General features: G+C 46.5%; 1 long non-coding RNA gene across 2 annotated transcripts; it reads left to right on the forward strand.

Annotated features, from left to right (window-relative positions):
- Positions 1–11,381: 11,381 nt before the first annotated feature.
- On the forward strand, positions 11,382–17,381 carry LOC148378575 (uncharacterized). Of its 2 annotated transcripts, XR_015855783.1 has the most exons (5): positions 11,382–11,460; positions 13,305–13,393; positions 15,564–16,775; positions 16,966–17,133; positions 17,246–17,378. It is a non-coding gene; the product is annotated as an uncharacterized LOC148378575 (long non-coding RNA). The 2 variants fall into 2 exon arrangements; XR_015855782.1 differs by having other exon boundaries at positions 15,564–17,133; positions 17,246–17,381.
- Positions 17,382–72,089: the final 54,708 nt, after the last annotated feature.

Genomic DNA, 72,089 nt, shown 5'->3' on the forward strand with positions numbered 1-72,089 from the left:
CGGCGGCCGCCATCCAAAAAATTGGCCCCTTAAATTCCGACCTTTCAAGCAGGAGCATTGTGCGCACGCGTTTGAACACGCTTTAGACTTGTTTTGCCGTTTTCAGCAGCTCAAAGCTCCCGTTTTGTCAGCGCCTTTGCCACTCGCTGTGCGCTGAAAACGACGGACTTGCCCGGCTGCTCAGCCCGTCAACCATGAGCCGCGAGCGCGACGTCATTGTCCGTAGGCAGCTAGTGGCAAAATGCACCCTGTTAGAGTTGCGCTCGCTCCAACTTATTTTGCAAGAACCACACGGGAGACAAGTAAGTTCTTTTGGACACCTGCAGGTGGAGAGTCCATCCGTTGTACGAATGAAGTCTGACTCTCGGCTCCTGCACGAGCATTTTAATTAAGAGAAACAGGGTGGGTGTAAGAGTGGATTGAATAGAGGAAGCCCTTGACCTCTAGTCAAAACATAGCAAGGGGTGTTTTACGACTTTGTGTAGGAAGGGATAAGCGATAGGGATAAATAAGGGATAAATAATATTATTTATTACAGGTCGCAGTCAAAGTCAAAGCAACACAATGATACGATAAAGATAATCTGGAAAACCCTGACACACCCTGTAGTTGTCACTTTTGGAAAAGACGAGCGTCCCTCCAATCATCGCCGGTGACGTGTTTTTCAGGCTCTGGAGACAGGAGCTCATGTCAGAAATGTCATTGTGAGTCGCGTTTGTTTCTGCGCCGGAGCCGTTCGTTCCCTTTGCATCCAAAGAATCTCAAAGGCGGATTATTTGTGTCGACAGGAGAGAGATTTGCTGCTACGATACCGACGTCGAGAATCTCTGAGGAGGAACAAAGCGTGAGGTCCTGCAAGGTGAGTCTGTTTGTTTGCGGCTGCTTGGTGTTGCGCAAGATGAAATGGCCTTTTTCTCGCTATCGTTCCTCTCGTCGATTCATCGTGAGGTGTCGCTTCAGTTTGTTCAGAGAGATGTTTGCTTCCGCGCCCGCAGGTCATCGAAACATTTTACGGCTACGACGAAGACGTGTTGGTGGACTCGGACGGATCGTCCTTGTCTTTTCACACCGACAGAACCCCCGACACGGAACCCGAAGAGGTAGCCCGCCATTTCTGCCAGCGTATTGGCACCAAACATTCCTCTTCAGCCTGGAATCGGACTCGTCTTTGCGTCGCGGGTGCTTTGTCGCCGGTCTGACTGATTCTGGTACTAGTGCTGTGTTGCATTGGTGTGTGCATGAAGAGGCGGAGCTTCGCTACCGCCAGCTGACGCAAGAATATCAAGCGCTGCAACGAGCCTACGCTCTGCTAGCCCAGACCAGCGAAAGGGGACTACGACGCCGAGAAGGAGATCAAGGTGGCGCCCCTTCCCGCAACCCCCGGCCGGGTCGCAGCCTCCCCGTTCTCACCCAGCCTCGGGTGTTCTCTGGTCTGAAAGGAGGAGGAGGAGCCTCCCTCCTCCTCCTTTCAGACCAGAGAAAAGCTGATGGTAGAAATGGGTCACTATCAAAGCAGAGTAGCAGATCTGGAGTCAGCGCTGAAGCAACAAGGACAGGTAAGCTCATCAATGAGCACACCTTTTTCTCAGACAAAATAGCTACATTCTTCAGTCACTCATCCGTCTGGCATTACTGGACCAACCCCCCCCCCCCCCCCCCCCCCCCCCGAACGTGGCTGGGAAAATGCGGAGAAAAGCAAATGTCATTTTCCAGTCAACCAAAGAATTTGTGGATGAAAATGACACAACATTCCAAAGCTGTCCACGCGTTTGTCTCTTCTAGAATGTCAAGTGGGTGGAGGAGAAGCAGCTGCTGCGTCAGAGCAATCAGCAGTTGGCCGAAAAGGTGACGGAAAGAAAGGCGCTGGGCGGAGTCGCTTGGCGTCACACCTGTCGGGAAGCCCCGCAGATGAGGTCTGACTGTCTTTTCAGGTCAGGCGGATGGAGGCGGAAGAAGCGCGTCTGAAAGAGCACATCCAGGATATCCGAGACCAAAACGAACTGCTTGAGTTCCGCATCCTGGAGCTGGAGGTGGGAAGACTCGCACAAGCGTGTTGAGGCCAGAGATGTGACGGACGGACGGACGGACGGACGGACGGATGCATGCCTCTGCCTTTCAGGAGAGGGAGTGGCGCTCCCCCGTCTTGAAGTTTCTGCAAGTCCGTTTCCCAGACGGCCTCAGCCCTTTGCAGATCTACTGCGAGGCCGAGGGCGTGAGCGTACGTAAGGCGTCCCTCGCAACCCTAACCTTAACCCGAGGTCCCAGAACACCTTACATTGCTCCTTGCGCCTTTCCCCCGGACATCGTCATCAGTGATCTGATGAAGAAGCTGGACATCCTGGGCTATAACGCCGTAAGTGTATGTCGAACTCCTTATGTTCGCACTCCACGAGACTCGGCGGCTCAAATGTGACTTTTGGAAGGCTTTGCGCTGAAAGAAGCTTGTTGACGCTGTGCCTTTGGGCTCTTGCAGAATCTCACCAACGAGGAGCAGGTGGTCGTGATTCACGCCAGGACCCTTCTCACCCTAGCCGAGAAGGTAACGCGCACGTCCACGCACGCTCTCGCATTCTGCTTATGTGACAGCAGCCTTTCCTCAGTGGTTAGAATACATCAAAGTGACCAAGTCAGCACTTCAACAGAAGATGTTGGACATTGAAAGTGAGAAGGTAGACAGACACGCGACATCAGCCAAGGGGAACTCCGGCAATGTGCCCCAACAATTCTGACCTTGAGCTGTGCTAGGATATGTTCTGCAAGCAGAAGGGCTACCTGGATGAAGAGTTGGACTTCAGGAAGTGTTCCATGGACCAGGCTCATAAGGTAAGCCGCCCTCAAATCTCCCGCCGGACCACTGATGGACGAGGATTGCGGCCCAGAGGATCCTGGAGCTGGAGGCCATGTTGTACGAGGCGCTACCGCAGCGGGACTGCCCCGCCACGGACGGCGAAAAAGCCAGCCACGCTGGCGTGAATGACGTGCTGACGGCGGATCAGAGAGAAGAGCTTAGGAGCGCCGTGGACCAATGGAAGCGAGCCCTGATGTGCGAGTTGAGGGAGCGCGACGCTTGCATCCTCCAAGAGAGAATGGATCTGCTGCACAGCGCGCAACAGGTAAGGGCCCAAAGCCAGCCCGGCACTTACTTGCACGCTTACTGGCTTTTGAATGCCACTTTCCATTTGTCCGTCCTAGAGGAACAAAGAGCTGAAAGAATTCATCGAAGCTCAGAAGAGACAAATCAAACAATTGGAGGAGAAGTTTCTGTTTCTCTTTCTATTCTTCTCCTTGGCCTTCATTCTGTGGCCCTAACACCAGCTGGTGAGTGAGCTCCAGCGGCACCGCACTCGACACCTCCGATACACTGCCAGCCGGTCTCAGACGTTGGCAGACGCTCCGATGCCAACGTATACCCCCCGCCACGGTGACAGAGGCACCGCGTCACACCGGCGCTCATCCAATCAGAAGGCAGGAAAAGCAAATTCACATGCAGGGCACTTTTGAACCAGAAGAGAGCGCCACAAAAAACGGTTGTTGCCCCAAACGCGCACTAAAAAGGGTCAGAATAACAAGAGTCCCACTGGCCAGCCGGGGCCACCCGTCCAGCTGTTTCTTCAGGGGGGAAAAAAATTGGAGTCACCGGTGAGTACATTTTGCATTTAGCTCTGCTTTTCTGCTTCTGTCTTCAAGTGTGTGGCATCCTGCGATCAAAGAGTCAGCCAACCCCAAAGCGGTTGACCTCAACGTCCCACCACCATGCCTACCAGAGCAGGTGACGTGATGCTTTGGACATCCTTCCGTCTCAGATGCCCAAAAGTACTCTTTGCCACATCTGCGGCAATACGGTGTCTTTTCAAAGGTGCAAATAAATCCAGCGTGGGCGGAACACGCACGTCTTCGGTTTTTCCCGCTTTGTTTGTGTGACAGCTGTTGTGAAAATTTTATACAAATAAAGTTGTATAGTACAGGTTTGGCCAAGCCGCAACTCCCGAACCGCATGCGGCTCTTTTATGTTCATATCAACATTTGTGTGTGTGTGTGTGTGTGGGGGGGGGGGGGGTTGTGCGTGTTGGCTTCACTTGAGTTCAATTTGGTATTTTGGTCAAAAGCGCATGTGGTGAAATTCCACAAAGTAGGATGGGCAAACACATTTCTTTAAACTATGAGTGTCAATTGGGCTCTCGAAATGGCAGGGAAAAGATGCACAGCAAAACGAAAATACGTAGATGAACACAGGACGTTTTAATCAGAGTGGGAAAGTTTCTATTTTTTGTTGAACGTGATGGCAAACCATTCTGCCTGATATGTCAGACCTCAGCGCATTTCAAAGATTCAAATCTTCAGCGCCATGCACTTCAGCTCACTCCATGCTAACATTGATCAGGCGTCGAACCCGCATCATCATGCTTAAGAGGTGGCCATGCTAACCAGTGCGCCATTATGTCAACGCATAATAACTAAGTCTACTGGTCAAAACAGCGGTTACTATATGACGTCGCTACGTCGTGGTCACGTGACGCAGACAAGACGTCAATGGACGTGGGCAGAGTTAACTTGTTTAAAAGGGAGTAGGCAGAAGAAATATTTAATTTATTTAAATCTATTTTGAGTGCACACCATTCATTATGCCAATGCATAACAACTGTAAATCTACTAAACAAAACAGCGGTTGCTATATGACATCTGCCACGTCGTGGTCACGTGACATACGTGACGTCGATGGGCGTAACTTTCGCCGGAATTCAAATCCGCGGGGAGAGTTAACTTGTTTAAAAGAGAGTGGGCAGAAGAATTATTTAATTTATTTAAATCTATTTGGTGTGTGCGCCATTATGTCAATGCATAACAACTGTAAGTCTACTAAACAAAACAGCGGTTGCTATAAACAACTGTAAGTCTACTAAACAAAACAGCGGTTGCTATATGACGTCTGCCACGTCGTGGTCACGTGACGCGGACGTGACGTCGACGCCTACTTTACATCCCACCGATCACAGGACCCCTCGGCTGCATAACCGTGCCCCCTTCCCAACCAATCGGATTTGCTATACGCGAAAACGACGCCAATGGAAAGAGCTTCCGCCCAAATTTAAATCCGTGGGCGTGGCTCGCAGCAGGAAGTAGGAAAATGGCGGCGATGTTGACAAAGACACAGCGGATGGTAACATACGACTAACAAGAGAAATATTTTTATTTTCTGCTTGCAACTGGACCGTCCAGAGCGTACACGGTAAGTACAACTCATCGTTTTTAAAAAGAAGTACTTTTGTTGCCCTGAAAAGCGAGTGAGCGTGGCGTTTGTGGGGGACGTCGAATTTCGACGATTCTTTCTGGTCAACGGTTGTAAATGATTGTGTTGATTAAAAAAGAAAACTTGATGTAACTCTACTTTTAACTGCCGTTTCAGATAGATTTGGAATTGCATCACATCCAATTTTGCCTAGAGCGTACACGGTAAGTAACACTCGTTGTGTTTAAGGAGATTTACGTTTGTAATAGCAGAAGTGTAGCCGCGTTGCGTTGTACGTGTGAATGTTGGTCCGGGCGAAATGTTAATGTTTAATTTCATTCCTTTAGGTTCCACGGTGTTTGTTGGCTGCAAGTTTTCCACTGCAAGAAGAGGCTCATATCATTGACCAGGAGCGAGCTACAATGGTGAGTAGCCATAACATTTATGTTAAACACTTCCTATTTCATGTCTAACAGTACTTGATTTAACAAATAACCATAAATAAATACAGTGTGGGCACTGAAGTTAACATATGTGATTATACTGCCTAATCTGTCACCGAGTAGATTGTTGCAAAGTAATATAAGATCCAAAGTTGTAATTCAGAATAGTTTTCAAAAGAAGGCCATTAGAATTATATACAAGTCTGATTACCCTGAACAAGCTATTAATTAAATCACAAATTCTTCAATTCAAAGATTTGGTAGATTATCAGACAAATAATGTCTAACAGTAATTGATTTAACACATCACGATAAGTAGATTGAGTGTGGGCACTCTCAAGTTAACATATGTGATTATACTGCCTAATCTGTTACAGAGTATGTTGTTGCCAAGTAATGTAGAATAGATCCAAAGTAGTAATCCAGAATAGTTTTGAAGAGGCCATTAGAATGATAAACAAATCTGATTACCTTGAACATAATAACAAGCTAAGTGTTTAATATGTCCTATGAAGTCAAAATTGGGCACCATCATGTGGTGAAATTTGGAATTGCATCACATCCAATTTTGCCTGGGAACAAACAGATTACATAAATCTTAGTTTTGAATAAGCCACTCCTTCTCAAACAAGTAAACTCTGCCCATTTTGCGCAGTAGATGTTCTGTTAATATCTAGTATTTATACAAAGTCATAATTTAAATTGCTTTCAACCTTCATTCATCGGTTCAACCAACATTACTCGCTCTTATTACCAACTTGTATTGATTTAACTAAGCGTTTAATACTTCCTATCAGGTCTCAAATCGAGATTTGGCAAAATACAATTTCAGCAAATCCAATTTTGCCAGGGAACAAAAATAGATTAAATAAACTAAATAAGTCCTCTTCCCATTAAATAAATCAGAAAAGTCTGTCTTGTAACCAGTCCTCTTCAAACAAGTAAAGTCTGCCCATTTTGTGCCGTAGATTTTGTGTCTATGCCTAGTATTTAAACAAAATCATAATTTAAACGACTTCTTTCCTTCATTCACTTTGGAAATTTGGAATTGCAGCAAATCGAATTTTGGCAGGGAACAAAAATAGATCAATTAAACTAAATAAGTCTTCTTCCCATTAAATAAATTAAAAAAGTCTGTCTTGTAACCAGTCCTTTTCAAACAAGTAAAGTCTGCCCATTTTGTGCCGTCGATTTTGTGTTAATGCCTAGTATTTATACAAAATCATAATTTAAAGGACTTCATTCCTTCATTCACTTTGGAAATTTGGAATTGCAGCACATCAAATTTTGCCTGGGAAGAAAAGTAGATTAAATACATTTAATAAGTCTTACTACTTCCCATTAAATAAATTAAATACGTCTTACTTGTTCCCACTCCTTTTCAAAACAGTAGTTTAAAACGAGGGCCCTTCACTCAATCTTTAACCTCAACCCCGCACGTTGTGTTGTATCTGTGAATGTTGGTTGTGGCCAAATGATAGTTTTCTTTCATTCGTTTAGGTTCCAAGAAAACTTGATGTAACTCTACTTTTAACTGCCGTTTCAGATAAGCGGGTATTACGTCGCAGTCATGTGCCGTGGATATGACGTAATTGCCCGAACCTCCGCCAAAATTCAAATCTGTTGGCGCGATGGCCGTGAGCCACTGAGCAGCGACGATTATCAACAGAAATATCTTTATTTTCTGCTTGCAACTGGACCGTCTAGAGCGTACACGGTAAGTAACACTCATTGTGTTTAAGGAGATTTACGTTTGTAATAGCAGAAGTGTAGCCGCGTTGCGTTGTACGTGTGAAAATTGGTCGAGGCGAAATGTTAATGTTTAATTTCATTCCTTTAGGTTCCACGGTGTTTGTTGGCTGCAAGTTTTCCACTGCAAGAAGAGGCTCGTATCATTGACCAGGAGCGAGCTACAATGGTGAGTAGCCATAACATTTATGTTAAACACTTCCTATTTCATGTCTAACAGTACTTGATTTAACAAATAACCATAAATAAATACAGTGTGGGCACTGAAGTTAACATATGTGATTATACTGCCTAATCTGTCACGGAGTAGATTGTTGCAAAGTAATATAAGATCCAAAGTTGTAATTCAGAATAGTTTTCAAAAGAAGGCCATTAGAATTATATACAAGTCTGATTACCCTGAACAAGCTATTAATTAAATCACAAATTCTTCAATTCAAAGATTTGGTAGATTATCAGACAAATAATGTCTAACAGTAATTGATTTAACACATCACGATAAGTAGATTGAGTGTGGGCACTCTCAAGTTAACATATGTGATTATACTGCCTAATCTGTTACAGAGTATGTTGTTGCCAAGTAATGTAGAATAGATCCAAAGTAGTAATCCAGAATAGTTTTGAAGAGGCCATTAGAATGATAAACAAATCTGATTACCTTGAACATAATAACAAGCTAAGTGTTTAATATGTCCTATGAAGTCAAAATTGGGCACCATCATGTGGTGAAATTTGGAATTGCATCACATCCAATTTTGCCTGGGAACAAACAGATTACATAAATCTTAGTTTTGAATAAGCCACTCCTTCTCAAACAAGTAAACTCTGCCCATTTTGCGCAGTAGATGTTCTGTTAATATCTAGTATTTATACAAAGTCATAATTTAAATTGCTTTCAACCTTCATTCATCGGTTCAACCAACATTACTCGCTCTTATTACCAACTTGTATTGATTTAACTAAGCGTTTAATACTTCCTATCAGGTCTCAAATCGAGATTTGGCAAAATACAATTTCAGCAAATCCAATTTTGCCAGGGAACAAAAATAGATTAAATAAACTAAATAAGTCCTCTTCCCATTAAATAAATCAGAAAAGTCTGTCTTGTAACCAGTCCTCTTCAAACAAGTAAAGTCTGCCCATTTTGTGCCGTAGATTTTGTGTCTATGCCTAGTATTTAAACAAAATCATAATTTAAACGACTTCTTTCCTTCATTCACTTTGGAAATTTGGAATTGCAGCAAATCGAATTTTGGCAGGGAACAAAAATAGATCAATTAAACTAAATAAGTCTTCTTCCCATTAAATAAATTAAAAAAGTCTGTCTTGTAACCAGTCCTTTTCAAACAAGTAAAGTCTGCCCATTTTGTGCCGTCGATTTTGTGTTAATGCCTAGTATTTATACAAAATCATAATTTAAAGGACTTCATTCCTTCATTCACTTTGGAAATTTGGAATTGCAGCACATCAAATTTTGCCTGGGAAGAAAAGTAGATTAAATAAATTTAATAAGTCTTACTACTTCCCATTAAATAAATTAAATACGTCTTACTTGTTCCCACTCCTTTTCAAAACAGTAGTTTAAAACGAGGGCCCTTCACTCAATCTTTAACCTCAACCCCGCACGTTGTGTTGTATCTGTGAATGTTGGTTGTGGCCAAATGATAGTTTTCTTTCATTCGTTTAGGTTCCAAGAAAACTTGATGTAACTCTACTTTTAACTGCCGTTTCAGATAAGCGGGTATTACGTCGCAGTCAAATGCCGCGGATATGACGTAATTGCCCGAACCTCCGCCAAAATTCAAATCTGTTGGCGCGATGGCCGTGAGCCACTGAGCAGCGACGATTATCAACAGAAATATCTTTATTTTCTGCTTGCAACTGGACCGTCTAGAGCGTACACGGTAAGTAACACTCATTGTGTTTAAGGAGATTTACGTTTGTAATAGCAGAAGTGTAGCCGCGTTGCGTTGTACGTGTGAAAATTGGTCGAGGCGAAATGTTAATGTTTAATTTCATTCCTTTAGGTTCCACGGTGTTTGTTGGCTGCAAGTTTTCCACTGCAAGAAGAGGCTCGTATCATTGACCAGGAGCGAGCTACAATGGTGAGTAGCCATAACATTTATGTTAAACACTTCCTATTTCATGTCTAACAGTACTTGATTTAACAAATAACCATAAATAAATACAGTGTGGGCACTGAAGTTAACATATGTGATTATACTGCCTAATCTGTCACGGAGTAGATTGTTGCAAAGTAATATAAGATCCAAAGTTGTAATTCAGAATAGTTTTCAAAAGAAGGCCATTAGAATTATATACAAGTCTGATTACCCTGAACAAGCTATTAATTAAATCACAAATTCTTCAATTCAAAGATTTGGTAGATTATCAGACAAATAATGTCTAACAGTAATTGATTTAACACATCACGATAAGTAGATTGAGTGTGGGCACTCTCAAGTTAACATATGTGATTATACTGCCTAATCTGTTACAGAGTATGTTGTTGCCAAGTAATGTAGAATAGATCCAAAGTAGTAATCCAGAATAGTTTTGAAGAGGCCATTAGAATGATAAACAAATCTGATTACCTTGAACATAATAACAAGCTAAGTGTTTAATATGTCCTATGAAGTCAAAATTGGGCACCATCATGTGGTGAAATTTGGAATTGCATCACATCCAATTTTGCCTGGGAACAAACAGATTACATAAATCTTAGTTTTGAATAAGCCACTCCTTCTCAAACAAGTAAACTCTGCCCATTTTGCGCAGTAGATGTTCTGTTAATATCTAGTATTTATACAAAGTCATAATTTAAATTGCTTTCAACCTTCATTCATCGGTTCAACCAACATTACTCGCTCTTATTACCAACTTGTATTGATTTAACTAAGCGTTTAATACTTCCTATCAGGTCTCAAATCGAGATTTGGCAAAATACAATTTCAGCAAATCCAATTTTGCCAGGGAACAAAAATAGATTAAATAAACTAAATAAGTCCTCTTCCCATTAAATAAATCAGAAAAGTCTGTCTTGTAACCAGTCCTCTTCAAACAAGTAAAGTCTGCCCATTTTGTGCCGTAGATTTTGTGTCTATGCCTAGTATTTAAACAAAATCATAATTTAAACGACTTCTTTCCTTCATTCACTTTGGAAATTTGGAATTGCAGCAAATCGAATTTTGGCAGGGAACAAAAATAGATCAATTAAACTAAATAAGTCTTCTTCCCATTAAATAAATTAAAAAAGTCTGTCTTGTAACCAGTCCTTTTCAAACAAGTAAAGTCTGCCCATTTTGTGCCGTCGATTTTGTGTTAATGCCTAGTATTTATACAAAATCATAATTTAAAGGACTTCATTCCTTCATTCACTTTGGAAATTTGGAATTGCAGCACATCAAATTTTGCCTGGGAAGAAAAGTAGATTAAATAAATTTAATAAGTCTTACTACTTCCCATTAAATAAATTAAATACGTCTTACTTGTTCCCACTCCTTTTCAAAACAGTAGTTTAAAACGAGGGCCCTTCACTCAATCTTTAACCCCAACCCCGCACGTTGTGTTGTATCTGTGAATGTTGGTTGTGGCCAAATGATAGTTTTCTTTCATTCGTTTAGGTTCCAAGAAAACTTGATGTAACTCTACTTTTAACTGCCGTTTCAGATAAGCGGGTATTACGTCGCAGTCATGTGCCGTGGATATGACGTAATTGCCCGAACCTCCGCCAAAATTCAAATCTGTTGGCGCGATGGCCGTGAGCCACTGAGCAGCGACGATTATCAACAGAAATATCTTTATTTTCTGCTTGCAACTGGACCGTCTAGAGCGTACACGGTAAGTAACACTCATTGTGTTTAAGGAGATTTACGTTTGTAATAGCAGAAGTGTAGCCGCGTTGCGTTGTACGTGTGAAAATTGGTCGAGGCGAAATGTTAATGTTTAATTTCATTCCTTTAGGTTCCACGGTGTTTGTTGGCTGCAAGTTTTCCACTGCAAGAAGAGGCTCGTATCATTGACCAGGAGCGAGCTACAATGGTGAGTAGCCATAACATTTATGTTAAACACTTCCTATTTCATGTCTAACAGTACTTGATTTAACAAATAACCATAAATAAATACAGTGTGGGCACTGAAGTTAACATATGTGATTATACTGCCTAATCTGTCACGGAGTAGATTGTTGCAAAGTAATATAAGATCCAAAGTTGTAATTCAGAATAGTTTTCAAAAGAAGGCCATTAGAATTATATACAAGTCTGATTACCCTTAACATAACAACAAGCTATTAATTAAATCACAAATTCTTCAATTCAAAGATTTGGTAGATTATCAGACAAATAATGTCTAACAGTAATTGATTTAACACATCACGATAAGTAGATTGAGTGTGGGCACTCTCAAGTTAACAGATATGATTATACTGCCCAATCTGTTACAGAGTATGTTGTTGCCAAGTAATGTAGAATAGATCCAAAGTAGTAATCCAGAATAGTTTTGAAGAGGCCATTAGAATAATAAACAAATCTGATTACCTTGAACATAATAACAAGCTAAGTGTTTAATATGTCCTATGAAGTCAAAATTGGGCACCATCATGTGGTGAAATTTGGAATTGCATCACATCCAATTTTGCCTGGGAACAAACAGATTAAATAAATCTTAGTTTTGAATAAGCCACTCCTTCTCAAACAAGTAAACTCTGCCCATTTCGCGCAGTAGATGTTCTGTTAATATCTAGTATTTATACAAAGTCATAATTTAAATTGCTTTCAACCTTCATTCATCGGTTCAACCAACATTACTCGCTCTTATTACCAACTTGTATTGATTTAACTAAGCGTTTAATACTTCCTATCAGGTCTCAAGGCAAGATTTGGCAAAATACAATTTCAGCAAATCCAATTTTGCCAGGGAACAAAAATAGATTAAATAAACTAAATAAGTCTTCTTCCCATTAAATAAATCAGAAAAGTCTGTCTTGTAACCAGTCCTCTTCAAACAAGTAAAGTCTGCCCATTTTGTGCCGTAGATTTTGTGTCTATGCCTAGTATTTAAACAAAATCATAATTTAAACGACTTCTTTCCTTCATTCACTTTGGAAATTTGGAATTGCAGCAAATCGAATTTTGCCAGGGAACAAAAATAGATCAATTAAACTAAATAAGTCTTCTTCCCATTAAATAAATTAAAAAAGTCTGTCTTGTAACCAGTCCTTTTCAAACAAGTAAAGTCTGCCCATTTTGTGCCGTCGATTTTGTGTTAATGCCTAGTATTTATACAAAATCATAATTTAAAGGACTTCATTCCTTCATTCACTTTGGAAATTTGGAATTGCAGCACATCAAATTTTGCCTGGGAAGAAAAGTAGATTAAATAAATTTAATAAGTCTTACTACTTCCCATTAAATAAATTAAATACGTCTTACTTGTTCCCACTCCTTTACAAAAAAGTAGTTTAAAACGAGGTCCCTTCACTCAACCTTTAACCCTATTTATTCACCTTCTAGGCTAAGTGTTAAAGGCTAAGTGTTAAAGGCTAAGTGTTAAAGGCTAAGTGTTAGAGGCTAAGTGCCAGAGGCTAGGCGCCAGAGGCGAGTTTTTGTGGGCTGAAGTTTTAGTGGGGTTAGTGTGAATACAATCCAAAAGAATACAACAGAATACAATACAATAGAATATAATACATAGATTAAATTCAATAGCTCTTACTACTTCCCATTAAATAAATTAAATACGTCTTACTTGTTCCCAATCCTTTTCAAAAAAGTAGTTTAAAACGAGGGCCCTTCACTCAACCTTTAACCTCAACCCCGCACGTCACATTGTGTTGTATCTGTGAATGTTGGTTGTGGCCAAATGATAGTTTTCTTTCATTCGTTTAGGTTCCACGGTGTTTGTTGGCTATGTTTTCCACTGTCAGAAGGATGAAAATACAAAGTACAACGCTTGGACGTGGGCGAAGACGTCACCGGTGAGTCCTTCCTTCCTATTTATTTACCTTCTAGATGCTAGAGGCTAAGTGTTAGAGGCTAAGTGTTAGAGGCTAAGTGTTAAACACAATACGAACAACACAACGATACTGCACTGAACAACACGATACCGCACTGAGAAACACGATACCGCACTGAACAACACGATACCGCACTGAACAACACCATGCCGCACTGAACACCATGCCACACTGAACAACACCATCCCGCACTGAACAACACCATGCCGCACTAAACAACACCATGCCGCACTGAACAACACCATGCCTCACTGAACGACACCATGCCGCACTGAAAGACACCATGCCGCACTGAACGACACCATGCCGCACTGAAAGACACCACCCCGCACTGAACACCATGCCGCACTGAACAACACCATCCTGCACTGAACAACACCATCCCGCACTGAACAACACCATGCCGCACTGAACAACATTATGCCGCACTGAACATTATGCCGCACTGAACAACACCATGCCGCACTGAACAACACCATGCCGCACTGAACAACATTATGCCGCACTGAACAACATTATGTCGCACTGAACAACACCATGCCGCACTGAACAACACCATGCCGCACTGAACAACATTATGCCGCACTGAAAAACACCATGCCGCACTGAACAACACCATCCCGCACTGAACAACACCATGCCGCATTGAACAACACCATGCCGCACTGAACAACACCATGCTGCACTGAACAACATTATGCTGCACTGAACAACACGATCCTGCATTGAACAACACCATGCCGCACTGAACAACACCATCCTGCACTGAACAACACCATCCTGCACTGAACAACACCACCCCGCACTGAACAACACGATCCCGCATTGAACACCATCCCGCACTGAACAACACCATGCCGCACTGAACAACACCATTCCGCACTGAACAACACCATGCCGCACTGAACAACACCATGCCGCACTGAACAACACCATTCCGCACTGAACAACACCATGCCGCACTGAACAACACCATGCCGCACTGAACAACACCATGCCGCACTGAACAACACCATGCCGCACTGAACAACACCATGCCGCACTGAACAACACCATCCCGCACTGAACAACACCATGCTGCATTGAACAACACCATGCCGCACTGAACAACACCATCCTGCACTGAACAACACCATCCCGCACTAAACAACACCATGCCGCACTGAACAACATTATGGCGCACTGGACAACATTATGCCGCACTGAACAACACCATGCCGCACTGAACAACACCATGCCGCACTGAACAACACCATGCCGCACTGAACAACACCATGCCGCACTGAACAACACCATGCCGCACTGAACAACATTATGCCGCACTGAACAACACCATGCCGCACTGAACAACACGATCCCGCATTGAACAACACCATCCTGCACTGAACAACACCATGCCGCACTGAACAACACCATGCCGCACTGAACAACACCATTCCGCACTGAACAACACCATGCCGCACTGAACAACACCATCCTGCACTGAACAACACCATCCCGCACTGAACAACACCATGCCGCATTGAACAACACCATGCCGCACTGAACAACACCATGCCGCATTGAACAACACCATGCCGCACTGAACAACACCATCCTGCACTGAACAACACCATCCCGCACTGAACAACACCATGCCGCACTGAACAACATTATGGCGCACTGAACAACATTATGCCGCACTGAACAACACCATGCCGCACTGAACAACACCATGCCGCACTGAACAACACCATGCCGCACTGAACAACATTATGCCGCACTGAACAACATTATGCCGCACTGAACAACACCATGCCGCACTGAACAACACCATGCCGCACTGAACAACACCATGCCGCACTGAACAACACGACGTCGCACTGAACAACACGACGCCGCACAGAACAACACGACGCCGCACAGAATAACACAATACCGCACAGAACAACACAATACCGCACAAACAGTTTTAGATAATATTACGTCGCAGTCATGTGACGCGGACATGACGTCAATAGGCGGAACTCACGGCAAAATTATAATCCGTGGGCGTGGCTTGCAACAGGAAGTAGGAAAGCGGCAGTTCTGGCAAACAAGACACAGCTGTTAGTAACACGATGACTAACAAGGCAAATATTTTTGTTTTCAGCTTGCAACTTGACCGTCTAGAGCAGGGGTCACCAACCTTTCTTAAACCAAGAGCTACTTCCTGGGTACTGATTAAGGCAAAGGGCTACCAGTTTGACACACACTTCTGAAATAGCCAATTTGCTCAATTCGGCTTTCACTGTGTTATTATTGTCATTTCCAGTTCACATGTAAGTGTGATTTTAACAAGAATAGCAAAAATACAGTCAAACCTTGGTTTTTGACCACAATCCGTTCCAGAAGGCGATTCGAGAAGCGAATCGGTCGAATTCCGAATCTACTTTTCCCATTACAAATAATGGAAGAAATGTTATCCGTTTCAAGACAAACCCACCCCCGCCTTTTTTAAGCATTATTTCATTTGAGCATATTTGTCCGATCGCGCAACTTCAGCGCACCGCCGAACGCGCAACCGTAGCGCGTCGCCACCGCGTAACTGCACCGCGCTGGTCACATTATTGTGACAGAGCCGTCGCTGAAATTTAGAAAATATCTTTAAAGTCCTGATGTACTTTCCAAAATTTAAGTGGACCTAAGTGCGCAGGGAGCTTAATTTTGTCCGATCGCGCAACTGCAGCGCACCACCAAACGCGCAACAGTCGCGAGTCGCCAACCGCGCAACTGCACCGCGCTGGTCGCATTATTGTGACAGATCCGTCGCTAAAATTTAGAAAATATTTTTAAAGTCCTGATGTACTTTCCAAAATTTAAGTGGACCTCAGTGCGCAGGGAGATTAATTTGGTCCGATGGCGCAGCAGCAGCGCGCTGGGCGCTCACTGTCGCATTGCTTTAAGAGCGTCTTTGTGTTTTAGGATGGCTGCTCCCACTTGCTTTCTTTGGAGGCATGATTAGGGGTTAATACAATCCTCAAAGTAACGAAAATACAATAACAACGGAGTCAGTCGGCATCCGGGCCGTGCGGTCGAGTTTTCTCGGGTCCTCCCGGCTCCTCTCGCGAGGTTCGACCTCCGAATTTTGTTCGACAACCGAAGCAAAAAAATGTCGAATTTTTTGTTCGAATTCCGATTTGTTCGAGAACCGGGACGTTCTAAAACCGAGGTTTGACTGTAAAATAAATAGATGCAGCTCACTGACAAGTGCCGCAATTTGAGCTAATTTTAGAACAGTCCTGCGGGCGACTCATGCGGTCCTCACGGGCGACCTGGTGCCCGCGGGCAACGTGTTGGTGACCCCTGGTCTAGAGCGTACAAGGTAATTACAACTGTTTTTTTTTAGCCCTGAAAAGCGAGGGAGTGTGGCGTTTGGGAGGAATGTCGAACTCGGCGTCTGCTTCCAGCCACAGACGCCAAATTTCGACGATTATTTCGACTGGTCAACGGTTGTAAATTATTGCGTTGACTAAAAACTTTATTTAACTCTACTCTTAACTTTGCCGTTTCAGATATGCGGGTATTACACCGCGGAAATGACGTCAATAGGCTGAACTCTCGCCAAAATTCAAATCTGTGGGCGCAATGGCCTTGAGCGAGACACCGGATACAAACACGACGATTATCAACAGAAATATCTTTATTTTCCGCTTGCAAGTGGACCGTCTAGAGCGTACACCGTAAGTACAACTCATTGTGTTTAAAAAGATTTACGTTTGTGTAGTTTGCGTTGCGTTGTATCTGTGAATGTTGGTTGAGGCTAAATGTTAATGTTTAATTTCATTCCTTTAGGTTCCACGGTGTTTGTTGGCTGTATGTTTTCCACTGCAAGAAGAGGCTCGTATCATTGACCAGCAGGAGCTACAATGGTGAGTACCCCTTTCGTCTTCCATTTATGTTAAACACTTCCTATTTCATGTCTAACAGTACTCGATTTAACAAATAACCATAAATAAATACAGTGTGGGCAGTCACGTTAACATATGTGATTATCCTGCCTAATATGTTTATCACAAATATGTCACTAATCACTAATATGTTTATTTGTTTATCACAACACCTTTGGACCTTCAGCAATCGATTATTTACCTTCATCTACATAGAGACAGAACGATGGTGTCTTAAACATCTCATTCATTTCACCAAATAACTTCACGCAGGTGGATAACGGCCGTCTCGGTCACGCTATGTTGCGTGATGCAGTTTTGAAGAACCAAATGCATTTATTCAATGAATAAGTCAAGCTAGTTCTATGTTTATGATGTTGTAAGTTACGGTACCGATTGAAGTTGAGTTCGAAGCCAGTGGAAAACAGCGCTGCGTTTGTGCTCTCCAGGTACAAATGTTGTGATCTCTGACTGACGACCGGGCGAGACTCGAGTAAGAGATGTCCAAACGAGCTCCGGCAGGGCGGGCCAAGGCGGAGCGAACGGACGCCCTTCAGGCCGCCAATGACGAGCTGAGAACCAAACTGATGGACGTCCAGTTAGAACTTCAGCAGGAGAAGAACAAGGTGAAAACCTCAACAGACAGACACTGCCTGCCTCCCTGCCTGCCTCCCTGCCTGCCTCCCTGCCTGCCTCCCTCCCTCCCAGTTTTCCCGATGTAGATTAGACATGCGTGTGCCATGACTGTGTCAGCCTACATCAACAAATGCACCGAGGACGTCAGCACCACTAAGAATATCATCACCCGGGGCAACCAACGACCCTGGATGACTGAGGAGGTACGTCAAACGCTACGAGCGCGGAACTCTGCCTTCAAGTCTGGCGACAAGGAGACACTGAGGACAGCGAGAGCCAACTTGAACCGTGCCATCAGGATAGCGAAGCGAGACCGCAGTCGAAAATTTCAGGATCGTTTCCACGACGTCAAAAACATCAGGAGTATGTGGCAAGGCATACGGGCGATTACAGACTACAACTCACCCTCCCCCCCCCCGGTGGGTGTAGTTGATGCTGACTTTCTAAATGGTCTAAATAACTTCTTTGGGAGGTTCGAGGCACTAAACGGCACTCCAGCAGTTAAAACTGTCCCCCATCAGGAAGAGGAGGTACTCTGCCTTGACTCCGCCGATGTGTTGAAGACCCTGAGGAGAGTCAACCCCTGTAAGGCCCCTGGCCCCGACAACATTCCTGGGCGTGTGTTCAGGGAATGTGCAAGTCATCTGGCTGGGGTCATCACAGACATTTTTAACACCTCGCTGGGCCAAGCCACAGTGCCGGCGTGCTTTAAGACTGCCTCCATCATTCCGGTGCCGAAGAAACCTCAAATCACCTCATTTAATGATTACCGGCCTGTTGCACTGACTCCGGTTATGATGAAGTGCTTCGAAAGGCTGCTTAAAGGTCACATCGTTTCCAGACTCCCCCTATTATTTGACCCGTTCCAGTTTGCCGACCGGCAAAACCGCTCCACTCAGGACGCCATCTCCTCCGTTCTTCACCTGAGCCTGGCTCACCTGGAGGAGAAGAACACCCATGTGCGGAGGCTGTTCCTGGACTTCAGCTCAGCGTTTAACACCATCATCCCACAGCATCTGGTAGGAAAATTGGAACACCTGGGCTTCAACACCCCCCTTCGCAACTGGCTGCTAGACTTCCTCACCAACAGACCTCAGTCAGTCCGGGTCGGACAGAACACCTCTGATGTCATCACCCTCAGCACAGGCTCCCTTCAGGGCTGCGTCCTGAGCCCCCTGCTGTGCACCCTGATGACACACGACTGCGTCCTCAGGTTCACCACCAATCACATCGTGAAGTCAGCAGACGACACAACGGTGGTGGGGCTCATCAGAGACAACAACGACCTGGACTACAGAGAGGAGGTGGAGCAGCTGGTGGGCTGGTGCAGAGAAAACAGCCTGATCCTGAATGAGGAGAAGATGAAGGAGATCATCGTCGACTTCAGGAAAAAACAGCCTCACCACGCTCCACTGATCATCAACAGCTCAGCTGTGGAGGTGGTCAGCACCACCAAATTCCTGGGGGTCCACATCACAGAAGACCTCACCTGGACTATGAACACTACGGCACTGGTCAAGAGGGCACAGAAGCGCTTGTACTTCCTGCGGAGGATGAGGAGAGCCCACCTGCCCCCACCCATCATGAGGACGTTCTACAGGAGCACCATAGAGAGCATTCTGACAAGCTGTCTCTCTGTGTGGTGTGGAGGCTGCACCGCCTCCGATTGGAAGAACGTGAGGAGAGTGGTGAGGACAGCAGAGAGGATCATAGGGGCTCCTCTTCCCTCCATTCAGGACATTTCATCTCAGCGCTGCATGTCCCGTGCCCGTAACATCATCAATGACCCATCACACCCCCACCATGGACTGTTCTCCCTGCTGCCCTCTGGGAAGAGGTTTGCAGCATCCGCTGCAGGTCCACCAGGTTCTGCAACAGCTTTTTCCCTGCTGTCATCAGACTGTTGAACACTAGAACTGTTGAGCTCTAAACTGAACTCTGCATCACACATTCACAGAACTGTACTTTATGACACTACGGACCTCTATCTTGCACTATCTCGCACTACCAACTTTACTGAACTTGTATAAACCCTTTAAATAGAAGTTTAATACATGGTTTAGCATTCCTCTGCACACTCTTGAATACTGTTTTGCCTACTTGCACTATTGCATAATTATCACTGCTGCACTTTATACTTATTTTTAATATATATATATATATATATATATATATAGTATATATGTATATATATATATTTTCATAGGGTATGTTACTTCTATTCAACTGCAATATCACTACTTTGTTGTAAGACGTATGCAACGGAATTTCGTTTTGTATGCACCATGTGCAGACAAGATGACAATAAAGTTTGTCTAAGTCTAAGTCTAAGTCATGTCAGGTCAGCTGTCTGGAGAGAGAGAGAAGTCAGGACCTGCGGGCGGAGCACCACCGTGCCACCGCCGCCATGACGGAACTCAAAAGCAAACTCCATGAGGAGAAGCAGAAAGAGTTAGCCATTACCAGGGAGACATTACTGCGGCAGCATGAAATGGAGCTGATGAGAGTGATCAAAATCAAAGATGGAGAGATCCAGCGACTGAATGCCTTGGTCCTCAGCCTGAGGGACGGCTCCATGGACAAGGTGATCCGCTCTATCCGTGTCTGACTATCCGCACGCCACGTCGGGCTTCGATGCGGCCGCTACCGTATTGTGTAGCTTGTCCCCAGTAAGCGTCGCGGCGCTCCGGTGCGGTCTCAACGGCCCGGTGTGGCGCAATGTCTGCTCAGGTGAGGAGGGGGGGCGCTTTGCTGGCGGAGGTGGAGGAGACGCGGCGGTGTCGGGAGACCGAGCGGTGTCGCCTCCACCAGGAGCGCGGAAGAAGCCCTGGCAGCGGCCCAGCAGGCCTGGCAGTCCCGAGCGGCCGAGCTCCGATCGGCTCATCACCAGCATCGGGAGGAGCTGAGCCGAACCAAGAGAGACTGCGAGAGGGAGATCCGCCGACTGGTAGGACTGATCAGATGCGCGGTGCGTGGCTATGTTCCCAATTTCGTTGTATACCTGCAGTGCAATGACACCTAAGGCATTCTATTCTATTCTATTTCACAAGAAGAAAATGTCCGGTTGCTCGCTTCGCTTTTGTCACAGCAAAGGTGTTCTAGTCGATTCAAGAAAAAAATTGGCCGGTTGCTCTCTTTGTTTTTGTCACAATTCTGGCAAATGAGTTTGCCCGCCTGCCTGAGCGCTCCCCGTTTGTACATCCAGACGGATGAGATCAAGCTGAAAGACAGAGCGGTTAGTGTTTTGGATGAAGCCCTGGGGCCGGCCACGTCCACCGCCTTCAGCTGCAGACTCAGGCTGCCGAGCAGCAGATCGCTGCCCTGAGGGATTCCCAAAGGGCGGGCCTAAACTACCCTGGAAGTGGGGTCAACGCCGCTACTAGCAATCCTCTTCATTGCGTAAGCCACCTCATCACACACTTGCAGTACGCATGACTTAGTTCGTTGCTGGAGGAAGGTAGCACAAAAACAGTTTTGAACTTTGAACGAGTGCTTGTGTGTGTGTGTTGCGGGGCGTTTTCAGTCTCAGGAGGATCGGGACACGCGACGGTTTCATCTGAAAATCGCTGAGCTCAGCGCAGTCATCAGGAAACTGGAGGATCGAAACGCCCTGCTTTCTGAAGAGCGCAATGAACTGGTAATTTATTGACGGCACGCTTGAAGGTTTGCGCTACGTTTGATGCGCGCCATCCAGCGAGGCACCCATTGCGCTTGCTTATTAGTTGAGCGGCGCGGCGAGTCGGTTGCCTGGTAGATGTCTTTTATTGGGAGCCAAAGCCACGATTCCGTTCAAACCGATGCAAAAGGAATGGATACGTTCTGGCCCGCGTGTTGTGCGTCTTTCACATCCCGCACTTCATGCTTGCAGCTAAAGCGACTGAGAGAAACAGAAAGCCAGTTTCTGCCACTCCTGTACAAAAACAAACGCCTGAGCAGGAAGAATGAAGAACTCTCGCTGGTGCTGTGTCGCCTTGAAAACAAAGTGCGCTTTGTCACCCAGGAGAACGAGGAGATGGCAAGCTTGGTAAGTCGACGCGGACAACGGCGGCGTGCCAACAGAGTCCACTGCATTTGTGTTCCACAGAGAAGGCCTAGTTCGCTCAATGACCTGGACCGCGGTTGCGGCCAGCAGGACGGTGAAATGGAGTTCCTTCAAGTTGTGGAGCAGCGGCACATCATCGACGACTTGTCCAAGGTCTTCAGGCAGGCGACTCGGTGCACGTACGGCAGCGCCGCGCTCGCTCGCTGTCGCCAGGAAACCTTTTCCGTCCAAAGCTTGGCCGGCGGCCGCCATCCAAAAAATTGGCCCCTTAAATTCCGACCTTTCAAGCAGGAGCATTGTGCGCACGCGTTTGAACACGCTTTAGACTTGTTTTGCCGTTTTCAGCAGCTCAAAGCTCCCGTTTTGTCAGCGCCTTTGCCACTCGCTGTGCGCTGAAAACGACGGACTTGCCCGGCTGCTCAGCCCGTCAACCATGAGCCGCGAGCGCGACGTCATTGTCCGTAGGCAGCTAGTGGCAAAATGCACCCTGTTAGAGTTGCGCTCGCTCCAACTTATTTTGCAAGAACCACACGGGAGACAAGTAAGTTCTTTTGGACACCTGCAGGTGGAGAGTCCATCCGTTGTACGAATGAAGTCTGACTCTCGGCTCCTGCACGAGCATTTTAATTAAGAGAAACAGGGTGGGTGTAAGAGTGGATTGAATAGAGGAAGCCCTTGACCTCTAGTCAAAACATAGCAAGGGGTGTTTTACGACTTTGTGTAGGAAGGGATAAGCGATAGGGATAAATAAGGGATAAATAATATTATTTATTACAGGTCGCAGTCAAAGTCAAAGCAACACAATGATACGATAAAGATAATCTGGAAAACCCTGACACACCCTGTAGTTGTCACTTTTGGAAAAGACGAGCGTCCCTCCAATCATCGCCGGTGACGTGTTTTTCAGGCTCTGGAGACAGGAGCTCATGTCAGAAGTGTCATTGTGAGTCGCGTTTGTTTCTGCGCCGGAGCCGTTCGTTCCCTTTGCATCCAAAGAATCTCAAAGGCGGATTATTTGTGTCGACAGGAGAGAGATTTGCTGCTACGATACCGACGTCGAGAATCTCTGAGGAGGAACAAAGCGTGAGGTCCTGCAAGGTGAGTCTGTTTGTTTGCGGCTGCTTGGTGTTGCGCAAGATGAAATGGCCTTTTTCTCGCTATCGTTCCTCTCGTCGATTCATCGTGAGGTGTCGCTTCAGTTTGTTCAGAGAGATGTTTGCTTCCGCGCCCGCAGGTCATCGAAACATTTTACGGCTACGACGAAGACGTGTTGGTGGACTCGGACGGATCGTCCTTGTCTTTTCACACCGACAGAACCCCCGACACGGAACCCGAAGAGGTAGCCCGCCATTTCTGCCAGCGTATTGGCACCAAACATTCCTCTTCAGCCTGGAATCGGACTCGTCTTTGCGTCGCGGGTGCTTTGTCGCCGGTCTGACTGATTCTGGTACTAGTGCTGTGTTGCATTGGTGTGTGCATGAAGAGGCGGAGCTTCGCTACCGCCAGCTGACGCAAGAATATCAAGCGCTGCAACGAGCCTACGCTCTGCTAGCCCAGACCAGCGAAAGGGGACTACGACGCCGAGAAGGAGATCAAGGTGGCGCCCCTTCCCGCAACCCCCGGCCGGGTCGCAGCCTCCCCGTTCTCACCCAGCCTCGGGTGTTCTCTGGTCTGAAAGGAGGAGGAGGAGCCTCCCTCCTCCTCCTTTCAGACCAGAGAAAAGCTGATGGTAGAAATGGGTCACTATCAAAGCAGAGTAGCAGATCTGGAGTCAGCGCTGAAGCAACAAGGACAGGTAAGCTCATCAATGAGCACACCTTTTTCTCAGACAAAATAGCTACATTCTTCAGTCACTCATCCGTCTGGCATTACTGGACCAACCCCCCCCCCCCCCCGAACGTGGCTGGGAAAATGCGGAGAAAAGCAAATGTCATTTTCCAGTCAACCAAAGAATTTGTGGATGAAAATGACACAACATTCCAAAGCTGTCCACGCGTTTGTCTCTTCTAGAATGTCAAGTGGGTGGAGGAGAAGCAGCTGCTGCGTCAGAGCAATCAGCAGTTGGCCGAAAAGGTGACGGAAAGAAAGGCGCTGGGCGGAGTCGCTTGGCGTCACACCTGTCGGGAAGCCCCGCAGATGAGGTCTGACTGTCTTTTCAGGTCAGGCGGATGGAGGCGGAAGAAGCGCGTCTGAAAGAGCACATCCAGGATATCCGAGACCAAAACGAACTGCTTGAGTTCCGCATCCTGGAGCTGGAGGTGGGAAGACTCGCACAAGCGTGTTGAGGCCAGAGATGTGACGGACGGACGGACGGACGGACGGATGCATGCCTCTGCCTTTCAGGAGAGGGAGTGGCGCTCCCCCGTCTTGAAGTTTCTGCAAGTCCGTTTCCCAGACGGCCTCAGCCCTTTGCAGATCTACTGCGAGGCCGAGGGCGTGAGCGTACGTAAGGCGTCCCTCGCAACCCTAACCTTAACCCGAGGTCCCAGAACACCTTACATTGCTCCTTGCGCCTTTCCCCCGGACATCGTCATCAGTGATCTGATGAAGAAGCTGGACATCCTGGGCTATAACGCCGTAAGTGTATGTCGAACTCCTTATGTTCGCACTCCACGAGACTCGGCGGCTCAAATGTGACTTTTGGAAGGCTTTGCGCTGAAAGAAGCTTGTTGACGCTGTGCCTTTGGGCTCTTGCAGAATCTCACCAACGAGGAGCAGGTGGTCGTGATTCACGCCAGGACCCTTCTCACCCTAGCCGAGAAGGTAACGCGCACGTCCACGCACGCTCTCGCATTCTGCTTATGTGACAGCAGCCTTTCCTCAGTGGTTAGAATACATCAAAGTGACCAAGTCAGCACTTCAACAGAAGATGTTGGACATTGAAAGTGAGAAGGTAGACAGACACGCGACATCAGCCAAGGGGAACTCCGGCAATGTGCCCCAACAATTCTGACCTTGAGCTGTGCTAGGATATGTTCTGCAAGCAGAAGGGCTACCTGGATGAAGAGTTGGACTTCAGGAAGTGTTCCATGGACCAGGCTCATAAGGTAAGCCGCCCTCAAATCTCCCGCCGGACCACTGATGGACGAGGATTGCGGCCCAGAGGATCCTGGAGCTGGAGGCCATGTTGTACGAGGCGCTACCGCAGCGGGACTGCCCCGCCACGGACGGCGAAAAAGCCAGCCACGCTGGCGTGAATGACGTGCTGACGGCGGATCAGAGAGAAGAGCTTAGGAGCGCCGTGGACCAATGGAAGCGAGCCCTGATGTGCGAGTTGAGGGAGCGCGACGCTTGCATCCTCCAAGAGAGAATGGATCTGCTGCACAGCGCGCAACAGGTAAGGGCCCAAAGCCAGCCCGGCACTTACTTGCACGCTTACTGGCTTTTGAATGCCACTTTCCATTTGTCCGTCCTAGAGGAACAAAGAGCTGAAAGAATTCATCGAAGCTCAGAAGAGACAAATCAAACAATTGGAGGAGAAGTTTCTGTTTCTCTTTCTATTCTTCTCCTTGGCCTTCATTCTGTGGCCCTAACACCAGCTGGTGAGTGAGCTCCAGCGGCACCGCACTCGACACCTCCGATACACTGCCAGCCGGTCTCAGACGTTGGCAGACGCTCCGATGCCAACGTATACCCCCCGCCACGGTGACAGAGGCACCGCGTCACACCGGCGCTCATCCAATCAGAAGGCAGGAAAAGCAAATTCACATGCAGGGCACTTTTGAACCAGAAGAGAGCGCCACAAAAAACGGTTGTTGCCCCAAACGCGCACTAAAAAGGGTCAGAATAACAAGAGTCCCACTGGCCAGCCGGGGCCACCCGTCCAGCTGTTTCTTCAGGGGGGAAAAAAATTGGAGTCACCGGTGAGTACATTTTGCATTTAGCTCTGCTTTTCTGCTTCTGTCTTCAAGTGTGTGGCATCCTGCGATCAAAGAGTCAGCCAACCCCAAAGCGGTTGACCTCAACGTCCCACCACCATGCCTACCAGAGCAGGTGACGTGATGCTTTGGACATCCTTCCGTCTCAGATGCCCAAAAGTACTCTTTGCCACATCTGCGGCAATACGGTGTCTTTTCAAAGGTGCAAATAAATCCAGCGTGGGCGGAACACGCACGTCTTCGGTTTTTCCCGCTTTGTTTGTGTGACAGCTGTTGTGAAAATTTCATACAAATAAAGTTGTATAGTACAGGTTTGGCCAAGCCGCAACTCCCGAACCGCATGCGGCTCTTTTATGTTCATATCAACATTTGTGTGTGTGTGTGTGTGTGTGGGGGGGGGGGGGGGGGGGGGTTGTGCGTGTTGGCTTCACTTGAGTTCAATTTGGTATTTTGGTCAAAAGCGCATGTGGTGAAATTCCACAAAGTAGGATGGGCAAACACATTTCTTTAAACTATGAGTGTCAATTGGGCTCTCGAAATGGCAGGGAAAAGATGCACAGCAAAACGAAAATACGTAGATGAACACAGGACGTTTTAATCAGAGTGGGAAAGTTTCTATTTTTTGTTGAACGTGATGGCAAACCATTCTGCCTGATATGTCAGACCTCAGCGCATTTCAAAGATTCAAATCTTCAGCGCCATGCACTTCAGCTCACTCCATGCTAACATTGATCAGGCGTCGAACCCGCATCATTCATGCTTAAGAGGTGGCCATGCTAACCAGTGCGCCATTATGTCAACGCATAATAACTAAGTCTACTGGTCAAAACAGCGGTTACTATATGACGTCGCTACGTCGTGGTCACGTGACGCAGACAAGACGTCAATGGACGTGGGCAGAGTTAACTTGTTTAAAAGGGAGTAGGCAGAAGAAATATTTAATTTATTTAAATCTATTTTGAGTGCACACCATTATGCCAATGCATAACAACTGTAAATCTACTAAACAAAACAGCGGTTGCTATATGACATCTGCCACGTCGTGCTCACGTGACATACGTGACGTCGATGGGCGTAACTTTCGCCGGAATTCAAATCCGCGGGGAGAGTTAACTTGTTTAAAAGAGAGTGGGCAGAAGAATTATTTAATTTATTTAAATCTATTTGGTGTGTGCGCCATTATGTCAATGCATAACAACTGTAAGTCTACTAAACAAAACAGCGGTTGCTATTTGACGTCTGCCACGTCGTGGTCACGTGACGCGGACGTGACGTCGACGCCTACTTTACATCCCACCGATCACAGGACTCCTCGGCTGCATAACCGTGCCCCCTTCCCAACCAATCGGATTTGCTATACGCGAAAACGACGCCAATGGAAAGAGCTTCCGCCCAAATTTAAATCCGTGGGCGTGGCTCGCAGCAGGAAGTAGGAAAATGGCGGCGATGTTGACAAAGACACAGCGGATGGTAACATACGACTAACAAGAGAAATATTTTTATTTTCTGCTTGCAACTGGACCGTCCAGAGCGTACACGGTAAGTACAACTCATCGTTTTTAAAAAGAAGTACTTTTGTTGCCCTGAAAAGCGAGTGAGCGTGGCGTTTGTGGGGGACGTCGAATTTCGACGATTCTTTCTGGTCAACGGTTGTAAATGATTGTGTTGATTAAAAAAGAAAACTTGATGTAACTCTACTTTTAACTGCCGTTTCAGATAGATTTGGAATTGCATCACATCCAATTTTGCCTAGAGCGTACACGGTAAGTAACACTCGTTGTGTTTAAGGAGATTTACGTTTGTAATAGCAGAAGTGTAGCCGCGTTGCGTTGTACGTGTGAATGTTGGTCCGGGCGAAATGTTAATGTTTAATTTCATTCCTTTAGGTTCCACGGTGTTTGTTGGCTGCAAGTTTTCCACTGCAAGAAGAGGCTCATATCATTGACCAGGAGCGAGCTACAATGGTGAGTAGCCATAACATTTATGTTAAACACTTCCTATTTCATGTCTAACAGTACTTGATTTAACAAATAACCATAAATAAATACAGTGTGGGCACTGAAGTTAACATATGTGATTATACTGCCTAATCTGTCACCGAGTAGATTGTTGCAAAGTAATATAAGATCCAAAGTTGTAATTCAGAATAGTTTTCAAAAGAAGGCCATTAGAATTATATACAAGTCTGATTACCCTGAACAAGCTATTAATTAAATCACAAATTCTTCAATTCAAAGATTTGGTAGATTATCAGACAAATAATGTCTAACAGTAATTGATTTAACACATCACGATAAGTAGATTGAGTGTGGGCACTCTCAAGTTAACATATGTGATTATACTGCCTAATCTGTTACAGAGTATGTTGTTGCCAAGTAATGTAGAATAGATCCAAAGTAGTAATCCAGAATAGTTTTGAAGAGGCCATTAGAATGATAAACAAATCTGATTACCTTGAACATAATAACAAGCTAAGTGTTTAATATGTCCTATGAAGTCAAAATTGGGCACCATCATGTGGTGAAATTTGGAATTGCATCACATCCAATTTTGCCTGGGAACAAACAGATTACATAAATCTTAGTTTTGAATAAGCCACTCCTTCTCAAACAAGTAAACTCTGCCCATTTTGCGCAGTAGATGTTCTGTTAATATCTAGTATTTATACAAAGTCATAATTTAAATTGCTTTCAACCTTCATTCATCGGTTCAACCAACATTACTCGCTCTTATTACCAACTTGTATTGATTTAACTAAGCGTTTAATACTTCCTATCAGGTCTCAAATCGAGATTTGGCAAAATACAATTTCAGCAAATCCAATTTTGCCAGGGAACAAAAATAGATTAAATAAACTAAATAAGTCCTCTTCCCATTAAATAAATCAGAAAAGTCTGTCTTGTAACCAGTCCTCTTCAAACAAGTAAAGTCTGCCCATTTTGTGCCGTAGATTTTGTGTCTATGCCTAGTATTTAAACAAAATCATAATTTAAACGACTTCTTTCCTTCATTCACTTTGGAAATTTGGAATTGCAGCAAATCGAATTTTGGCAGGGAACAAAAATAGATCAATTAAACTAAATAAGTCTTCTTCCCATTAAATAAATTAAAAAAGTCTGTCTTGTAACCAGTCCTTTTCAAACAAGTAAAGTCTGCCCATTTTGTGCCGTCGATTTTGTGTTAATGCCTAGTATTTATACAAAATCATAATTTAAAGGACTTCATTCCTTCATTCACTTTGGAAATTTGGAATTGCAGCACATCAAATTTTGCCTGGGAAGAAAAGTAGATTAAATAAATTTAATAAGTCTTACTACTTCCCATTAAATAAATTAAATACGTCTTACTTGTTCCCACTCCTTTTCAAAACAGTAGTTTAAAACGAGGGCCCTTCACTCAATCTTTAACCTCAACCCCGCACGTTGTGTTGTATCTGTGAATGTTGGTTGTGGCCAAATGATAGTTTTCTTTCATTCGTTTAGGTTCCAAGAAAACTTGATGTAACTCTACTTTTAACTGCCGTTTCAGATAAGCGGGTATTACGTCGCAGTCAAATGCCGCGGATATGACGTAATTGCCCGAACCTCCGCCAAAATTCAAATCTGTTGGCGCGATGGCCGTGAGCCACTGAGCAGCGACGATTATCAACAGAAATATCTTTATTTTCTGCTTGCAACTGGACCGTCTAGAGCGTACACGGTAAGTAACACTCATTGTGTTTAAGGAGATTTACGTTTGTAATAGCAGAAGTGTAGCCGCGTTGCGTTGTACGTGTGAAAATTGGTCGAGGCGAAATGTTAATGTTTAATTTCATTCCTTTAGGTTCCACGGTGTTTGTTGGCTGCAAGTTTTCCACTGCAAGAAGAGGCTCGTATCATTGACCAGGAGCGAGCTACAATGGTGAGTAGCCATAACATTTATGTTAAACACTTCCTATTTCATGTCTAACAGTACTTGATTTAACAAATAACCATAAATAAATACAGTGTGGGCACTGAAGTTAACATATGTGATTATACTGCCTAATCTGTCACGGAGTAGATTGTTGCAAAGTAATATAAGATCCAAAGTTGTAATTCAGAATAGTTTTCAAAAGAAGGCCATTAGAATTATATACAAGTCTGATTACCCTGAACAAGCTATTAATTAAATCACAAATTCTTCAATTCAAAGATTTGGTAGATTATCAGACAAATAATGTCTAACAGTAATTGATTTAACACATCACGATAAGTAGATTGAGTGTGGGCACTCTCAAGTTAACATATGTGATTATACTGCCTAATCTGTTACAGAGTATGTTGTTGCCAAGTAATGTAGAATAGATCCAAAGTAGTAATCCAGAATAGTTTTGAAGAGGCCATTAGAATGATAAACAAATCTGATTACCTTGAACATAATAACAAGCTAAGTGTTTAATATGTCCTATGAAGTCAAAATTGGGCACCATCATGTGGTGAAATTTGGAATTGCATCACATCCAATTTTGCCTGGGAACAAACAGATTACATAAATCTTAGTTTTGAATAAGCCACTCCTTCTCAAACAAGTAAACTCTGCCCATTTTGCGCAGTAGATGTTCTGTTAATATCTAGTATTTATACAAAGTCATAATTTAAATTGCTTTCAACCTTCATTCATCGGTTCAACCAACATTACTCGCTCTTATTACCAACTTGTATTGATTTAACTAAGCGTTTAATACTTCCTATCAGGTCTCAAATCGAGATTTGGCAAAATACAATTTCAGCAAATCCAATTTTGCCAGGGAACAAAAATAGATTAAATAAACTAAATAAGTCCTCTTCCCATTAAATAAATCAGAAAAGTCTGTCTTGTAACCAGTCCTCTTCAAACAAGTAAAGTCTGCCCATTTTGTGCCGTAGATTTTGTGTCTATGCCTAGTATTTAAACAAAATCATAATTTAAACGACTTCTTTCCTTCATTCACTTTGGAAATTTGGAATTGCAGCAAATCGAATTTTGGCAGGGAACAAAAATAGATCAATTAAACTAAATAAGTCTTCTTCCCATTAAATAAATTAAAAAAGTCTGTCTTGTAACCAGTCCTTTTCAAACAAGTAAAGTCTGCCCATTTTGTGCCGTCGATTTTGTGTTAATGCCTAGTATTTATACAAAATCATAATTTAAAGGACTTCATTCCTTCATTCACTTTGGAAATTTGGAATTGCAGCACATCAAATTTTGCCTGGGAAGAAAAGTAGATTAAATAAATTTAATAAGTCTTACTACTTCCCATTAAATAAATTAAATACGTCTTACTTGTTCCCACTCCTTTTCAAAACAGTAGTTTAAAACGAGGGCCCTTCACTCAATCTTTAACCCCAACCCCGCACGTTGTGTTGTATCTGTGAATGTTGGTTGTGGCCAAATGATAGTTTTCTTTCATTCGTTTAGGTTCCAAGAAAACTTGATGTAACTCTACTTTTAACTGCCGTTTCAGATAAGCGGGTATTACGTCGCAGTCATGTGCCGTGGATATGACGTAATTGCCCGAACCTCCGCCAAAATTCAAATCTGTTGGCGCGATGGCCGTGAGCCACTGAGCAGCGACGATTATCAACAGAAATATCTTTATTTTCTGCTTGCAACTGGACCGTCTAGAGCGTACACGGTAAGTAACACTCATTGTGTTTAAGGAGATTTACGTTTGTAATAGCAGAAGTGTAGCCGCGTTGCGTTGTACGTGTGAAAATTGGTCGAGGCGAAATGTTAATGTTTAATTTCATTCCTTTAGGTTCCACGGTGTTTGTTGGCTGCAAGTTTTCCACTGCAAGAAGAGGCTCGTATCATTGACCAGGAGCGAGCTACAATGGTGAGTAGCCATAACATTTATGTTAAACACTTCCTATTTCATGTCTAACAGTACTTGATTTAACAAATAACCATAAATAAATACAGTGTGGGCACTGAAGTTAACATATGTGATTGTACTGCCTAATCTGTCACGGAGTAGATTGTTGCAAAGTAATATAAGATCCAAAGTTGTAATTCAGAATAGTTTTCAAAAGAAGGCCATTAGAATTATATACAAGTCTGATTACCCTTAACATAACAACAAGCTATTAATTAAATCACAAATTCTTCAATTCAAAGATTTGGTAGATTATCAGACAAATAATGTCTAACAGTAATTGATTTAACACATCACGATAAGTAGATTGAGTGTGGGCACTCTCAAGTTAACAGATATGATTATACTGCTTAATCTGTTACAGAGTATGTTGTTGCCAAGTAATGTAGAATAGATCCAAAGTAGTAATCCAGAATAGTTTTGAAGAGGCCATTAGAATAATAAACAAATCTGATTACCTTGAACATAATAACAAGCTAAGTGTTTAATATGTCCTATGAAGTCAAAATTGGGCACCATCATGTGGTGAAATTTGGATTTGCATCACATCCAATTTTGCCTGGGAACAAACAGATTACATAAATCTTAGTTTTGAATAAGCCACTCCTTCTCAAACAAGTAAACTCTGCCCATTTTGCGCAGTAGATGTTCTGTTAATATCTAGTATTTATACAAAGTCATAATTTAAATTGCTTTCAACCTTCATTCATCGGTTCAACCAACATTACTCGCTCTTATTACCAACTTGTATTGATTTAACTAAGCGTTTAATACTTCCTATCAGGTCTCAAGGCAAGATTTGGCAAAATACAATTTCAGCAAATCCAATTTTGCCAGGGAACAAAAATAGATTAAATAAACTAAATAAGTCTTCTTCCCATTAAATAAATCAGAAAAGTCTGTCTTGTAACCAGTCCTCTTCAAACAAGTAAAGTCTGCCCATTTTGTGCCGTAGATTTTGTGTCTATGCCTAGTATTTAAACAAAATCATAATTTAAACGACTTCTTTCCTTCATTCACTTTGGAAATTTGGAATTGCAGCAAATCGAATTTTGCCAGGGAACAAAAATAGATCAATTAAACTAAATAAGTCTTCTTCCCATTAAATAAATTAAAAAAGTCTGTCTTGTAACCAGTCCTTTTCAAACAAGTAAAGTCTGCCCATTTTGTGCCGTCGATTTTGTGTTAATGCCTAGTATTTATACAAAATCATAATTTAAAGGACTTCATTCCTTCATTCACTTTGGAAATTTGGAATTGCAGCACATCAAATTTTGCCTGGGAAGAAAAGTAGATTAAATAAATTTAATAAGTCTTACTACTTCCCATTAAATAAATTAAATACGTCTTACTTGTTCCCACTCCTTTACAAAAAAGTAGTTTAAAACGAGGTCCCTTCACTCAACCTTTAACCCTATTTATTCACCTTCTAGGCTAAGTGTTAAAGGCTAAGTGTTAAAGGCTAAGTGTTAAAGGCTAAGTGTTAGAGGCTAAGTGCCAGAGGCTAGGCGCCAGAGGCGAGTTTTTGTGGGCTGAAGTTTTAGTGGGGTTAGTGTGAATACAATCCAAAAGAATACAACAGAATACAATACAATAGAATATAATACATAGATTAAATTCAATAGCTCTTACTACTTCCCATTAAATAAATTAAATACGTCTTACTTGTTCCCAATCCTTTTCAAAAAAGTAGTTTAAAACGAGGGCCCTTCACTCAACCTTTAACCTCAACCCCGCACGTCACATTGTGTTGTATCTGTGAATGTTGGTTGTGGCCAAATGATAGTTTTCTTTCATTCGTTTAGGTTCCACGGTGTTTGTTGGCTATGTTTTCCACTGTCAGAAGGATGAAAATACAAAGTACAACGCTTGGACGTGGGCGAAGACGTCACCGGTGAGTCCTTCCTTCCTATTTATTTACCTTCTAGATGCTAGAGGCTAAGTGTTAGAGGCTAAGTGTTAGAGGCTAAGTGTTAAACACAATACGAACAACACAACGATACTGCACTGAACAACACGATACCGCACTGAGAAACACGATACCGCACTGAACAACACGATACCGCACTGAACAACACCATGCCGCACTGAACACCATGCCACACTGAACAACACCATCCCGCACTGAACAACACCATGCCGCACTGAACGACACCATGCCGCACTGAAAGACACCATGCCGCACTGAACGACACCATGCCGCACTGAAAGACACCATCCCGCACTGAACACCATGCCGCACTGAACAACACCATCCTGCACTGAACAACACCATCCCGCACTGAACAACACCATGCCGCACTGAACAACATTATGCCGCACTGAACATTATGCCGCACTGAACAACACCATGCCGCACTGAACAACACCATGCCGCACTGAACAACATTATGCCGCACTGAACAACACCATGCCGCACTGAACAACACCATGCCGCACTGAACAACACCATGCCGCACTGAACAACATTATGCCGCACTGAACAACACCATGCCGCACTGAACAACACCATCCTGCACTGAACAACACCATTCCGCATTGAACACCATGCCGCACTGAACAACACCATCCCGCACTGAACAACACCATCCCGCACTGAACAACACCATGCCGCACTGAACAACATTATGCCGCACTGAACAACATTATGCCGCACTGAACAACACCATGCCGCACTGAACAACACCATGCCGCACTGAACAACACCATGCCGCACTGAACAACATTATAACGCACTGAACAACACCATCCCGCACTGAACAACACCATGCCGCACTAAACAACATTATGCCGCACTGAACAACATTATGCCGAAATGAACAACACCATGCCGCACTGAACAACACCATGCCGCACTGAACAACACCATCCTGCACTGAACAACACCATCCCGCACTGAACAACACCATGCCGCACTGAACAACACCATGCCGCACTGAACAACACCATCCCGCAATGAACAACACCATCCCGCACTGAACAACATTATGCCGCACTGAACAACATTATGCCGCACTGAACAACATTATGCCGCACTGAACAACACCATGCCGCACTGAACAACACCATCCTGCACTGAACAACACCATCCCGCACTGAACAACACCATGCCGCACTGAACAACATTATGGCGCACTGAACAACATTATGCCGCACTGAACAACACCATGCCGCACTGAACAACACCATGCCGCACTGAACAACACCATGCCGCAATGAACAACACCATCCCGCACTGAACAACACCATGCCGCACTGAGCAACACCATGCCGCACTGAACAACACCATCCTGCACTGAACAACACCATGCCGCACTGAACAACACCATTCCGCACTGAACAACACCATGCCGCACTGAACAACATTACGCTGCACTGAACAACACCATGCCGCACTGAACAATACCATGCCGCACTGAACAACACCATGCCGCATTGAACAACACCATGCCGCATTGAACAACACCATGCCGCACTGAACAACACCATCCTGCACTGAACAACACCATGCCGCATTGAACAACACCATGCCGCACTGAACAACACCATCCTGCACTGAACAACACCATCCCGCATTGAACAACACCATCCCGCATTGAACAACACCATCCTGCACTGAACAACACCATGCCGCATTGAACAACACCATGCCGCACTGAACAACACCATTCCGCACTGAACAACACCATGCCGCACTGAACAACACCATCCTGCACTGAACAACACCATCCCACACTGAACAACACCATGCCGCATTGAACAACACCATCCTGCACTGAACAACACCATCCTGCACTGAACAACACCATGCCGCACTGAACAACACCATGCCGCACTGAACAACACCATGCCGCACTGAACAACACCATGCCGCACTGAACAACATTATGCCGCACTGAACAACATTATGTCGCACTGAACAACACCATGCCGCACTGAACAACACCATGCCGCACTGAACAACATTATGCCGCACTGAAAAACACCATGCCGCACTGAACAACACCATCCCGCACTGAACAACACCATGCCGCATTGAACAACACCATGCCGCACTGAACAACACCATGCTGCACTGAACAACATTATGCTGCACTGAACAACACGATCCTGCATTGAACAACACCATGCCGCACTGAACAACACCATCCTGCACTGAACAACACCATCCTGCACTGAACAACACCACCCCGCACTGAACAACACGATCCCGCATTGAACACCATCCCGCACTGAACAACACCATGCCGCACTGAACAACACCATTCCGCACTGAACAACACCATGCCGCACTGAACAACACCATGCCGCACTGAACAACACCATGCCGCACTGAACAACACCATGCCGCACTGAACAACATTATGCCGCACTGAACAACACCATGCCGCACTGAACAACACCATCCCGCACTGAACAACACCATGCCGCATTGAACAACACCATGCCGCACTGAACAACACCATCCTGCACTGAACAACACCATCCCGCACTGAACAACACCATGCCGCACTGAACAACATTATGGCGCACTGGACAACATTATGCCGCACTGGACAACACCATTCCGCACTGAACAACACCATGCCGCACTGAACGACACCATCCTGCACTGAACGACACCATCCCGCACTGAACAACACCATGCCGCATTAAACAACACCATGCCGCACTGAACAACACCATCCTGCACTGAACAACACCATGCCGCACTGAACAACACCATGCCGCACTGAACAACACCATGCCGCACTGAACAACATTATGCCGCACTGAACAACATTATGCCGCACTAAACAACATTATGTCGCACTGAACAACACCATGCCGCACTGAACAACACCATGCTGCACTGAACAACATTATGCCGCACTGAACAACACGATCCCGCATTGAACAACACCATCCCGCAGTGAACAACACCATGCCGCATTGAACAACACCATGCCGCACTGAACAACACCATGCTGCACTGAACAACATTATGCTGCACTGAACAACACGATCCTGCATTGAACAACACCATGCCGCACTGAACAACACCATCCTGCACTGAACAACACCATGCCGCACTGAACAACACCATGCCGCACTGAACAACATTATGCCGCACTGAAAAACACCATGCCGCACTGAACAACACCATCCCGCACTGAACAACACCATGCCGCATTGAACAACACCATGCCGCACTGAACAACACCATGCTGCACTGAACAACATTATGCTGCACTGAACAACACGATCCTGCATTGAACAACACCATGCCGCACTGAACAACACCATCCTGCACTGAACAACACCATCCTGCACTGAACAACACCACCCCGCACTGAACAACACGATCCCGCATTGAACAACACCATCCCGCACTGAACAACACCATGCCGCACTGAACAACACCATTCCGCACTGAACAACACCATGCCGCACTGAACAACACCATGCCGCACTGAACAACACCATGCCGCACTGAACAACACCATGCCGCACTGAACAACATTATGCCGCACTGAACAACACCATGCCGCACTGAACAACACCATCCCGCACTGAACAACACCATGCCGCATTGAACAACACCATGCCGCACTGAACAACACCATCCTGCACTGAACAACACCATCCCGCACTAAACAACACCATGCCGCATTGAACAACATTATGGCGCACTGGACAACATTATGCCGCACTGAACAACACCATGCCGCACTGAACAACACCATGCCGCACTGAACAACACCATGCCGCACTGAACAACACCATGCCGCACTGAACAACATTATGCCGCACTGAACAACACCATGCCGCACTGAACAACACCATGCCGCACTGAACAACACGATCCCGCATTGAACAACACCATCCTGCACTGAACAACACCATGCCGCACTGAACAACACCATGCCGCACTGAACAACACCATTCCGCACTGAACAACACCATGCCGCACTGAACAACACCATCCTGCACTGAACAACACCATCCCGCACTGAACAACACCATGCCGCATTGAACAACACCATGCCGCACTGAACAACACCATCCCGCACTGAACAACACCATGCCGCATTGAACAACACCATGCCGCACTGAACAACACCATCCTGCACTGAACAACACCATCCCGCACTGAACAACACCATGCCGCACTGAACAACATTATGGCGCACTGAACAACATTATGCCGCACTGAACAACACCATGCCGCACTGAACAACACCATGCCGCACTGAACAACACCATGCCGCACTGAACAACATTATGCCGCACTGAACAACATTATGCCGCACTGAACAACACCATGCCGCACTGAACAACACCATGCCGCACTGAACAACACCATGCCGCACTGAACAACACGACGTCGCACTGAACAACACGACGCCGCACAGAACAACACGACGCCGCACAGAATAACACAATACCGCACAGAACAACACAATACCGCACAAACAGTTTTAGATAATATTACGTCGCAGTCATGTGACGCGGACATGACGTCAATAGGCGGAACTCACGGCAAAATTATAATCCGTGGGCGTGGCTTGCAACAGGAAGTAGGAAAGCGGCAGTTCTGGCAAACAAGACACAGCTGTTAGTAACACGATGACTAACAAGGCAAATATTTTTGTTTTCAGCTTGCAACTTGACCGTCTAGAGCGTACAAGGTAATTACAACTGTTTTTTTTTAGCCCTGAAAAGCGAGGGAGTGTGGCGTTTGGGAGGAATGTCGAACTCGGCGTCTGCTTCCAGCCACAGACGCCAAATTTCGACGATTATTTCGACTGGTCAACGGTTGTAAATTATTGCGTTGACTAAAAACTTTATTTAACTCTACTCTTAACTTTGCCGTTTCAGATATGCGGGTATTACACCGCGGAAATGACGTCAATAGGCTGAACTCTCGCCAAAATTCAAATCTGTGGGCGCAATGGCCTTGAGCGAGACACCGGATACAAACACGACGATTATCAACAGAAATATCTTTATTTTCCGCTTGCAAGTGGACCGTCTAGAGCGTACACGGTAAGTACAACTCATTGTGTTTAAAAAGATTTACGTTTGTGTAGTTTGCGTTGCGTTGTATCTGTGAATGTTGGTTGAGGCTAAATGTTAATGTTTAATTTCATTCCTTTAGGTTCCACGGTGTTTGTTGGCTGTATGTTTTCCACTGCAAGAAGAGGCTCGTATCATTGACCAGCAGGAGCTACAATGGTGAGTACCCCTTTCGTCTTCCATTTATGTTAAACACTTCCTATTTCATGTCTAACAGTACTCGATTTAACAAATAACCATAAATAAATACAGTGTGGGCAGTCACGTTAACATATGTGATTATCCTGCCTAATATGTTTATCACAAATATGTCACTAATCACTAATATGTTTATTTGTTTATCACAACACCTTTGGACCTTCAGCAATCGATTATTTACCTTCATCTACATAGAGACAGAACGATGGTGTCTTAAACATCTCATTCATTTCACCAAATAACTTCACGCAGGTGGATAACGGCCGTCTCGGTCACGCTATGTTGCGTGATGCAGTTTTGAAGAACCAAATGCATTTATTCAATGACTAAGTCAAGCTAGTTCTATGTTTATGATGTTGTAAGTTACGGTACAGATTGAAGTTGAGTTCGAAGCCAGTGGAAAACAGCGCTGCGTTTGTGCTCTCCAGGTACAAATGTTGTGATCTCTGACTGACGACCGGGCGAGACTCGAGTAAGAGATGTCCAAACGAGCTCCGGCAGGGCGGGCCAAGGCGGAGCGAACGGACGCCCTTCAGGCCGCCAATGACGAGCTGAGAACCAAACTGATGGACGTCCAGTTAGAACTTCAGCAGGAGAAGAACAAGGTGAAAACCTCAACAGACAGACACTGCCTGCCTCCCTGCCTGCCTCCCTGCCTGCCTCCCTGCCTGCCTCCCTGCCTGCCTCCCTCCCTCCCAGTTTTCCCGATGTAGATTAGACATGCGTGTGCCATGACTGTGTCAGCCTACATCAACAAATGCACCGAGGACGTCAGCACCACTAAGAATATCATCACCCGGGGCAACCAACGACCCTGGATGACTGAGGAGGTACGTCAAACGCTACGAGCGCGGAACTCTGCCTTCAAGTCTGGCGACAAGGAGACACTGAGGACAGCGAGAGCCAACTTGAACCGTGCCATCAGGATAGCGAAGCGAGACCGCAGTCGAAAATTTCAGGATCGTTTCCACGACGTCAAAAACATCAGGAGCATGTGGCAAGGCATACGGGCGATTACAGACTACAACTCACCCTCCCCCCCCCCCGGTGGGTGTAGTTGATGCTGACTTTCTAAATGGTCTAAATAACTTCTTTGGGAGGTTCGAGGCACTAAACGGCACTCCAGCAGTTAAAACTGTCCCCCATCAGGAAGAGGAGGTACTCTGCCTTGACTCCGCCGATGTGTTGAAGACCCTGAGGAGAGTCAACCCCTGTAAGGCCCCTGGCCCCGACAACATTCCTGGGCGTGTGTTCAGGGAATGTGCAAGTCATCTGGCTGGGGTCATCACAGACATTTTTAACACCTCGCTGGGCCAAGCCACAGTGCCGGCGTGCTTTAAGACTGCCTCCATCATTCCGGTGCCGAAGAAACCTCAAATCACCTCATTTAATGATTACCGGCCTGTTGCACTGACTCCGGTTATGATGAAGTGCTTCGAAAGGCTGCTTAAAGGTCACATCGTTTCCAGACTCCCCCTATTATTTGACCCGTTCCAGTTTGCAAAACCGCTCCACTCAGGACGCCATCTCCTCCGTTCTTCACCTGAGCCTGGCTCACCTGGAGGAGAAGAACACCCATGTGCGGAGGCTGTTCCTGGACTTCAGCTCAGCGTTTAACACCATCATCCCACAGCATCTGGTAGGAAAATTGGAACACCTGGGCTTCAACACCCCCCTTCGCAACTGGCTGCTAGACTTCCTCACCAACAGACCTCAGTCAGTCCGGGTCGGACAGAACACCTCTGATGTCATCACCCTCAGCACAGGCTCCCTTCAGGGCTGCGTCCTGAGCCCCCTGCTGTGCACCCTGATGACACACGACTGCGTCCTCAGGTTCACCACCAATCACATCGTGAAGTCAGCAGACGACACAACGGTGGTGGGGCTCATCAGAGACAACAACGACCTGGACTACAGAGAGGAGGTGGAGCAGCTGGTGGGCTGGTGCAGAGAAAACAGCCTGATCCTGAATGAGGAGAAGATGAAGGAGATCATCGTCGACTTCAGGAAAAAACAGCCTCACCACGCTCCACTGATCATCAACAGCTCAGCTGTGGAGGTGGTCAGCACCACCAAATTCCTGGGGGTCCACATCACAGAAGACCTCACCTGGACTATGAACACTACGGCACTGGTCAAGAGGGCACAGAAGCGCTTGTACTTCCTGCGGAGGATGAGGAGAGCCCACCTGCCCCCACCCATCATGAGGACGTTCTACAGGAGCACCATAGAGAGCATTCTGACAAGCTGTCTCTCTGTGTGGTGTGGAGGCTGCACCGCCTCCGATTGGAAGAACGTGAGGAGAGTGGTGAGGACAGCAGAGAGGATCATAGGGGCTCCTCTTCCCTCCATTCAGGACATTTCATCTCAGCGCTGCATGTCCCGTGCCCGTAACATCATCAATGACCCATCACACCCCCACCATGGACTGTTCTCCCTGCTGCCCTCTGGGAAGAGGTTTGCAGCATCCGCTGCAGGTCCACCAGGTTCTGCAACAGCTTTTTCCCTGCTGTCATCAGACTGTTGAACACTAGAACTGTTGAGCTCTAAACTGAACTCTGCATCACACATTCACAGAACTGTACTTTATGACACTACGGACCTCTATCTTGCACTATCTCGCACTACCAACTTTACTGAACTTGTATAAACCCTTTAAATAGAAGTTTAATACATGGTTTAGCATTCCTCTGCACACTCTTGAATACTGTTTTGCCTACTTGCACTATTGCATAATTATCACTGCTGCACTTTATACTTATTTTTAATATATATATATATATATATATATATAGTATATATGTATATATATATATTTTCATAGGGTATGTTACTTCTATTCAACTGCAATATCACTACTTTGTTGTAAGACGTATGCAACGGAATTTCGTTTTGTATGCACCATGTGCAGACAAGATGACAATAAAGTTTGTCTAAGTCTAAGTCTAAGTCATGTCAGGTCAGCTGTCTGGAGAGAGAGAGAAGTCAGGACCTGCGGGCGGAGCACCACCGTGCCACCGCCGCCATGACGGAACTCAAAAGCAAACTCCATGAGGAGAAGCAGAAAGAGTTAGCCATTACCAGGGAGACATTACTGCGGCAGCATGAAATGGAGCTGATGAGAGTGATCAAAATCAAAGATGGAGAGATCCAGCGACTGAATGCCTTGGTCCTCAGCCTGAGGGACGGCTCCATGGACAAGGTGATCCGCTCTATCCGTGTCTGACTATCCGCACGCCACGTCGGGCTTCGATGCGGCCGCTACCGTATTGTGTAGCTTGTCCCCAGTAAGCGTCGCGGCGCTCCGTTGCGGTCTCAACGGCCCGGTGTGGCGCAATGTCTGCTCAGGTGAGGAGGGGGGGCGCTTTGCTGGCGGAGGTGGAGGAGACGCGGCGGTGTCGGGAGACCGAGCGGTGTCGCCTCCACCAGGAGCGCGGAAGAAGCCCTGGCAGCGGCCCAGCAGGCCTGGCAGTCCCGAGCGGCCGAGCTCCGATCGGCTCATCACCAGCATCGGGAGGAGCTGAGCCGAACCAAGAGAGACTGCGAGAGGGAGCTCCGCCGACTGGTAGGACTGATCAGATGCGCGGTGCGTGGCTATGTTCCCAATTTCGTTGTATACCTGCAGTGCAATGACACCTAAGGCATTCTATTCTATTCTATTTCACAAGAAGAAAATGTCCGGTTGCTCGCTTCGCTTTTGTCACAGCAAAGGTGTTCTAGTCGATTCAAGAAAAAAATTGGCCGGTTGCTCTCTTTGTTTTTGTCACAATTCTGGCAAATGAGTTTGCCCGCCTGCCTGAGCGCTCCCCGTTTGTACATCCAGACGGATGAGATCAAGCTGAAAGACAGAGCGGTTAGTGTTTTGGATGAAGCCCTGGGGCCGGCCACGTCCACCGCCTTCAGCTGCAGACTCAGGCTGCCGAGCAGCAGATCGCTGCCCTGAGGGATTCCCAAAGGGCGGGCCTAAACTACCCTGGAAGTGGGGTCAACGCCGCTACTAGCAATCCTCTTCATTGCGTAAGGCACCTCATCACACACTTGCAGTACGCATGACTTAGTTCGTTGCTGGAGGAAGGTAGCACAAAAACAGTTTTGAACTTTGAACGAGTGCTTGTGTGTGTGTGTTGCGGGGCGTTTTCAGTCTCAGGAGGATCGGGACACGCGACGGTTTCATCTGAAAATCGCTGAGCTCAGCGCAGTCATCAGGAAACTGGAGGATCGAAACGCCCTGCTTTCTGAAGAGCGCAATGAACTGGTAATTTATTGACGGCACGCTTGAAGGTTTGCGCTACGTTTGATGCGCGCCATCCAGCGAGGCACCCATTGCGCTTGCTTATTAGTTGAGCGGCGCGGCGAGTCGGTTGCCTGGTAGATGTCTTTTATTGGGAGCCAAAGCCACGATTCCGTTCAAACCGATGCAAAAGGAATGGATACGTTCTGGCCCGCGTGTTGTGCGTCTTTCACATCCCGCACTTCATGCTTGCAGCTAAAGCGACTGAGAGAAACAGAAAGCCAGTTTCTGCCACTCCTGTACAAAAACAAACGCCTGAGCAGGAAGAATGAAGAACTCTCGCTGGTGCTGTGTCGCCTTGAAAACAAAGTGCGCTTTGTCACCCAGGAGAACGAGGAGATGGCAAGCTTGGTAAGTCGACGCGGACAACGGCGGCGTGCCAACAGAGTCCACTGCATTTGTGTTCCACAGAGAAGGCCTAGTTCGCTCAATGACCTGGACCGCGGTTGCGGCCAGCAGGACGGTGAAATGGAGTTCCTTCAAGTTGTGGAGCAGCGGCACATCATCGACGACTTGTCCAAGGTCTTCAGGCAGGCGACTCGGTGCACGTACGGCAGCGCCGCGCTCGCTCGCTGTCGCCAGGAAACCTTTTCCGTCCAAAGCTTGGCCGGCGGCCGCCATCCAAAAAATTGGCCCCTTAAATTCCGACCTTTCAAGCAGGAGCATTGTGCGCACGCGTTTGAACACGCTTTAGACTTGTTTTGCCGTTTTCAGCAGCTCAAAGCTCCCGTTTTGTCAGCGCCTTTGCCACTCGCTGTGCGCTGAAAACGACGGACTTGCCCGGCTGCTCAGCCCGTCAACCATGAGCCGCGAGCGCGACGTCATTGTCCGTAGGCAGCTAGTGGCAAAATGCACCCTGTTAGAGTTGCGCTCGCTCCAACTTATTTTGCAAGAACCACACGGGAGACAAGTAAGTTCTTTTGGACACCTGCAGGTGGAGAGTCCATCCGTTGTACGAATGAAGTCTGACTCTCGGCTCCTGCACGAGCATTTTAATTAAGAGAAACAGGGTGGGTGTAAGAGTGGATTGAATAGAGGAAGCCCTTGACCTCTAGTCAAAACATAGCAAGGGGTGTTTTACGACTTTGTGTAGGAAGGGATAAGCGATAGGGATAAATAAGGGATAAATAATATTATTTATTACAGGTCGCAGTCAAAGTCAAAGCAACACAATGATACGATAAAGATAATCTGGAAAACCCTGACACACCCTGTAGTTGTCACTTTTGGAAAAGACGAGCGTCCCTCCAATCATCGCCGGTGACGTGTTTTTCAGGCTCTGGAGACAGGAGCTCATGTCAGAAATGTCATTGTGAGTCGCGTTTGTTTCTGCGCCGGAGCCGTTCGTTCCCTTTGCATCCAAAGAATCTCAAAGGCGGATTATTTGTGTCGACAGGAGAGAGATTTGCTGCTACGATACCGACGTCGAGAATCTCTGAGGAGGAACAAAGCGTGAGGTCCTGCAAGGTGAGTCTGTTTGTTTGCGGCTGCTTGGTGTTGCGCAAGATGAAATGGCCTTTTTCTCGCTATCGTTCCTCTCGTCGATTCATCGTGAGGTGTCGCTTCAGTTTGTTCAGAGAGATGTTTGCTTCCGCGCCCGCAGGTCATCGAAACATTTTACGGCTACGACGAAGACGTGTTGGTGGACTCGGACGGATCGTCCTTGTCTTTTCACACCGACAGAACCCCCGACACGGAACCCGAAGAGGTAGCCCGCCATTTCTGCCAGCGTATTGGCACCAAACATTCCTCTTCAGCCTGGAATCGGACTCGTCTTTGCGTCGCGGGTGCTTTGTCGCCGGTCTGACTGATTCTGGTACTAGTGCTGTGTTGCATTGGTGTGTGCATGAAGAGGCGGAGCTTCGCTACCGCCAGCTGACGCAAGAATATCAAGCGCTGCAACGAGCCTACGCTCTGCTAGCCCAGACCAGCGAAAGGGGACTACGACGCCGAGAAGGAGATCAAGGTGGCGCCCCTTCCCGCAACCCCCGGCCGGGTCGCAGCCTCCCCGTTCTCACCCAGCCTCGGGTGTTCTCTGGTCTGAAAGGAGGAGGAGGAGCCTCCCTCCTCCTCCTTTCAGACCAGAGAAAAGCTGATGGTAGAAATGGGTCACTATCAAAGCAGAGTAGCAGATCTGGAGTCAGCGCTGAAGCAACAAGGACAGGTAAGCTCATCAATGAGCACACCTTTTTCTCAGACAAAATAGCTACATTCTTCAGTCACTCATCCGTCTGGCATTACTGGACCAACCCCCCCCCCCCCCCCCCCCCCCCCCGAACGTGGCTGGGAAAATGCGGAGAAAAGCAAATGTCATTTTCCAGTCAACCAAAGAATTTGTGGATGAAAATGACACAACATTCCAAAGCTGTCCACGCGTTTGTCTCTTCTAGAATGTCAAGTGGGTGGAGGAGAAGCAGCTGCTGCGTCAGAGCAATCAGCAGTTGGCCGAAAAGGTGACGGAAAGAAAGGCGCTGGGCGGAGTCGCTTGGCGTCACACCTGTCGGGAAGCCCCGCAGATGAGGTCTGACTGTCTTTTCAGGTCAGGCGGATGGAGGCGGAAGAAGCGCGTCTGAAAGAGCACATCCAGGATATCCGAGACCAAAACGAACTGCTTGAGTTCCGCATCCTGGAGCTGGAGGTGGGAAGACTCGCACAAGCGTGTTGAGGCCAGAGATGTGACGGACGGACGGACGGACGGACGGACGGATGCATGCCTCTGCCTTTCAGGAGAGGGAGTGGCGCTCCCCCGTCTTGAAGTTTCTGCAAGTCCGTTTCCCAGACGGCCTCAGCCCTTTGCAGATCTACTGCGAGGCCGAGGGCGTGAGCGTACGTAAGGCGTCCCTCGCAACCCTAACCTTAACCCGAGGTCCCAGAACACCTTACATTGCTCCTTGCGCCTTTCCCCCGGACATCGTCATCAGTGATCTGATGAAGAAGCTGGACATCCTGGGCTATAACGCCGTAAGTGTATGTCGAACTCCTTATGTTCGCACTCCACGAGACTCGGCGGCTCAAATGTGACTTTTGGAAGGCTTTGCGCTGAAAGAAGCTTGTTGACGCTGTGCCTTTGGGCTCTTGCAGAATCTCACCAACGAGGAGCAGGTGGTCGTGATTCACGCCAGGACCCTTCTCACCCTAGCCGAGAAGGTAACGCGCACGTCCACGCACGCTCTCGCATTCTGCTTATGTGACAGCAGCCTTTCCTCAGTGGTTAGAATACATCAAAGTGACCAAGTCAGCACTTCAACAGAAGATGTTGGACATTGAAAGTGAGAAGGTAGACAGACACGCGACATCAGCCAAGGGGAACTCCGGCAATGTGCCCCAACAATTCTGACCTTGAGCTGTGCTAGGATATGTTCTGCAAGCAGAAGGGCTACCTGGATGAAGAGTTGGACTTCAGGAAGTGTTCCATGGACCAGGCTCATAAGGTAAGCCGCCCTCAAATCTCCCGCCGGACCACTGATGGACGAGGATTGCGGCCCAGAGGATCCTGGAGCTGGAGGCCATGTTGTACGAGGCGCTACCGCAGCGGGACTGCCCCGCCACGGACGGCGAAAAAGCCAGCCACGCTGGCGTGAATGACGTGCTGACGGCGGATCAGAGAGAAGAGCTTAGGAGCGCCGTGGACCAATGGAAGCGAGCCCTGATGTGCGAGTTGAGGGAGCGCGACGCTTGCATCCTCCAAGAGAGAATGGATCTGCTGCACAGCGCGCAACAGGTAAGGGCCCAAAGCCAGCCCGGCACTTACTTGCACGCTTACTGGCTTTTGAATGCCACTTTCCATTTGTCCGTCCTAGAGGAACAAAGAGCTGAAAGAATTCATCGAAGCTCAGAAGAGACAAATCAAACAATTGGAGGAGAAGTTTCTGTTTCTCTTTCTATTCTTCTCCTTGGCCTTCATTCTGTGGCCCTAACACCAGCTGGTGAGTGAGCTCCAGCGGCACCGCACTCGACACCTCCGATACACTGCCAGCCGGTCTCAGACGTTGGCAGACGCTCCGATGCCAACGTATACCCCCCGCCACGGTGACAGAGGCACCGCGTCACACCGGCGCTCATCCAATCAGAAGGCAGGAAAAGCAAATTCACATGCAGGGCACTTTTGAACCAGAAGAGAGCGCCACAAAAAACGGTTGTTGCCCCAAACGCGCACTAAAAAGGGTCAGAATAACAAGAGTCCCACTGGCCAGCCGGGGCCACCCGTCCAGCTGTTTCTTCAGGGGGGAAAAAAATTGGAGTCACCGGTGAGTACATTTTGCATTTAGCTCTGCTTTTCTGCTTCTGTCTTCAAGTGTGTGGCATCCTGCGATCAAAGAGTCAGCCAACCCCAAAGCGGTTGACCTCAACGTCCCACCACCATGCCTACCAGAGCAGGTGACGTGATGCTTTGGACATCCTTCCGTCTCAGATGCCCAAAAGTACTCTTTGCCACATCTGCGGCAATACGGTGTCTTTTCAAAGGTGCAAATAAATCCAGCGTGGGCGGAACACGCACGTCTTCGGTTTTTCCCGCTTTGTTTGTGTGACAGCTGTTGTGAAAATTTTATACAAATAAAGTTGTATAGTACAGGTTTGGCCAAGCCGCAACTCCCGAACCGCATGCGGCTCTTTTATGTTCATATCAACATTTGTGTGTGTGTGTGTGTGTGGGGGGGGGGGGGGTTGTGCGTGTTGGCTTCACTTGAGTTCAATTTGGTATTTTGGTCAAAAGCGCATGTGGTGAAATTCCACAAAGTAGGATGGGCAAACACATTTCTTTAAACTATGAGTGTCAATTGGGCTCTCGAAATGGCAGGGAAAAGATGCACAGCAAAACGAAAATACGTAGATGAACACAGGACGTTTTAATCAGAGTGGGAAAGTTTCTATTTTTTGTTGAACGTGATGGCAAACCATTCTGCCTGATATGTCAGACCTCAGCGCATTTCAAAGATTCAAATCTTCAGCGCCATGCACTTCAGCTCACTCCATGCTAACATTGATCAGGCGTCGAACCCGCATCATCATGCTTAAGAGGTGGCCATGCTAACCAGTGCGCCATTATGTCAACGCATAATAACTAAGTCTACTGGTCAAAACAGCGGTTACTATATGACGTCGCTACGTCGTGGTCACGTGACGCAGACAAGACGTCAATGGACGTGGGCAGAGTTAACTTGTTTAAAAGGGAGTAGGCAGAAGAAATATTTAATTTATTTAAATCTATTTTGAGTGCACACCATTCATTATGCCAATGCATAACAACTGTAAATCTACTAAACAAAACAGCGGTTGCTATATGACATCTGCCACGTCGTGGTCACGTGACATACGTGACGTCGATGGGCGTAACTTTCGCCGGAATTCAAATCCGCGGGGAGAGTTAACTTGTTTAAAAGAGAGTGGGCAGAAGAATTATTTAATTTATTTAAATCTATTTGGTGTGTGCGCCATTATGTCAATGCATAACAACTGTAAGTCTACTAAACAAAACAGCGGTTGCTATATGACGTCTGCCACGTCGTGGTCACGTGACGCGGACGTGACGTCGACGCCTACTTTACATCCCACCGATCACAGGACCCCTCGGCTGCATAACCGTGCCCCCTTCCCAACCAATCGGATTTGCTATACGCGAAAACGACGCCAATGGAAAGAGCTTCCGCCCAAATTTAAATCCGTGGGCGTGGCTCGCAGCAGGAAGTAGGAAAATGGCGGCGATGTTGACAAAGACACAGCGGATGGTAACATACGACTAACAAGAGAAATATTTTTATTTTCTGCTTGCAACTGGACCGTCCAGAGCGTACACGGTAAGTACAACTCATCGTTTTTAAAAAGAAGTACTTTTGTTGCCCTGAAAAGCGAGTGAGCGTGGCGTTTGTGGGGGACGTCGAATTTCGACGATTCTTTCTGGTCAACGGTTGTAAATGATTGTGTTGATTAAAAAAGAAAACTTGATGTAACTCTACTTTTAACTGCCGTTTCAGATAGATTTGGAATTGCATCACATCCAATTTTGCCTAGAGCGTACACGGTAAGTAACACTCGTTGTGTTTAAGGAGATTTACGTTTGTAATAGCAGAAGTGTAGCCGCGTTGCGTTGTACGTGTGAATGTTGGTCCGGGCGAAATGTTAATGTTTAATTTCATTCCTTTAGGTTCCACGGTGTTTGTTGGCTGCAAGTTTTCCACTGCAAGAAGAGGCTCATATCATTGACCAGGAGCGAGCTACAATGGTGAGTAGCCATAACATTTATGTTAAACACTTCCTATTTCATGTCTAACAGTACTTGATTTAACAAATAACCATAAATAAATACAGTGTGGGCACTGAAGTTAACATATGTGATTATACTGCCTAATCTGTCACCGAGTAGATTGTTGCAAAGTAATATAAGATCCAAAGTTGTAATTCAGAATAGTTTTCAAAAGAAGGCCATTAGAATTATATACAAGTCTGATTACCCTGAACAAGCTATTAATTAAATCACAAATTCTTCAATTCAAAGATTTGGTAGATTATCAGACAAATAATGTCTAACAGTAATTGATTTAACACATCACGATAAGTAGATTGAGTGTGGGCACTCTCAAGTTAACATATGTGATTATACTGCCTAATCTGTTACAGAGTATGTTGTTGCCAAGTAATGTAGAATAGATCCAAAGTAGTAATCCAGAATAGTTTTGAAGAGGCCATTAGAATGATAAACAAATCTGATTACCTTGAACATAATAACAAGCTAAGTGTTTAATATGTCCTATGAAGTCAAAATTGGGCACCATCATGTGGTGAAATTTGGAATTGCATCACATCCAATTTTGCCTGGGAACAAACAGATTACATAAATCTTAGTTTTGAATAAGCCACTCCTTCTCAAACAAGTAAACTCTGCCCATTTTGCGCAGTAGATGTTCTGTTAATATCTAGTATTTATACAAAGTCATAATTTAAATTGCTTTCAACCTTCATTCATCGGTTCAACCAACATTACTCGCTCTTATTACCAACTTGTATTGATTTAACTAAGCGTTTAATACTTCCTATCAGGTCTCAAATCGAGATTTGGCAAAATACAATTTCAGCAAATCCAATTTTGCCAGGGAACAAAAATAGATTAAATAAACTAAATAAGTCCTCTTCCCATTAAATAAATCAGAAAAGTCTGTCTTGTAACCAGTCCTCTTCAAACAAGTAAAGTCTGCCCATTTTGTGCCGTAGATTTTGTGTCTATGCCTAGTATTTAAACAAAATCATAATTTAAACGACTTCTTTCCTTCATTCACTTTGGAAATTTGGAATTGCAGCAAATCGAATTTTGGCAGGGAACAAAAATAGATCAATTAAACTAAATAAGTCTTCTTCCCATTAAATAAATTAAAAAAGTCTGTCTTGTAACCAGTCCTTTTCAAACAAGTAAAGTCTGCCCATTTTGTGCCGTCGATTTTGTGTTAATGCCTAGTATTTATACAAAATCATAATTTAAAGGACTTCATTCCTTCATTCACTTTGGAAATTTGGAATTGCAGCACATCAAATTTTGCCTGGGAAGAAAAGTAGATTAAATACATTTAATAAGTCTTACTACTTCCCATTAAATAAATTAAATACGTCTTACTTGTTCCCACTCCTTTTCAAAACAGTAGTTTAAAACGAGGGCCCTTCACTCAATCTTTAACCTCAACCCCGCACGTTGTGTTGTATCTGTGAATGTTGGTTGTGGCCAAATGATAGTTTTCTTTCATTCGTTTAGGTTCCAAGAAAACTTGATGTAACTCTACTTTTAACTGCCGTTTCAGATAAGCGGGTATTACGTCGCAGTCATGTGCCGTGGATATGACGTAATTGCCCGAACCTCCGCCAAAATTCAAATCTGTTGGCGCGATGGCCGTGAGCCACTGAGCAGCGACGATTATCAACAGAAATATCTTTATTTTCTGCTTGCAACTGGACCGTCTAGAGCGTACACGGTAAGTAACACTCATTGTGTTTAAGGAGATTTACGTTTGTAATAGCAGAAGTGTAGCCGCGTTGCGTTGTACGTGTGAAAATTGGTCGAGGCGAAATGTTAATGTTTAATTTCATTCCTTTAGGTTCCACGGTGTTTGTTGGCTGCAAGTTTTCCACTGCAAGAAGAGGCTCGTATCATTGACCAGGAGCGAGCTACAATGGTGAGTAGCCATAACATTTATGTTAAACACTTCCTATTTCATGTCTAACAGTACTTGATTTAACAAATAACCATAAATAAATACAGTGTGGGCACTGAAGTTAACATATGTGATTATACTGCCTAATCTGTCACGGAGTAGATTGTTGCAAAGTAATATAAGATCCAAAGTTGTAATTCAGAATAGTTTTCAAAAGAAGGCCATTAGAATTATATACAAGTCTGATTACCCTGAACAAGCTATTAATTAAATCACAAATTCTTCAATTCAAAGATTTGGTAGATTATCAGACAAATAATGTCTAACAGTAATTGATTTAACACATCACGATAAGTAGATTGAGTGTGGGCACTCTCAAGTTAACATATGTGATTATACTGCCTAATCTGTTACAGAGTATGTTGTTGCCAAGTAATGTAGAATAGATCCAAAGTAGTAATCCAGAATAGTTTTGAAGAGGCCATTAGAATGATAAACAAATCTGATTACCTTGAACATAATAACAAGCTAAGTGTTTAATATGTCCTATGAAGTCAAAATTGGGCACCATCATGTGGTGAAATTTGGAATTGCATCACATCCAATTTTGCCTGGGAACAAACAGATTACATAAATCTTAGTTTTGAATAAGCCACTCCTTCTCAAACAAGTAAACTCTGCCCATTTTGCGCAGTAGATGTTCTGTTAATATCTAGTATTTATACAAAGTCATAATTTAAATTGCTTTCAACCTTCATTCATCGGTTCAACCAACATTACTCGCTCTTATTACCAACTTGTATTGATTTAACTAAGCGTTTAATACTTCCTATCAGGTCTCAAATCGAGATTTGGCAAAATACAATTTCAGCAAATCCAATTTTGCCAGGGAACAAAAATAGATTAAATAAACTAAATAAGTCCTCTTCCCATTAAATAAATCAGAAAAGTCTGTCTTGTAACCAGTCCTCTTCAAACAAGTAAAGTCTGCCCATTTTGTGCCGTAGATTTTGTGTCTATGCCTAGTATTTAAACAAAATCATAATTTAAACGACTTCTTTCCTTCATTCACTTTGGAAATTTGGAATTGCAGCAAATCGAATTTTGGCAGGGAACAAAAATAGATCAATTAAACTAAATAAGTCTTCTTCCCATTAAATAAATTAAAAAAGTCTGTCTTGTAACCAGTCCTTTTCAAACAAGTAAAGTCTGCCCATTTTGTGCCGTCGATTTTGTGTTAATGCCTAGTATTTATACAAAATCATAATTTAAAGGACTTCATTCCTTCATTCACTTTGGAAATTTGGAATTGCAGCACATCAAATTTTGCCTGGGAAGAAAAGTAGATTAAATAAATTTAATAAGTCTTACTACTTCCCATTAAATAAATTAAATACGTCTTACTTGTTCCCACTCCTTTTCAAAACAGTAGTTTAAAACGAGGGCCCTTCACTCAATCTTTAACCTCAACCCCGCACGTTGTGTTGTATCTGTGAATGTTGGTTGTGGCCAAATGATAGTTTTCTTTCATTCGTTTAGGTTCCAAGAAAACTTGATGTAACTCTACTTTTAACTGCCGTTTCAGATAAGCGGGTATTACGTCGCAGTCAAATGCCGCGGATATGACGTAATTGCCCGAACCTCCGCCAAAATTCAAATCTGTTGGCGCGATGGCCGTGAGCCACTGAGCAGCGACGATTATCAACAGAAATATCTTTATTTTCTGCTTGCAACTGGACCGTCTAGAGCGTACACGGTAAGTAACACTCATTGTGTTTAAGGAGATTTACGTTTGTAATAGCAGAAGTGTAGCCGCGTTGCGTTGTACGTGTGAAAATTGGTCGAGGCGAAATGTTAATGTTTAATTTCATTCCTTTAGGTTCCACGGTGTTTGTTGGCTGCAAGTTTTCCACTGCAAGAAGAGGCTCGTATCATTGACCAGGAGCGAGCTACAATGGTGAGTAGCCATAACATTTATGTTAAACACTTCCTATTTCATGTCTAACAGTACTTGATTTAACAAATAACCATAAATAAATACAGTGTGGGCACTGAAGTTAACATATGTGATTATACTGCCTAATCTGTCACGGAGTAGATTGTTGCAAAGTAATATAAGATCCAAAGTTGTAATTCAGAATAGTTTTCAAAAGAAGGCCATTAGAATTATATACAAGTCTGATTACCCTGAACAAGCTATTAATTAAATCACAAATTCTTCAATTCAAAGATTTGGTAGATTATCAGACAAATAATGTCTAACAGTAATTGATTTAACACATCACGATAAGTAGATTGAGTGTGGGCACTCTCAAGTTAACATATGTGATTATACTGCCTAATCTGTTACAGAGTATGTTGTTGCCAAGTAATGTAGAATAGATCCAAAGTAGTAATCCAGAATAGTTTTGAAGAGGCCATTAGAATGATAAACAAATCTGATTACCTTGAACATAATAACAAGCTAAGTGTTTAATATGTCCTATGAAGTCAAAATTGGGCACCATCATGTGGTGAAATTTGGAATTGCATCACATCCAATTTTGCCTGGGAACAAACAGATTACATAAATCTTAGTTTTGAATAAGCCACTCCTTCTCAAACAAGTAAACTCTGCCCATTTTGCGCAGTAGATGTTCTGTTAATATCTAGTATTTATACAAAGTCATACCGTATTTGCCGGTGTATTGGTCGACCTTTTTCGATCCAAAATCGACCGAAAAAAATCGACCTCGACTTATACACCGAGTCATAAAATTTAACTTCGTATTCATCGCTTCAAATGTGATGGTAACCAAGGCCGTTTCTCATGCATCTCATTGTGCGTTGCACTTAGAAAATTTGAACCGGGCGGCGTGCGCGAGTGCGCGGCCCGCTGGAAGTCGAATGAGGCGCCGCCACCACCTCCGCGGTGCTTATAAACAGCCGATCCGCTCGGCGGGGGCTATTTTCGGCCACTTGGCTCGTGCGCACGGCCTCCCGGATGTGCCGGGCGGGTGCGCGAGCTCGCCGGCCGCTGGAAGTCGAATGAGACGCCGCGACCACCTCCGCGGTGCTTATAAACAGCCGATCCGCTCGGCGGGGGCTATTTTCGGCCACTTGGCTCGTGCGCACGGCCTCCCGGATGTGCCGGGCGGGTGCGCGAGCTCGCCGGCCGCTGGAAGTCGAATGAGGCGCCGCCACCACCTCCGCGGTGCTTATAAACAGCCGATCCGCTCGGCGGGGGCTATTTTTGGCCACTTGGCTCGTGCGCACGGCCTCCCGGATGTGCCGGGCGGGTGCGCGAGCTCGCCGGCCGCTGGAAGTCCAATGAGGCGCCGCGATCTCCTCCGCGGTGCTTATAAAGTGCCGATCCGCTCGGCTTGGAGCTATAACAGGTGTTGTGCTCGATTTGGTTCCCCCGTGAGATTTTGTTCCCCCTGCCGCGGGAGCGCGCACGCCTTGTTTGGAAAGCGAAAAACCGATCCCGTACGGCGTCGTACGGCGTCAGCACTATGTTGTTTTCAATAAAAACATGAAGAATTCACGTTTGCGTCAGTCAATTTTAATTTTTATAAAGGATTATTCTCATTTGATGTCTTTAAATTCATCCGCGTTCTGCCATTGAAGCGGGGTGCATTCAAAGACCAGTCGTAAAGACGGAACACTCACTCACTTCACCAAAAAGCAACGATATAATTACGTGAGCTCTTTGCATAAACCTCGATGCAAAGAAACTCCTCCTTTTGGGTACCGTTACATGCTACAAGGAGTATATATTACAAAGGAGACTTTATTCTTAATTGTAATCATCATTCATCCATCCATTTTATTACTCAGGTATTTTCAAAGCGAATTAATATTGTTGCATTTATTAATTTGCTTTAAAATGACAGCGCAATATAATTAAAAGCTGACACTCTAGCAATGTCAAACGTTTTCATTGAAGAAAAAGCCACACACGTTTTGTGATCAAATCTTTCATAACGACAATGATTTGAGTGAATTGATTTGAATGAATAATTGAGAAGAAATTTCAGTTCTGAAGGCTCCTTTTGTCCCAAGCAAAGTGAAAGGTGGTGGGATAAAAATTGTAACAGAAACGCTATAAAAAATGTCAAGGCGTGAATATTTGTGCCCCCCTCCCATTTTGAGAACGGTGAGTCCTGGACATCGACTGGCTTTTTTTCTGTCTTCCTGGGGGTCTGCTCAGGTAGTGTGGCAAATTTGAACAGGTTCCCTCATTCCTGGCCCAAGTTACAGGGGGGGAACATATCCTCACGGGTGGCCCGTGAGGATATGTCCCCCCCCCCCCCTTATTTTGAGAACGGTGAGTCCTAGACTCCAGCTGTTTTTTTTCTGTCTTCCTGGGGGTCTGCTCAGGTAGTGTGGCAAATTTGAACAGGTACTCCTTGTAGCATGTAACGGTACCCAAAAGGAGGAGTTTCTTTGCATCGAGGTTTATGCAAAGAGTTCACGTAATTATATCGTTGCTTTTTGGTGAAGTGAGTGAGTGTTCCGTCTTTACGACTGGTCTTTGAATGCACCCCGCTTCAATGGCAGAACGCGGATGAATTTAAAGACATCAAATGAGAATAATCCTTTATAAAAATTAAAATTGACTGACGCAAACGTGAATTCTTCATGTTTTTATTGAAAACAACATAGTGCTGACGCCGTACGACGCCGTACGGGATCGGTTTTTCGCTTTCCAAACAAGGCGTGCGCGCTCCCGCGGCAGGGGGAACAAAATCTCACGGGGGAACCAAATCGAGCACAACACCGGCCTCCCGTTGGTGCCGGGTGGCGTGCGCGAGCTCGCCGGCCGCGATCTCCTCCGCGGTGCTTATAAACAGCCGCATGCGCACGGCCTCCCGGAATTTGAACACATTTCGTCAATAAATTTCGCATATTGAATTTTGAAGTTTAATATAATGCAACAATTGAGCTCGACTTATACAAAGGATATATCATAAAATCGTAAATTTCCGTCGAATTTTAGGGGGTCGACTTATACACCGAGTCGACCTGTACACCGGCAAATACGGTAATTTAAATTGCTTTCAACCTTCATTCATCGGTTCAACCAACATTACTCGCTCTTATTACCAACTTGTATTGATTTAACTAAGCGTTTAATACTTCCTATCAGGTCTCAAATCGAGATTTGGCAAAATACAATTTCAGCAAATCCAATTTTGCCAGGGAACAAAAATAGATTAAATAAACTAAATAAGTCCTCTTCCCATTAAATAAATCAGAAAAGTCTGTCTTGTAACCAGTCCTCTTCAAACAAGTAAAGTCTGCCCATTTTGTGCCGTAGATTTTGTGTCTATGCCTAGTATTTAAACAAAATCATAATTTAAACGACTTCTTTCCTTCATTCACTTTGGAAATTTGGAATTGCAGCAAATCGAATTTTGGCAGGGAACAAAAATAGATCAATTAAACTAAATAAGTCTTCTTCCCATTAAATAAATTAAAAAAGTCTGTCTTGTAACCAGTCCTTTTCAAACAAGTAAAGTCTGCCCATTTTGTGCCGTCGATTTTGTGTTAATGCCTAGTATTTATACAAAATCATAATTTAAAGGACTTCATTCCTTCATTCACTTTGGAAATTTGGAATTGCAGCACATCAAATTTTGCCTGGGAAGAAAAGTAGATTAAATAAATTTAATAAGTCTTACTACTTCCCATTAAATAAATTAAATACGTCTTACTTGTTCCCACTCCTTTTCAAAACAGTAGTTTAAAACGAGGGCCCTTCACTCAACCTTTAACCCTATTTATTCACCTTCTAGGCTAAGTGTTAAAGGCTAAGTGTTAAAGGCTAAGTGTTAAAGGCTAAGTGTTAGAGGCTAAGTGCCAGAGGCTAGGCGCCAGAGGCGAGTTTTTGTGGGCTGAAGTTTTAGTGGGGTTAGTGTGAATACAATCCAAAAGAATACAACAGAATACAATACAATAGAATATAATACATAGATTAAATTCAATAGCTCTTACTACTTCCCATTAAATAAATTAAATACGTCTTACTTGTTCCCAATCCTTTTCAAAAAAGTAGTTTAAAACGAGGGCCCTTCACTCAACCTTTAACCTCAACCCCGCACGTCACATTGTGTTGTATCTGTGAATGTTGGTTGTGGCCAAATGATAGTTTTCTTTCATTCGTTTAGGTTCCACGGTGTTTGTTGGCTATGTTTTCCACTGTCAGAAGGATGAAAATACAAAGTACAACGCTTGGACGTGGGCGAAGACGTCACCGGTGAGTCCTTCCTTCCTATTTATTTACCTTCTAGATGCTAGAGGCTAAGTGTTAGAGGCTAAGTGTTAGAGGCTAAGTGTTAAACACAATACGAACAACACAACGATACTGCACTGAACAACACGATACCGCACTGAGAAACACGATACCGCACTGAACAACACGATACCGCACTGAACAACACCATGCCGCACTGAACACCATGCCACACTGAACAACACCATCCCGCACTGAACAACACCATGCCGCACTGAACGACACCATGCCGCACTGAAAGACACCATGCCGCACTGAACGACACCATGCCGCACTGAAAGACACCATCCCGCACTGAACACCATGCCGCACTGAACAACACCATCCTGCACTGAACAACACCATCCCGCACTGAACAACACCATGCCGCACTGAACAACATTATGCCGCACTGAACATTATGCCGCACTGAACAACACCATGCCGCACTGAACAACACCATGCCGCACTGAACAACATTATGCCGCACTGAACAACACCATGCCGCACTGAACAACACCATGCCGCACTGAACAACACCATGCCGCACTGAACAACATTATGCCGCACTGAACAACACCATGCCGCACTGAACAACACCATCCTGCACTGAACAACACCATTCCGCATTGAACACCATGCCGCACTGAACAACACCATCCCGCACTGAACAACACCATCCCGCACTGAACAACACCATGCCGCACTGAACAACATTATGCCGCACTGAACAACATTATGCCGCACTGAACAACACCATGCCGCACTGAACAACACCATGCCGCACTGAACAACACCATGCCGCACTGAACAACATTATAACGCACTGAACAACACCATCCCGCACTGAACAACACCATGCCGCACTAAACAACATTATGCCGCACTGAACAACATTATGCCGAAATGAACAACACCATGCCGCACTGAACAACACCATGCCGCACTGAACAACACCATCCTGCACTGAACAACACCATCCCGCACTGAACAACACCATGCCGCACTGAACAACACCATGCCGCACTGAACAACACCATCCCGCAATGAACAACACCATCCCGCACTGAACAACATTATGCCGCACTGAACAACATTATGCCGCACTGAACAACATTATGCCGCACTGAACAACACCATGCCGCACTGAACAACACCATCCTGCACTGAACAACACCATCCCGCACTGAACAACACCATGCCGCACTGAACAACATTATGGCGCACTGAACAACATTATGCCGCACTGAACAACACCATGCCGCACTGAACAACACCATGCCGCACTGAACAACACCATGCCGCAATGAACAACACCATCCCGCACTGAACAACACCATGCCGCACTGAGCAACACCATGCCGCACTGAACAACACCATCCTGCACTGAACAACACCATGCCGCACTGAACAACACCATTCCGCACTGAACAACACCATGCCGCACTGAACAACATTACGCTGCACTGAACAACACCATGCCGCACTGAACAATACCATGCCGCACTGAACAACACCATGCCGCATTGAACAACACCATGCCGCATTGAACAACACCATGCCGCACTGAACAACACCATCCTGCACTGAACAACACCATGCCGCATTGAACAACACCATGCCGCACTGAACAACACCATCCTGCACTGAACAACACCATCCCGCATTGAACAACACCATCCCGCATTGAACAACACCATCCTGCACTGAACAACACCATGCCGCATTGAACAACACCATGCCGCACTGAACAACACCATTCCGCACTGAACAACACCATGCCGCACTGAACAACACCATCCTGCACTGAACAACACCATCCCGCACTGAACAACACCATGCCGCATTGAACAACACCATCCTGCACTGAACAACACCATCCTGCACTGAACAACACCATGCCGCACTGAACAACACCATGCCGCACTGAACAACACCATGCCGCACTGAACAACACCATGCCGCACTGAACAACATTATGCCGCACTGAACAACATTATGTCGCACTGAACAACACCATGCCGCACTGAACAACACCATGCCGCACTGAACAACATTATGCCGCACTGAAAAACACCATGCCGCACTGAACAACACCATCCCGCACTGAACAACACCATGCCGCATTGAACAACACCATGCCGCACTGAACAACACCATGCTGCACTGAACAACATTATGCTGCACTGAACAACACGATCCTGCATTGAACAACACCATGCCGCACTGAACAACACCATCCTGCACTGAACAACACCATCCTGCACTGAACAACACCACCCCGCACTGAACAACACGATCCCGCATTGAACACCATCCCGCACTGAACAACACCATGCCGCACTGAACAACACCATTCCGCACTGAACAACACCATGCCGCACTGAACAACACCATGCCGCACTGAACAACACCATGCCGCACTGAACAACACCATGCCGCACTGAACAACATTATGCCGCACTGAACAACACCATGCCGCACTGAACAACACCATCCCGCACTGAACAACACCATGCCGCATTGAACAACACCATGCCGCACTGAACAACACCATCCTGCACTGAACAACACCATCCCGCACTGAACAACACCATGCCGCACTGAACAACATTATGGCGCACTGGACAACATTATGCCGCACTGGACAACACCATTCCGCACTGAACAACACCATGCCGCACTGAACGACACCATCCTGCACTGAACGACACCATCCCGCACTGAACAACACCATGCCGCATTAAACAACACCATGCCGCACTGAACAACACCATCCTGCACTGAACAACACCATGCCGCACTGAACAACACCATGCCGCACTGAACAACACCATGCCGCACTGAACAACATTATGCCGCACTGAACAACATTATGCCGCACTAAACAACATTATGTCGCACTGAACAACACCATGCCGCACTGAACAACACCATGCTGCACTGAACAACATTATGCCGCACTGAACAACACGATCCCGCATTGAACAACACCATCCCGCAGTGAACAACACCATGCCGCATTGAACAACACCATGCCGCACTGAACAACACCATGCTGCACTGAACAACATTATGCTGCACTGAACAACACGATCCTGCATTGAACAACACCATGCCGCACTGAACAACACCATCCTGCACTGAACAACACCATGCCGCACTGAACAACACCATGCCGCACTGAACAACATTATGCCGCACTGAAAAACACCATGCCGCACTGAACAACACCATCCCGCACTGAACAACACCATGCCGCATTGAACAACACCATGCCGCACTGAACAACACCATGCTGCACTGAACAACATTATGCTGCACTGAACAACACGATCCTGCATTGAACAACACCATGCCGCACTGAACAACACCATCCTGCACTGAACAACACCATCCTGCACTGAACAACACCACCCCGCACTGAACAACACGATCCCGCATTGAACAACACCATCCCGCACTGAACAACACCATGCCGCACTGAACAACACCATTCCGCACTGAACAACACCATGCCGCACTGAACAACACCATGCCGCACTGAACAACACCATGCCGCACTGAACAACACCATGCCGCACTGAACAACATTATGCCGCACTGAACAACACCATGCCGCACTGAACAACACCATCCCGCACTGAACAACACCATGCCGCATTGAACAACACCATGCCGCACTGAACAACACCATCCTGCACTGAACAACACCATCCCGCACTAAACAACACCATGCCGCATTGAACAACATTATGGCGCACTGGACAACATTATGCCGCACTGAACAACACCATGCCGCACTGAACAACACCATGCCGCACTGAACAACACCATGCCGCACTGAACAACACCATGCCGCACTGAACAACATTATGCCGCACTGAACAACACCATGCCGCACTGAACAACACCATGCCGCACTGAACAACACGATCCCGCATTGAACAACACCATCCTGCACTGAACAACACCATGCCGCACTGAACAACACCATGCCGCACTGAACAACACCATTCCGCACTGAACAACACCATGCCGCACTGAACAACACCATCCTGCACTGAACAACACCATCCCGCACTGAACAACACCATGCCGCATTGAACAACACCATGCCGCACTGAACAACACCATCCCGCACTGAACAACACCATGCCGCATTGAACAACACCATGCCGCACTGAACAACACCATCCTGCACTGAACAACACCATCCCGCACTGAACAACACCATGCCGCACTGAACAACATTATGGCGCACTGAACAACATTATGCCGCACTGAACAACACCATGCCGCACTGAACAACACCATGCCGCACTGAACAACACCATGCCGCACTGAACAACATTATGCCGCACTGAACAACATTATGCCGCACTGAACAACACCATGCCGCACTGAACAACACCATGCCGCACTGAACAACACCATGCCGCACTGAACAACACGACGTCGCACTGAACAACACGACGCCGCACAGAACAACACGACGCCGCACAGAATAACACAATACCGCACAGAACAACACAATACCGCACAAACAGTTTTAGATAATATTACGTCGCAGTCATGTGACGCGGACATGACGTCAATAGGCGGAACTCACGGCAAAATTATAATCCGTGGGCGTGGCTTGCAACAGGAAGTAGGAAAGCGGCAGTTCTGGCAAACAAGACACAGCTGTTAGTAACACGATGACTAACAAGGCAAATATTTTTGTTTTCAGCTTGCAACTTGACCGTCTAGAGCGTACAAGGTAATTACAACTGTTTTTTTTTAGCCCTGAAAAGCGAGGGAGTGTGGCGTTTGGGAGGAATGTCGAACTCGGCGTCTGCTTCCAGCCACAGACGCCAAATTTCGACGATTATTTCGACTGGTCAACGGTTGTAAATTATTGCGTTGACTAAAAACTTTATTTAACTCTACTCTTAACTTTGCCGTTTCAGATATGCGGGTATTACACCGCGGAAATGACGTCAATAGGCTGAACTCTCGCCAAAATTCAAATCTGTGGGCGCAATGGCCTTGAGCGAGACACCGGATACAAACACGACGATTATCAACAGAAATATCTTTATTTTCCGCTTGCAAGTGGACCGTCTAGAGCGTACACGGTAAGTACAACTCATTGTGTTTAAAAAGATTTACGTTTGTGTAGTTTGCGTTGCGTTGTATCTGTGAATGTTGGTTGAGGCTAAATGTTAATGTTTAATTTCATTCCTTTAGGTTCCACGGTGTTTGTTGGCTGTATGTTTTCCACTGCAAGAAGAGGCTCGTATCATTGACCAGCAGGAGCTACAATGGTGAGTACCCCTTTCGTCTTCCATTTATGTTAAACACTTCCTATTTCATGTCTAACAGTACTCGATTTAACAAATAACCATAAATAAATACAGTGTGGGCAGTCACGTTAACATATGTGATTATCCTGCCTAATATGTTTATCACAAATATGTCACTAATCACTAATATGTTTATTTGTTTATCACAACACCTTTGGACCTTCAGCAATCGATTATTTACCTTCATCTACATAGAGACAGAACGATGGTGTCTTAAACATCTCATTCATTTCACCAAATAACTTCACGCAGGTGGATAACGGCCGTCTCGGTCACGCTATGTTGCGTGATGCAGTTTTGAAGAACCAAATGCATTTATTCAATGACTAAGTCAAGCTAGTTCTATGTTTATGATGTTGTAAGTTACGGTACAGATTGAAGTTGAGTTCGAAGCCAGTGGAAAACAGCGCTGCGTTTGTGCTCTCCAGGTACAAATGTTGTGATCTCTGACTGACGACCGGGCGAGACTCGAGTAAGAGATGTCCAAACGAGCTCCGGCAGGGCGGGCCAAGGCGGAGCGAACGGACGCCCTTCAGGCCGCCAATGACGAGCTGAGAACCAAACTGATGGACGTCCAGTTAGAACTTCAGCAGGAGAAGAACAAGGTGAAAACCTCAACAGACAGACACTGCCTGCCTCCCTGCCTGCCTCCCTGCCTGCCTCCCTGCCTGCCTCCCTGCCTGCCTCCCTCCCTCCCAGTTTTCCCGATGTAGATTAGACATGCGTGTGCCATGACTGTGTCAGCCTACATCAACAAATGCACCGAGGACGTCAGCACCACTAAGAATATCATCACCCGGGGCAACCAACGACCCTGGATGACTGAGGAGGTACGTCAAACGCTACGAGCGCGGAACTCTGCCTTCAAGTCTGGCGACAAGGAGACACTGAGGACAGCGAGAGCCAACTTGAACCGTGCCATCAGGATAGCGAAGCGAGACCGCAGTCGAAAATTTCAGGATCGTTTCCACGACGTCAAAAACATCAGGAGCATGTGGCAAGGCATACGGGCGATTACAGACTACAACTCACCCTCCCCCCCCCCCGGTGGGTGTAGTTGATGCTGACTTTCTAAATGGTCTAAATAACTTCTTTGGGAGGTTCGAGGCACTAAACGGCACTCCAGCAGTTAAAACTGTCCCCCATCAGGAAGAGGAGGTACTCTGCCTTGACTCCGCCGATGTGTTGAAGACCCTGAGGAGAGTCAACCCCTGTAAGGCCCCTGGCCCCGACAACATTCCTGGGCGTGTGTTCAGGGAATGTGCAAGTCATCTGGCTGGGGTCATCACAGACATTTTTAACACCTCGCTGGGCCAAGCCACAGTGCCGGCGTGCTTTAAGACTGCCTCCATCATTCCGGTGCCGAAGAAACCTCAAATCACCTCATTTAATGATTACCGGCCTGTTGCACTGACTCCGGTTATGATGAAGTGCTTCGAAAGGCTGCTTAAAGGTCACATCGTTTCCAGACTCCCCCTATTATTTGACCCGTTCCAGTTTGCAAAACCGCTCCACTCAGGACGCCATCTCCTCCGTTCTTCACCTGAGCCTGGCTCACCTGGAGGAGAAGAACACCCATGTGCGGAGGCTGTTCCTGGACTTCAGCTCAGCGTTTAACACCATCATCCCACAGCATCTGGTAGGAAAATTGGAACACCTGGGCTTCAACACCCCCCTTCGCAACTGGCTGCTAGACTTCCTCACCAACAGACCTCAGTCAGTCCGGGTCGGACAGAACACCTCTGATGTCATCACCCTCAGCACAGGCTCCCTTCAGGGCTGCGTCCTGAGCCCCCTGCTGTGCACCCTGATGACACACGACTGCGTCCTCAGGTTCACCACCAATCACATCGTGAAGTCAGCAGACGACACAACGGTGGTGGGGCTCATCAGAGACAACAACGACCTGGACTACAGAGAGGAGGTGGAGCAGCTGGTGGGCTGGTGCAGAGAAAACAGCCTGATCCTGAATGAGGAGAAGATGAAGGAGATCATCGTCGACTTCAGGAAAAAACAGCCTCACCACGCTCCACTGATCATCAACAGCTCAGCTGTGGAGGTGGTCAGCACCACCAAATTCCTGGGGGTCCACATCACAGAAGACCTCACCTGGACTATGAACACTACGGCACTGGTCAAGAGGGCACAGAAGCGCTTGTACTTCCTGCGGAGGATGAGGAGAGCCCACCTGCCCCCACCCATCATGAGGACGTTCTACAGGAGCACCATAGAGAGCATTCTGACAAGCTGTCTCTCTGTGTGGTGTGGAGGCTGCACCGCCTCCGATTGGAAGAACGTGAGGAGAGTGGTGAGGACAGCAGAGAGGATCATAGGGGCTCCTCTTCCCTCCATTCAGGACATTTCATCTCAGCGCTGCATGTCCCGTGCCCGTAACATCATCAATGACCCATCACACCCCCACCATGGACTGTTCTCCCTGCTGCCCTCTGGGAAGAGGTTTGCAGCATCCGCTGCAGGTCCACCAGGTTCTGCAACAGCTTTTTCCCTGCTGTCATCAGACTGTTGAACACTAGAACTGTTGAGCTCTAAACTGAACTCTGCATCACACATTCACAGAACTGTACTTTATGACACTACGGACCTCTATCTTGCACTATCTCGCACTACCAACTTTACTGAACTTGTATAAACCCTTTAAATAGAAGTTTAATACATGGTTTAGCATTCCTCTGCACACTCTTGAATACTGTTTTGCCTACTTGCACTATTGCATAATTATCACTGCTGCACTTTATACTTATTTTTAATATATATATATATATATATATATATAGTATATATGTATATATATATATTTTCATAGGGTATGTTACTTCTATTCAACTGCAATATCACTACTTTGTTGTAAGACGTATGCAACGGAATTTCGTTTTGTATGCACCATGTGCAGACAAGATGACAATAAAGTTTGTCTAAGTCTAAGTCTAAGTCATGTCAGGTCAGCTGTCTGGAGAGAGAGAGAAGTCAGGACCTGCGGGCGGAGCACCACCGTGCCACCGCCGCCATGACGGAACTCAAAAGCAAACTCCATGAGGAGAAGCAGAAAGAGTTAGCCATTACCAGGGAGACATTACTGCGGCAGCATGAAATGGAGCTGATGAGAGTGATCAAAATCAAAGATGGAGAGATCCAGCGACTGAATGCCTTGGTCCTCAGCCTGAGGGACGGCTCCATGGACAAGGTGATCCGCTCTATCCGTGTCTGACTATCCGCACGCCACGTCGGGCTTCGATGCGGCCGCTACCGTATTGTGTAGCTTGTCCCCAGTAAGCGTCGCGGCGCTCCGTTGCGGTCTCAACGGCCCGGTGTGGCGCAATGTCTGCTCAGGTGAGGAGGGGGGGCGCTTTGCTGGCGGAGGTGGAGGAGACGCGGCGGTGTCGGGAGACCGAGCGGTGTCGCCTCCACCAGGAGCGCGGAAGAAGCCCTGGCAGCGGCCCAGCAGGCCTGGCAGTCCCGAGCGGCCGAGCTCCGATCGGCTCATCACCAGCATCGGGAGGAGCTGAGCCGAACCAAGAGAGACTGCGAGAGGGAGCTCCGCCGACTGATAGGACTGATCAGATGCGCGGTGCGTGGCTATGTTCCCAATTTCGTTGTATACCTGCAGTGCAATGACACCTAAGGCATTCTATTCTATTCTATTTCACAAGAAGAAAATGTCCGGTTGCTCGCTTCGCTTTTGTCACAGCAAAGGTGTTCTAGTCGATTCAAGAAAAAAATTGGCCGGTTGCTCTCTTTGTTTTTGTCACAATTCTGGCAAATGAGTTTGCCCGCCTGCCTGAGCGCTCCCCGTTTGTACATCCAGACGGATGAGATCAAGCTGAAAGACAGAGCGGTTAGTGTTTTGGATGAAGCCCTGGGGCCGGCCACGTCCACCGCCTTCAGCTGCAGACTCAGGCTGCCGAGCAGCAGATCGCTGCCCTGAGGGATTCCCAAAGGGCGGGCCTAAACTACCCTGGAAGTGGGGTCAACGCCGCTACTAGCAATCCTCTTCATTGCGTAAGGCACCTCATCACACACTTGCAGTACGCATGACTTAGTTCGTTGCTGGAGGAAGGTAGCACAAAAACAGTTTTGAACTTTGAACGAGTGCTTGTGTGTGTGTGTTGCGGGGCGTTTTCAGTCTCAGGAGGATCGGGACACGCGACGGTTTCATCTGAAAATCGCTGAGCTCAGCGCAGTCATCAGGAAACTGGAGGATCGAAACGCCCTGCTTTCTGAAGAGCGCAATGAACTGGTAATTTATTGACGGCACGCTTGAAGGTTTGCGCTACGTTTGATGCGCGCCATCCAGCGAGGCACCCATTGCGCTTGCTTATTAGTTGAGCGGCGCGGCGAGTCGGTTGCCTGGTAGATGTCTTTTATTGGGAGCCAAAGCCACGATTCCGTTCAAACCGATGCAAAAGGAATGGATACGTTCTGGCCCGCGTGTTGTGCGTCTTTCACATCCCGCACTTCATGCTTGCAGCTAAAGCGACTGAGAGAAACAGAAAGCCAGTTTCTGCCACTCCTGTACAAAAACAAACGCCTGAGCAGGAAGAATGAAGAACTCTCGCTGGTGCTGTGTCGCCTTGAAAACAAAGTGCGCTTTGTCACCCAGGAGAACGAGGAGATGGCAAGCTTGGTAAGTCGACGCGGACAACGGCGGCGTGCCAACAGAGTCCACTGCATTTGTGTTCCACAGAGAAGGCCTAGTTCGCTCAATGACCTGGACCGCGGTTGCGGCCAGCAGGACGGTGAAATGGAGTTCCTTCAAGTTGTGGAGCAGCGGCACATCATCGACGACTTGTCCAAGGTCTTCAGGCAGGCGACTCGGTGCACGTACGGCAGCGCCGCGCTCGCTCGCTGTCGCCAGGAAACCTTTTCCGTCCAAAGCTTGGCCGGCGGCCGCCATCCAAAAAATTGGCCCCTTAAATTCCGACCTTTCAAGCAGGAGCATTGTGCGCACGCGTTTGAACACGCTTTAGACTTGTTTTGCCGTTTTCAGCAGCTCAAAGCTCCCGTTTTGTCAGCGCCTTTGCCACTCGCTGTGCGCTGAAAACGACGGACTTGCCCGGCTGCTCAGCCCGTCAACCATGAGCCGCGAGCGCGACGTCATTGTCCGTAGGCAGCTAGTGGCAAAATGCACCCTGTTAGAGTTGCGCTCGCTCCAACTTATTTTGCAAGAACCACACGGGAGACAAGTAAGTTCTTTTGGACACCTGCAGGTGGAGAGTCCATCCGTTGTACGAATGAAGTCTGACTCTCGGCTCCTGCACGAGCATTTTAATTAAGAGAAACAGGGTGGGTGTAAGAGTGGATTGAATAGAGGAAGCCCTTGACCTCTAGTCAAAACATAGCAAGGGGTGTTTTACGACTTTGTGTAGGAAGGGATAAGCGATAGGGATAAATAAGGGATAAATAATATTATTTATTACAGGTCGCAGTCAAAGTCAAAGCAACACAATGATACGATAAAGATAATCTGGAAAACCCTGACACACCCTGTAGTTGTCACTTTTGGAAAAGACGAGCGTCCCTCCAATCATCGCCGGTGACGTGTTTTTCAGGCTCTGGAGACAGGAGCTCATGTCAGAAATGTCATTGTGAGTCGCGTTTGTTTCTGCGCCGGAGCCGTTCGTTCCCTTTGCATCCAAAGAATCTCAAAGGCGGATTATTTGTGTCGACAGGAGAGAGATTTGCTGCTACGATACCGACGTCGAGAATCTCTGAGGAGGAACAAAGCGTGAGGTCCTGCAAGGTGAGTCTGTTTGTTTGCGGCTGCTTGGTGTTGCGCAAGATGAAATGGCCTTTTTCTCGCTATCGTTCCTCTCGTCGATTCATCGTGAGGTGTCGCTTCAGTTTGTTCAGAGAGATGTTTGCTTCCGCGCCCGCAGGTCATCGAAACATTTTACGGCTACGACGAAGACGTGTTGGTGGACTCGGACGGATCGTCCTTGTCTTTTCACACCGACAGAACCCCCGACACGGAACCCGAAGAGGTAGCCCGCCATTTCTGCCAGCGTATTGGCACCAAACATTCCTCTTCAGCCTGGAATCGGACTCGTCTTTGCGTCGCGGGTGCTTTGTCGCCGGTCTGACTGATTCTGGTACTAGTGCTGTGTTGCATTGGTGTGTGCATGAAGAGGCGGAGCTTCGCTACCGCCAGCTGACGCAAGAATATCAAGCGCTGCAACGAGCCTACGCTCTGCTAGCCCAGACCAGCGAAAGGGGACTACGACGCCGAGAAGGAGATCAAGGTGGCGCCCCTTCCCGCAACCCCCGGCCGGGTCGCAGCCTCCCCGTTCTCACCCAGCCTCGGGTGTTCTCTGGTCTGAAAGGAGGAGGAGGAGCCTCCCTCCTCCTCCTTTCAGACCAGAGAAAAGCTGATGGTAGAAATGGGTCACTATCAAAGCAGAGTAGCAGATCTGGAGTCAGCGCTGAAGCAACAAGGACAGGTAAGCTCATCAATGAGCACACCTTTTTCTCAGACAAAATAGCTACATTCTTCAGTCACTCATCCGTCTGGCATTACTGGACCAACCCCCCCCCCCCCCCCCCCAAAGCTGTCCACGCGTTTGTCTCTTCTAGAATGTCAAGTGGGTGGAGGAGAAGCAGCTGCTGCGTCAGAGCAATCAGCAGTTGGCCGAAAAGGTGACGGAAAGAAAGGCGCTGGGCGGAGTCGCTTGGCGTCACACCTGTCGGGAAGCCCCGCAGATGAGGTCTGACTGTCTTTTCAGGTCAGGCGGATGGAGGCGGAAGAAGCGCGTCTGAAAGAGCACATCCAGGATATCCGAGACCAAAACGAACTGCTTGAGTTCCGCATCCTGGAGCTGGAGGTGGGAAGACTCGCACAAGCGTGTTGAGGCCAGAGATGTGACGGACGGACGGACGGACGGATGCATGCCTCTGCCTTTCAGGAGAGGGAGTGGCGCTCCCCCGTCTTGAAGTTTCTGCAAGTCCGTTTCCCAGACGGCCTCAGCCCTTTGCAGATCTACTGCGAGGCCGAGGGCGTGAGCGTACGTAAGGCGTCCCTCGCAACCCTAACCTTAACCCGAGGTCCCAGAACACCTTACATTGCTCCTTGCGCCTTTCCCCCGGACATCGTCATCAGTGATCTGATGAAGAAGCTGGACATCCTGGGCTATAACGCCGTAAGTGTATGTCGAACTCCTTATGTTCGCACTCCACGAGACTCGGCGGCTCAAATGTGACTTTTGGAAGGCTTTGCGCTGAAAGAAGCTTGTTGACGCTGTGCCTTTGGGCTCTTGCAGAATCTCACCAACGAGGAGCAGGTGGTCGTGATTCACGCCAGGACCCTTCTCACCCTAGCCGAGAAGGTAACGCGCACGTCCACGCACGCTCTCGCATTCTGCTTATGTGACAGCAGCCTTTCCTCAGTGGTTAGAATACATCAAAGTGACCAAGTCAGCACTTCAACAGAAGATGTTGGACATTGAAAGTGAGAAGGTAGACAGACACGCGACATCAGCCAAGGGGAACTCCGGCAATGTGCCCCAACAATTCTGACCTTGAGCTGTGCTAGGATATGTTCTGCAAGCAGAAGGGCTACCTGGATGAAGAGTTGGACTTCAGGAAGTGTTCCATGGACCAGGCTCATAAGGTAAGCCGCCCTCAAATCTCCCGCCGGACCACTGATGGACGAGGATTGCGGCCCAGAGGATCCTGGAGCTGGAGGCCATGTTGTACGAGGCGCTACCGCAGCGGGACTGCCCCGCCACGGACGGCGAAAAAGCCAGCCACGCTGGCGTGAATGACGTGCTGACGGCGGATCAGAGAGAAGAGCTTAGGAGCGCCGTGGACCAATGGAAGCGAGCCCTGATGTGCGAGTTGAGGGAGCGCGACGCTTGCATCCTCCAAGAGAGAATGGATCTGCTGCACAGCGCGCAACAGGTAAGGGCCCAAAGCCAGCCCGGCACTTACTTGCACGCTTACTGGCTTTTGAATGCCACTTTCCATTTGTCCGTCCTAGAGGAACAAAGAGCTGAAAGAATTCATCGAAGCTCAGAAGAGACAAATCAAACAATTGGAGGAGAAGTTTCTGTTTCTCTTTCTATTCTTCTCCTTGGCCTTCATTCTGTGGCCCTAACACCAGCTGGTGAGTGAGCTCCAGCGGCACCGCACTCGACACCTCCGATACACTGCCAGCCGGTCTCAGACGTTGGCAGACGCTCCGATGCCAACGTATACCCCCCGCCACGGTGACAGAGGCACCGCGTCACACCGGCGCTCATCCAATCAGAAGGCAGGAAAAGCAAATTCACATGCAGGGCACTTTTGAACCAGAAGAGAGCGCCACAAAAAACGGTTGTTGCCCCAAACGCGCACTAAAAAGGGTCAGACGGGGCCACCCGTCCAGCTGTTTCTTCAGGGGGGAAAAAAATTGGAGTCACCGGTGAGTACATTTTGCATTTAGCTCTGCTTTTCTGCTTCTGTCTTCAAGTGTGTGGCATCCTGCGATCAAAGAGTCAGCCAACCCCAAAGCGGTTGACCTCAACGTCCCACCACCATGCCTACCAGAGCAGGTGACGTGATGCTTTGGACATCCTTCCGTCTCAGATGCCCAAAAGTACTCTTTGCCACATCTGCGGCAATACGGTGTCTTTTCAAAGGTGCAAATAAATCCAGCGTGGGCGGAACACGCACGTCTTCGGTTTTTCCCGCTTTGTTTGTGTGACAGCTGTTGTGAAAATTTTATACAAATAAAGTTGTATAGTACAGGTTTGGCCAAGCCGCAACTCCCGAACCGCATGCGGCTCTTTTATGTTCATATCAACATTTGTGTGTGTGTGTGTGTGTGGGGGGGGGGGGGTTGTGCGTGTTGGCTTCACTTGAGTTCAATTTGGTATTTTGGTCAAAAGCGCATGTGGTGAAATTCCACAAAGTAGGATGGGCAAACACATTTCTTTAAACTATGAGTGTCAATTGGGCTCTCGAAATGGCAGGGAAAAGATGCACAGCAAAACGAAAATACGTAGATGAACACAGGACGTTTTAATCAGAGTGGGAAAGT

This window comes from Syngnathus floridae, unplaced genomic scaffold (genome assembly GCF_059516105.1).
Source record: "Syngnathus floridae isolate MCC-2025c unplaced genomic scaffold, RoL_Sflo_1.0 HiC_scaffold_37, whole genome shotgun sequence".
In the NCBI taxonomy this organism is placed as follows: domain Eukaryota; kingdom Metazoa; phylum Chordata; class Actinopteri; order Syngnathiformes; family Syngnathidae; genus Syngnathus; species Syngnathus floridae.